The sequence below is a fragment of the Sciurus vulgaris genome (genome assembly GCF_902686455.1).
Source record: "Sciurus vulgaris genome assembly, chromosome: 12".
Taxonomy (NCBI): Eukaryota; Metazoa; Chordata; class Mammalia; order Rodentia; family Sciuridae; genus Sciurus; species Sciurus vulgaris.
This window is the reverse complement of record NC_136473.1, coordinates 32,884,922-32,957,010: the sequence shown is the minus strand read 5'-3', so window position 1 is coordinate 32,957,010 and position 72,089 is coordinate 32,884,922. Positions and strand designations below refer to the sequence as shown.

General features: G+C 42.3%; 1 pseudogene across 1 annotated transcript; it reads left to right on the top strand.

The window, feature by feature from the left end:
- Positions 1–63,663: 63,663 nt before the first annotated feature.
- On the top strand, positions 63,664–65,161 carry LOC306641350 (microtubule-associated protein 10-like; annotated as a pseudogene). Its single transcript has 2 exons — positions 63,664–63,681; positions 63,740–65,161. The product of its transcript is annotated as a microtubule-associated protein 10-like (transcript).
- Positions 65,162–72,089: the final 6,928 nt, after the last annotated feature.

The following is a 72,089-nucleotide window of genomic DNA, read 5'->3' as shown; positions in this document are numbered from 1 at the left end:
ATAGTGCACCACAATCAAGTGGGTTTTATCCCAGGGATGCAAGGTTGGTTCAACATCCAGAAATCAATAAATGTCATTCACCATATCAACAGACTTAAAGTTAAGAATCACATGATTATTTCGATAGATGCAGAAAAAAGCATTCGATAAAATAGAGCATCCCGTCATCCTCAAAACACTAGAAAAAATAGGGATAGTGGGAACATTCCTTAACATTGTGAAGGCCATCTATGCTAAGCCCATGGCCAATATCATTCTAAATGGTGAAAAATTGAAAGTATTCCCCCTAAAAAGTGGAACAAGGCAGGGATGCCCTCTTTCACCACTTCTATTCAACATCCTCCTTGAAATTCTAGCCAGAGCAACTAGACAAACTAAAGAAATTAAAGGGATCCGAATAGGAAAAAAGAACTCAAACTATTTCTATTTACTGATGACATGATTATATATTCAGAGGAACCTGGAAATTCCACCAGAAAACTTTTAGAACTCATAAGTGAATTCAGTAAATTAGCAGGTTAGAAGATCAATGCTCATAAATCCGCAATGCATTTTTATACATAAGTGATGAATCTTCAGAAACAGAAGGTAGGAAAACTATCCCATTCACAATAGCCTCAAAAAAAATAAAATACCTTGGAATCAATCTCACAAAAGGGGTGAAAGACCTCTTCAATGAGAACTACAGGACAGTAAAGAAAGAAATTAAAGAACACCTTAGAAGATGGAAAGATCTCCCATGTTCTTGGATAGGCAGAATTAATATTGTCAAAATGGCCGTACTACCAAAAGTGCTATACAGATTCAAAGCAATTCCAATTAAAATCCCAGTGACGTATCTTAGAGAAATATAGCAAGCAATTATGAAATTAATCTTGAAGAATAAGAAACCCAGAATAGCTAAAGCAATCCTCAGTAGAAAGAGTGAAGCAGGTTGTATTGCAATACCAGATCTTCAACTCTACTAGAAAGCAATAGTAACAAAAATGGCACGGTATTGGTACCAAAATAGACAGGTAGATCAATGGTACAGAATAGAGGACATGGACACAAACTCAAATAAATACAATTTTCTCATACTAGACAAAGGGGCCAAAAATATGCAATGGAGAAAAGATAGCCTCTTCAACAAGTGGTGTTGGGAAAACTGGAAAACAATATGCACCAGAATGAAATTAAACCCCTATCTCTCACCCTGCACAAAACTCAACTCAAAATGGATCAAGGTCCTCAGAATCAGACCAGAGACCCTGCATCTTATAGAAGAAAAATAGGTCTAAATATTCAACATGTCGGCTTAGGACCAGACTTCCTCAACAGGACTCCCATAGCACAAGAAATAAAAGCAAGAATCAATAACTGAGATAGATTCAAACTAAAAAGCTTTCTCTCAGCAAAGAAAACTATCAGTAATGTGAAGAGTGAGCCTACAGAGTGAGAGAAAAATCTTTGCCACTCATACTTCAGATAGAGCGCTAATTTCCAGAATCTATGAAGAACTCAAAAAACTCTACACCAAGAATACAAATAATCCAATCAACAAATGGGCTAAGGAAATGAACAGACACTTCACAGAAGAAGATGTACAAGCAATCAACAGATATATGAAAAAATGTTCAACTTCTCTAGTAATAAGAGAAATGCAAATCAAAACTACCCTAAGATTCCATCTCACCCCAATTAGAATGGCGATTATCAAGCAACAATAAGTGTTGGTGAGGATGTGGGGAGAAAGGTACACTCATGTATTGCTGGTGGGGATGCAAATTAATGCAGCCACTCTGGAAAACAGCATGGAGATTCCCGAGAAAGCTTGGAATGGAACCACCATTTGATCCAGCTATCCCACTCCTTGGCCTATACTCAAAGGACTTAAAATCAGCCTACTACAGAGATATAGCCACATCAATATTCATAGCTGTTCAATTCACCATAGCCAGATTGTGGAACCAACCTAGATGTCCTTCAATTGATGAATGGATAAAGAAATTGTGGCATATATATATATATATATATATGAACAATGGAATATTACTCTGCCATAAAGAATGGTAAATTATGGCATTTGCAGGCAAATGGATGAAATTGGAGAATATCATGCTAAGTGAGATAAGCCAATATCAAAAAACCAAAGGACGAATGATCTCGCTGATAAGTGGATGATGACATATAATGGGGGATGTGAGGGTTTAGCTTTAGGGTTAAGGTGAGGGTTAAGGAGGGTGGCAAGAATGGAGGAAGGAAGGACTGTATAGAGGGAAAAGAGGGTTGGAGGTGGTGAGGGGAAGGAAAAGAATAACAGAATGAATCAAACAACATTATCCTATGTAAATTTATGATTACACAAATGGTATGCCTTTACTCCATGTTCAAACAGAGAAACAACTGTATCCCATTTGTTTACAATAAAAAAAAAGAAGTCCCACCAAGGATTTATTTCCAACTTTGGAAATATACTCTATATTTAGTAATTTACTCCATATTTAATATAAGAAACTATATTTTGTTTGAAAAAAAAAAAGAAGTAAAAACTCTAGAGCTCATAAATGAACAAATCTCATTTGAAGAGTAGTTAAGCAAATGAGAAATAGGACCAAATCAATCATAAGAAATCAATCAAAATGGCAAGAATTTATAAACATTCCTATAGTAACACTGAATGCAAATGGTATCAACTCTCCAATTAAAATGTGTAGTCGGGTAGAATTAATTAAAAAACAAGTTCTAACTATGTTCTCTTTGCAAGAGACATATCATACAGGCAAAGAGAGTCACAGGCTGAAAGTGAAAGAATGGAAATTGATATACCATAGGAAGAGAGTCTGAAAACCAGCAGAACTAGCCATTTTCATATCCAATAAAGCAGAATCCAAGCCAAAATTAGCCAATTCCTCAAGATGATATAACAGTAATAAATATTTATTCCACAAATGTAGGTCAACATAATTACATAAAACAAATACTACTCCAATTAAAGTCTCAGATAGATCCTAGTACAATATTAGGTGATTACAACACATCCCTCTACCTGAAAGTCATCCAAACTCAGAAAAGACTCTTCAAACCTAAAAAATTTTTATAAAAATGTACTTAACAGACATCTATAGAATAATTCCCCCAACAGTAATCAAATATAGTTTCTTCTCACCTGCTAATGAAACCATCTCCAAAGAAAACCATATTTTAGGTCACAAAGTAACTTTTACCACACACACACACACACACAGACACACACACGCATACACACACACAAATACAAAAATATAACAGATTAAAAATCTGATTATAATGGAATGAAATTAAAAATCAAAACCAAAAAGCCTACAGAAACTACATAAACTTATAATCACTGAACTATACACTTCTGAATAATGAATGCATAATAGAAGAATTCAGGAGAGAAATAAAAAAGTTCCTGGAATCAAAAGAGAATAATGATACAACATATGAGAAGATCTGGGACATTACAAAGTCAGCTCTAAAAGAAAATTTATAGCTGTGAATCACATACATAAGAAAATCAGAAAGCCCCCAAAAAATAAAAAGTGAAAACACAAACTAATGATGCATCTCAAAGTTCTTGAAAAACAAAACAACTGCAACAAAAAAATTCCAAATCCAATGAAAGGAAATGATTAAGATTAGATTTAAAATTGATGCATTGGAGAATAAAAATACAAAGAATCAATGAAATGAAGAGTTGGTTTTGCAAAAAGACAACCAAGATTGATAAACCCTAAGCCAAATTAACCAAAAGAAAAAGAAGACTCAAAAGAATAAAATTAGAGAAGGAAAAATCACCACATACATCACGAAAATTCAGAGGATAATTAGGAACTATTTTGGAAACATACATCAATAAAATGGAAAATGTAGAGTAAAAGGAAATGTTTCTAGACACATATGACCTGTCAAAATTTAATGAGGACAAAGAAAACGTAAGCAGAACAATAACTAGAAATGAAACAGAAGTACTAATAAAAAGTCTTCCAATGAAGAAAAGACCAGGACCAGAGAGATTCTCACTTTAATCTACCAGATCTTTCAAGCACTAATTCCAACGCTCCTCAAATTACTCCATGATACAGAAAGGAATTGAATACAGCAAATTCATTCTAAAAAAGTCAGTATCTCACTCCTATCAAAACCAAATAAAGACATGAAGAAAAAAAAAAAAAAACTACCGACCAACATCCCTCATGAGCTTACATGCAAAAATTCTTAATAAAATATTAACAAATTGTATTTAACAGCATGTTAAGAAGATTGTACATCATGAACAAGCTGGTTTCATCCTAAGGTGGAAGGATGGTTTAACATATGCAAATCAATAAATGTAATTCACCGCATAAACAGAATTAAGGAGAAAAATCACAGTCATATCAATAGATGTAAAGACCGTCAACAAAATTCAGCAACCATTCATGATAAAAAGAAGAAACTAAAGACAGAAAGAACCTACTTCAACATCATAAAGACTATATGTGACAAAACCAAAGCTAACATCATAATGAATGGAAGAAAATTGAAAGTGTTTCATTTAAAATTCAGAACAAGACAAGGATGTCCACTCTCACCACTCCTATTCAATACAGTATTAGAAATTTTAGCCAGAGCAATTAAAAAGAGAAGAAAATAAGAGAGATAAATAAGAAAAAAAGTTAAAATTATCCCTGTTTTTAAATGTCATCTATACTTAGAAGGACACAAAAAGCTACACCAGAAGATTGATAGTTAATTAACAAATTCAGTAAACTTGCAAGTTACAAAATCAACACAAAATTAATACTTTCCTATATATCAGAAATGAATCAACAAAACAATTCCATTCAAAGTAGCCTCAAAATATTAAAATATCTAGGAATAAATATGAAGAGGTTAAAAAAACTTTACAATGAAAACTTAGAACATAGAAGAAAGAAACTGAAGAAGGCTTTAGAATATGGAAAGTATTCCCATGTTCATGAATTGGCAGAACTGGTATTGTTAAAATGACCATACTAACAAAAGCAATAGATAGATTCAATGCAATCCCCATCAACATACCGAGAATATTCTTCATAGAATTCAAGAAAAAATTCTAAAATCCATTTGGAAGAATTAAAAGTCCCAGAAGAAGCAATAGCCAGAACAATTCTAAGCCAAGAAAGCAATGCTGGAGGCATCACAATATCTAAATTAAAATTATTCTACAGAGATAAAGTATCCCAAACTGCATGATACTAGCATAAAAACAGACACAGAGACCAAAGGAACAGAATAGAAGACAAGAGACAAACCTACACATCTTTGGCAAAGGTGCCAAAAACATACATTGGAGAAAAGAGAGTCTTTTTAAAAAAGACTTCTCAGAAAACTGGTTACTCACATGTAGAAGAATTAAGACTAGATCCATATCTCTCACCCTGCATAAAAGTCAACTCAAAATGGATCAAAGACATAAGAATTGAACCACAAATTATACAACAGATTCTAAAAAAATGTAGGCTCAACACTCCAACATATATAGGCACAGGCAATAATATTCTCAAAGCTCAGGAAATGAGTTAATGAATTAGGATGGCATCAAATTAGAAAGATTCTGAAAAGCAAACAATGAAGAATGTGAAAAGAAAGTGTCTCGTCCAGCAAGTACAATGAAGACTCAGCTCTCAAATGAAGTTTTAAGGTCTTTATTTTTATGGAAGAGCTTCTGAGCCGAGTGCCTGGTTCTTCCTCCTCCTCCACTGCCGCCGTCTTCTTCTTCTTCTTCTCTTGTCATGCAGCTCTCTCTCTCTCCTTCTTCTCTCCTGCAGCTGCCACTTCTCCCTTCTTCCACTCTCGTCGTGCCACCGCCGCCGCCTCTCCTCTTCTCTCATCCTGCAGCTGCTGCCTGCCTGCCTTTCTTGCCTTCCTTGCCTCGCTTGCTCCTCTCCACCGCGCAAAGTACACAGCTTTATGGGATATAACAGCCAATCACCTTAACGGGTCAGGCGTTTGGCTTGTGGAGACTTAATGGTGGGTAATGAGGTCATGTACTGATCACGAGCTAAGCACGGACGTGGAGGAGATCAGTCAGCCAACAGAAAGCACCTCCTTAAATTTGTTTTTCTTTGCAGTTGGGCTTCTCGGTGCCATCTTAGTGCGAGGACAGCCACCACTGTGGGCCCTACAGGGCAGCAGTCTCCAACATCTTCCCCTTTCTGTTTTATTAACGGGCTTAGGATCAGGTCATCATGATAGCTCATATGGCGAGCACCATCCTTACCCGTCATCGGAATTCTGACCTCCAGGCGTCAGAACCCTGTTTTAGGTTGGTATGGGCCCCCATGAGCCTATCTGTGACTCTGGATTCCTGGGATCATGCCTGTCTTAGGTTGCATAACAGCAGAACATATTCTTACCCGTCATTGGTATCTCACCCATCTTGGGATGAGGACCTGTCTTAGGTTGATATATGTCTCTGTTTGCTTACCTGTCATTGGCTACCGACCCAGCATATTTAGCCACACCTGGGGAGATGTGCCAGTTTTAAGCGCCATAAGTGCCATTTTGATGGTCTGACGTTCTCCCTGTTGTTGGCGTCTTACGTGCATAAGGTATCAGATCATTAGTCCAATCCCAGTACCATAAGTATTCCAAGAGCCATGAGGTCTGCCCATGTTTCAGTCTCTAATAATAATTGAGTGGTAAGGTTATCAGGAGTATAAGATCAGTTATGCCAGTCTTTAAGTGGGCATCGATACCCTTTTGTGTTTGTAAAGCTGAGGCGGCTCTTTCAGCTATATTATTGACAGCTTGTGCTATTGGTATTGTAGTAGCTAATGCTGTCACTGCTGCCACGGCTGCAACAGCAGACACAGCCACCGCTGTAACCACTGCTGCTATAATACCGAAGTCTCTTTTGTTTCTAGACAAAATCATAGGCAGCTCTTCATCAGTTATGGAGACTGGTTACTGCAATGGAAAACTGGGAGGCATTCCAACATTGTGAAAGGAAACAAGTTACGTTAACATCAGAACAATTTAGTATGGTAGTACTATGGTTAGTTAATAGAAACATGAAAGGGGGTGACACACAAACTGGAGTGGGAGGAATGGTTATGCTTCCATTACAGGTAAGAGACTGAGTAGCAGATAAAGATGTAAAAGAATGGTCTGTGAATCAAAGGGAATTGCAGGCAATCCTGTCGAAGCATTGGTACTAAAAATAGGCAGAAGAATAGAAGAGGTATTAGTTAATGGTAAAGGATGATGAAGTCTTAGATGCGGGTCTTGTTAATCTCTCTGGGATCCAGACTGGTGTTTTTTCACCCTGTGGGAAAACACATATGGAGCCTCGACTCCAGAATGACACTGGATCCAGGCCTCTCCATTGTCCATGGAGTACATCCTTCCATTGTACAAGGACTTTTGGAACCACTGTAGGATTTTCGTGTCTATCTGCGGCTGTTTTTCCATCTTTGTCCAAATGTAGAAAATTTAAAGTAAATAATGCTATGTTTAGTTTATCTTTAGGAGACCTGTATGTGTCTCCTATTCCCACTTTTGTTTTATTTAAAACAGCCTTTAGGAGTAGGAGGAGGAGGAGGAGGAGCACGGCGGGTCGTTTGGACTCCCAGTGACTGCATTAGAGCTCCAGGCAGCTGCTCAGAGGAGGAGGCGTTTGGTGAGTTGTTTGGACTTAAAGCAACTGCTCCTGAACACAGGGGGGCTGCCTGGAGGAGAAGTGTGGTGGGTTGCTTGGTCTCAAGTGGCCGCACCAGAGCTCCGGGCGGTTGCCCAGAGGACGCGTGCAGCGGGTCATGTGGATTCAGAGCCACTCAGAGTGACCGCTCCTGAACACCCGGGGGGTTATCTGGAGGAGGAGGAACAGGGAGGGTCATTTCGACTTGGAGTGATTGATTGCCCCGGGCTATGGGTGGTTGGTGGGAGGAGGAGGCACGCAGTGAGTTGCTTGGACTCCTAGTGACCGCACAGGAATACTGGGCGCTGTCTGGAGGAAGAGGCATGTGGCGGGTCTCTGGGACTCAGAGCGATTGTACGGGGCCCCAGGTGGCTGCTCAGAGGAGGGGCCGCATAGCCAGGCGATTAGGTCCAGAGCAGGGTCCCAGGATGTAGGAGGCTTCTTGGTGGAAGAGCTGCGCAGAGACAGGCTTAGGGGCGGAGCAAAGGTTCCAGGACTGTGGGCAGTTACTCTGAGGAGGGGCAGCCTAAGAAGATTCATCTGTGAAGGGTTAGGCTCCCAGGCCCAGGAGGTAGGGTCAGGCCCCAGAGAACTTTGCAGAGGAAGGCAGCCCAGCCCAGGCGGTAGCTGTAAATTGAGGGGAACCTCTAGGAGGGAACTGACCAGCGAGACCTCCCCACTGGGTGAGTCTTCCCTCCCGGGTAAGGTTTCCCCACAAGGACGGTAAAGCCAGAGACACAGGCCCAAACAGGCCTTGCTTCAGCCCGCAGCCTAGTTCCCCTTTGGATGACCATTGGTCAACAAGTGGAGGCACCTCTGCCCACTAGCAGGGAATATACCCCACCTGAAGGCCACCACTCGTAGAGAGGAAGATTCCTTGTGGAGCACCACATTATCAACTTCCTCCAAGACTTCAGCCTACTGAAGGCTAAGAGGGGATATATATAGATATCTTCAGGGACATTGTAAGTCAATAAAGGAAATCTGCAATATCTCAGCGGTCCACTGATATGAGAAATAATATGAAATAATAAACAATATGAGAAAACAAGGAAAGAAAATGCTGCAAACAAATCTAGATGTTACATCAATAAAACCCAATGACAGCATGGCAGAAGAAATGACAGAAAAGGACTTCAGATTGTACATAATTAAAATGATCAGGGAAGCAAATGATGAGCTGAAAGAGCAAATGCAGGCATTGAATGATTGCACCAATCAACAGTTAAAAGAGCAAACACAGGAAACAAAAGATCATTTCAATAAAGAGTTAGAGATAGTGAAAAAAACAAACAGAAATCCTTGAAATGAAGGAAACAATAAACCAAATTAAGAACTACATAGAGAGCATATCCAGTAGGATAGAACACCTGGAAGACAGAACCTCAGACATTGAAGACAAAATATTTAACCTTGAAAACAAAGTTGAACAAACAGAGAAGATGGTAAGAAATCATGAACAGAATCTACAAGAAATATGGTATATCATGAAAAGGCAAAATTTAAGAATTATTGGAATTGAGGAAGGCTTATAGAAACAAACCAAAGGAATGAACAATCTATTCGATGAAATAATATCAGAAAATTTCCCAAATCTGAAGAATGAAATGGAAAATCAAGTACAAGAGGTTTATAGGACTCCAAATACACAAAATTACAACAGACCCACACCAAGGCACATTATAATGAAAATACCTAACATACAAAATAAAGACAGAATTTTAAAGACTGTGAGAGAAAAGAACCAAATTACATTCAGGGGGAAACCAATACGCATATCAGCAGATTTTTCAATCCAGACCCAAAAACCTAGAAGGGACTGGAACAACATTTTTCAAGCCCTGAATGAAAATGGATGGCAACCAAGAATCTTATACCCAGCAAAACTTACATTCAAATTTGATGATGAAATAAAATTCTTCCATGATAAACAAAAGCTAAAAGAATTTACAAAATGAAAGCCAGCATTACAGAACATTCTCAGCAAAATATTCCATGAGGAAGAGATGAAAAACAAAGAAGCAAATCAGCAAAGGGAGGAATTATCCTAAAGGAATTGTCAAATAAATGAGGAGCCAAGTTGTGTCAAACAAATAAATAAATAAAATTTAAAAAATGAACCAAATGACCAGGAAACCAAATCATATCTCAATAATAACCCTGAATGTTAATGGCCTGAATTCATCAATCAAAAGACATAGACTGGCAGATTGGATTAAAAAGAAAGATCCAACACTATGTTGCCTGCAAGAGACTCACCTCATAGAAAAAGATACACATAGACTAAACGTGAAAGGATGGGGAAAAACATACCATGCACATGAACTCAGCAAAAAAGCTGGAGTATCCATCCTCATTTCAATAATGTGGACTTCAAGCCAAAGTTAGTCAGAAGGGATAAAGAAGGTCATTTCATACTGCTTAAGGGAAGCACAAATCAGCAAGATATAACAATCATAAACATCTATGCCCCAAACAGTGGCTCATCCATGTATGTCAAACAAATCCTTCTCAATTTCAGAAACCAAATAGACCATAACACAATAATACTAGGTGATTTTAACAAGCCTCTCTCACCACTGGACAGATCTTCCAGACAAAAATTGAACAAAGAAACCATAGATCTCAATAACACAATCAAAAATTTAGACTTAACAGACATTTATAGAATATACCATCCAACCAAGAGTGAATACACTTTCTTCTCAGCAGCACATGGATCCTTCTCTAAAATAGACCATATATTATGCCACAAAGCTAATGTTAGCAAATACAAGAAGATAGAGACACTGCCATGTATTCTATCAGATCATAATGGATTGAAGTTAGAAATAAATGAAAGAATAAAACACAGAAACTATTCCAACATCTGGAGATTAAACAATATGTTATTATATGATGAATGGATAACAGAAGATATTCGGTAGGAAATTAAAAAATTCTTAGAGGTAAATGAGAACAAAGAAACATCATATCAAAATCTCTGGGACACTATGAAAGCAGTACTTAGAGGGAAATTTATTTCATGGAGCGCATTTAATAAAAGAAGTAAAACTTAACAAATAAACGACCTAATACTACAGCTGAAAGCCCTAGAAAAAGAAGAACAGACCAGCACCAAAAGTAGTAGAAGACAGGAAATAGTAGAAGAAAGGAAATTTCAGAGCTGAAATCAATGAAATTGAAACAAAAGAAACAATACAAAAAATTGACAAAATAAATAGTTGGTTCTTCAAAACAATAAACAAAATTGATAAACCTTTAGCCACGCTAACATAGAGAAGACCAGAGAAAACCCAAATCACTAAAATTCGGAATGAACAAGGAAATATCACAACAGTCAGGATTGAAATACAAAACATAATTAGAAGCTATTTTGAAAATCTATACTCCAACAAAACAGAAAAACTCAAAGACATCAACAGGTTTCTAGAGACATATGAATTGCCTAAACTGAACGAGAAGGACATACACAATTTAAATAGACCAATTTCAAGTACTGAAATAGATGAAGTCATCAAAAGCCTACCAACAAAGAAAAGTCCAGGACCAGATGGGTTCTCAGCCAAGTTCTACAAAACCTTTAAAGAAGAGCTCATTCCAATACTTCTCAAAGTATTCCATAAAATGGAAGAGGAGGGAACCCTCCCAAACTCATTCTATGAAGCCAATATCACACTGATACCTAAACCAGACAGAGACTCATCAAGGAAAGAAAATTTCAGACCAATATGCTTAGTGAACATCGACGCAACAATTCTCAACAAAATTTTAGCAAATCGCATACAAAAACATATTAAAAAGATAGTGCACTATGATCAAGTGGGTTTCATCCCAGGGATGCAAGGTTGGTTTAATATCAGGAAATCAATAAATGTCATTCACCATATCAATAGACTTAAAGTCAAGAATCACATGATTATTTCAATAGATGCAGAAAAAGCATTTGATAAAATACAGCACCCCTTCATGCTCAAAACACTAGAAAAAATAGGGATAGTGGGAACATTCCTTAACATTGTAAAGGCCATTTATGCTAAGCCCATGGCTAATATCATTCTAAATGGTGAAAAACTGAAAGCATTCCCCCTAAAAACTGGAACAAGGCAGGGATGACCTCTTTCACCACTTCTATTCAACATCATTCTTGAGACTCTAGCAAGAGCAATTAGACAAACTAAAGAAATTAAAGGAATACGATTTGGAAAAGAAGAACTCAAACTATCCCTGTTTGCTGATGACAGGATTATATATTTAGAGGAACCTGGAAATGCCACCAGAAAACTTTTAGAACTCATAAGTGAATTCAGTAAATTAGCAGGTTACATGATCAATGCTCATAAATCCAATGCATTTTTATACATAAGTGATAAATCTTCAGAAAGAGAAATTAGAAAAACTACCCCATTCACAATAGGCTAAAAAGAAATAAAATACTTGGGAATCAATCTCACAAAAGAGGTGAAAGACCTCTACAATGAGAACTACACAACACTAAAGAAATTAATTAAAGAACACCTTAGAACATGGAAATATCTTCCATGTTCTTGGATAGGAAGAATTAATATTGTCAAAATGGCCATACTACCTATAGTGCTGTACAAATTCAATGCAATTCCAATTAAAATCCCAATGATGTACCTTACAGAAATAGAGCAAGCAATTATGAAATTCATCTTGAAGAATAAGAAGCCCAGGAACTCCGACAACTAGGAGCGCCGAAAAGGAGGCCGCTCGGCACAGCGCTGGGACTCGGAGCAACCACTGGGGCTCCGGCGGCTGCCCAGGGGAGGAGTGGCGAGAAGAGCTGTGTGGACTCAGGACACCGGGGCCTGCCCTGAGGAGGAGGAGGAGGAGCGTGGCCACTTGGATTCGGAGTGACTGCACCAGAGCTACAGGCGGTTGCCAGAAGAGAAGCTGCGCGGCGAGCTGTTTGGACTCAGAACGACGCTTCTGAACCCCGGGGCCTGCCCTGAGGACGAGGAGGAGGAAGAGGAACGCGGCCGCTTGGATTTGGGGTGACTACACCAGAGCTTCAGGCGGTTGCCAGAGGAGAGGCTGCGTGGCGAGCTGTTTGGACTCAGACCACTTCTGAACCCCGGGGCCTGCCCGGAGGAGGAGGAGAAGTGCGGCGGGTCCTTTGGACTCGCAGTGACTGCATTAGCGCTCCAGGCGGCTGCTCAGAGGAGAAGGCGAGTGGTGAGTTGTTTGGACTTAAAGGGACAGCGCCTGAACACAGGGGGGCTGCCTGGAGAGGAAGTGTGGTGGGTCGCTTGGTCTTGAGTGGCCGCACCAAGAGCTCCGGGCGGTTGCCCATAGGACCCGTGCAGCGGGTCACGTGGATTCAGAGCCACTCAGAGCGACCACTCCTGAACACTCGGGGGGTTATCTGGAGGAGGAGGAGGAACGGGGAGGGTCACTTCGACTCGGAGTGATTGAATGCCCAGGGCTACGGGTGGTTGGTGGGAGGTGGAGGCACGCAGTGAGTTTCTTGGACTCCTAGTGACCGCACCGGAATACTGGGCAGCTGTCTGGAGGAAGAGGCGTGTGGCGGGTCTCTGGGACTCAGAGAGATTGTACGGGGCCCCAGGTGGCTGCTCAGAGGAGGGGCCGCATAGCCAGGCAATTAGGGGCAGAGCAGGGTCCCAGGATCTAGGAGGCTTCTGGGTGGAAGAGCCGCACAGAGACAGGCTTAGGGCGGAGCAAAGGTTCTAGGCCTGCGGGCATATTCTCTGAGGAGGGGCAGCCTAAGGAGATTCATCTGCGAAGGGTGAGGCTCCCAGGCCCAGGAGGTAGGGCCGGGCCCCTGAGAACTTTGCAGAGGAAGGCAGCCCAGCCCAGGCGGTAGCTGTAATTGAGGGGAACCTCTAGGAGGGTACTGACCAGCGAGACCTCCCCACCGGGTGAGTTTTCCCTGCCGGGTGAGGTTTCCCCACAAGGATGTTAAAACTAGAGACTCAGGCCCAAACAGGCCTTGCCTCAGCCCGCAGCCTAGGTCCCCTTTGGATGACCATTGGTCAACAAGTGGAGGCACCTCTGCCCACTAGCAGGGATTATACCCCTCCTGAAGGCCACCACTCCTAGAGAGGCAGCTTCCTTGTGGAGCTCCGCATTATCAACTTCCTCCAAGACTTCAGCCTACTGAAGGCTAAGGGGGGATATATATAGAAATCTTCAGGGACATTGTAATTCAATAGAGGAAATCTGCAATATCTCAGCGGTCAACTGATACCTGAACAATATGAGAAAACAAGGAAAGAAAATGCTGCAAACAAATCTAGATGTTACATCAATAAAACCCAATGACAGCATGGCAGAAGAAATGACAGAAAAGGAGTTCAGAATGTACATAATTAAAATGATCAGAGAAGCAAACGATGAGATGAAAGAGCAAATGCAAGCATTGAATGATCGCACCAATCGACAGTTAAAAGAGCAAATACAAGAAGCAAAAGATCATTTCAATAAAGAGTTAGAGATATTGAAAAAAAACCAAACAGAAATCCTTGACATGAAAGAAACAATAAACCAAATTAAGAACTCCATAGAAAGCATATCCAATAGGATAGAACACCTGGAAGACAGAACCTCAGACATTGAAGACAAAATATTTAACCTTGAAAACAAAGTTGAACAAACAGAGAAGATGGTAAGAAATCATGAACAGAATGTACAAGAACTATGGGATATCATGAAAAGGCCAAATTTAAGAATTATTGGGATTGAGGAAGGCCTAGAGAAACAAGCCAAAGGAATGAATAATTTATTCAATGAAATAAAATCAGAAAATTTCCCAAATCTGAAGAATGAAATGGAAAATCAAGTTCAAGAGGCTTATAGGACTCCAAATACACAAAATTACAACAGACCCACACCAAGGCACATTATAATGAGAATACCTAACATACAAAATAAAGACAGAATTTTAAAAGCTGTGAGAGAAAATAACCAAATTACATTCAGGGGGAAACCAATACGGATATCAGCAGACTTTTCAATCCAGACCCTAAAAGCTAGAAGGTCCTGGAACAACATTTTTCAGGCCCTGAAAGAAAATGGATGCCAACCAAGAATCTTATACCCAGCAAAACTTACCTTCAAATTTGACGATGAAATAAAATCCTTCCATGATAAACAAAAGCTAAAAGAATTTACAAAAAGAAAGCCAGCATTACAAAACATTCTCAGCAAAATATTCCATGAGGAAGAGATGAAAAACAAAGCAGCAAATCAGCAAAGGGAGGAATTATCCTAAAGAAATTGTCAAATAAAGGAGGAAACAAGTTGTGTCAAAGAAATAAATAAATAAAATTTAAAAAATGAACCAAATGATCGGGAAACCAAATCATATCTCTATAATAACCCTGAATGTTAATGGCCTGAATTCATCAATCAAAAGACATAGACTGGCAGATTGGATTAAAAAGAAAGATCCAACAATATGTTGCCTGCAAGAGACTCACCTCATAGAAAAAGATACCCATAGACTAAAGGTGAAAGGATGGGGAAAAACATACCATGCGCATGGACTCAGCAAAAAAGCTGGAGTATCCATCCTCATTTCCGATAGTGTGGACTTCAAGCCAAAGTTAGTCAGAAGGGATAAAGAAGGTCATTTCATACTGCTTAAGGGAAGCATAAATCAGCAAGATATAACAATCATAAACATCTATGCCCCAAACAGTGGCTCATCCATGTATGTCAAACAAATCCTTCTCAATTTCAGAAACCAAATAGACCATAACACAATAATACTAGGTGATTTTAACACGCCTCTCTCACCACTGGACAGATCTTCCAGACAAAAATTGAACAAAGAAACCATAGATCTCAATAACACAATCAATAATTTAGACTTAACAGACATTTATAGAATATACCATCCAACCAAGAGCGAATACACTTTCTTCTCAGCATCACATGGATCCTTCTCTAAAATAGACCATATATTATGCCACAAAGCTAATGTTAGCAAATACAAGAAGATAGAGACACTACCATGTATTCTATCAGATCATAATGGATTGAAGTTAGAAATAAATGAAAGAGTAAAACACAGAAACTATTCCAACATCTGGAGATTAAACAATATGCTATTATATGACGAATGGATAACAGAAGATATTAGGAAGGAAATTAAAAAATTCTTAGAGGTAAATGAGAACAAAGAAACATCATATCAAAATCTCTGGGACACTATGAAAGCAGTACTTAGAGGGAAATTTATTTCATGGAGCGCATTTAATAAAAGAAGTAAAACTCAACAAATAAACGACCTAACGCTACAGCTCAAAGCCCTAGAAAAAGAAGAACAGACCAACACCAAAGTAGTAGAAGACAGGAAATAGTTAAACTCAGAGCTGAAATCAATGAAATTGAAACAAAAGAAACAATACAAAAAATTGACAAAATAAATAGTTGGTTCTTCGAAAAAATAAACAAAATTGATGAACCTTTAGCCACACTAACAAAGAGATGACGAGAGAAAACCCAAATCACTAAAATTCGGAATGAACAAGGAAATATCACAACAGACAGGATTGAAATACAAAACATAATTAGAAGCTATTTTGAAAATCTATACTCCAACAAAATAGAAAATTTCGAAGACATCAACAGGTTTCTAGAGACATATGAATTGCCTAAACTGAACGAGGAGGACATAAACAATTTAAATAGACCAATTTCAAGTACTGAAATAGAAGAAGTCATCAAAAGCCTTCCAACAAAGAAAAGTCCGGGACCAGATGGGTTCTCAGCCGAGTTCTACAAAACCTTTAAAGAAGAGCTCATTCCAATACTTCTCAAAGTATTCCATAAAATAGAAGAGGAGGGAACCCTCCCAAACTCATTCTATGAAGCCAATATCACACTGATACCTAAACCAGACAGAGACTCATCAAGGAAAGAAAATTTCAGACCAATATCCTTAATGAACATCGACGCAAAAATTCTCAACAAAATTTTAGCAAATCGCATACAAAAACATATTAAAAAGATAGTGCACCATGATCAAGTGGGCTTCATCCCAGGTATGCAAGGTTGTTTCAACATCAGGAAATCAATAAACGTAATTCACCATATTAATAGACTTAAAGTCAAGAATCACATGATTATTTCAATAGATGCAGAAAAAGCATTTGATAAAATACAGCACCCCTTCATGCTCAAAACACTAGAAAAAATAGGGATAGTGGGAACATTCCTTAACATTGTAAAGGCCATTTATGCTAAGCCCATGGCTAATATCATTCTAAATGGTGAAAAACTGAAAGCATTCCCCCTAAAAACTGGAACAAGGCAGGGATGCCCTCTTTCACCACTTCTATTCAACATCGTTCTTGAGACTCTGGCCAGAGCAATTAGACAAACCAAAGAAATTAAAGGGATACGAATTGGAAAAGAAGAACTCAAACTATCCCTGTTCGCTGATGACATGATTATATATTTAGAGGAACCTGGAAATGCCACCAGAAAACTCTTAGAACTCATAAGTGAATTCAGTAAAGTAGCAGGTTACAAGATCAATGCCCATAAATCCAACGCATTTTTATACATAAGTGATGAATCTTCGGAAAGAGAAATTAGGAAAACTACCCCGTTCACTATAGCCTCGAAAAAAATAAAATACTTGGGAATCAATCTCACAAAAGAGGTGAAAGACCTCTACAATGAGAACTATACAACACTAAAGAAAGAAATTAAAGAACACCTTAGAAGATGGAAAGATCTTCCATGTTCTTGGATACGAAGAATTAATATTGTCAAAATGGCCATACTACCTAAAGTGCTATAGAAATTCAATGCAATTCCAATTAAAATCCCAATGACGTACCTTACAGAAATAGAGCAAGCAATCATGAAATTCATCTGGAAGAATAAGAAACCCAGAATAGCTAAAGCAATCCTTAGCAGGAAGAGTGAAACAGGGGGTATTGCAATACCAGATCTTCAACTCTACTACAAAGCAATAGTAACAAAAACGGCATGGTTTGGTACCAAAATAGAAAGGTAGATCAATGGTACAGAATAGAGGACACGGACACATACCCAAATAAATACAATTTTCTCATACTAGACAAAGGTGCCAAAAATATGCAATGGAGAAAAGATAGCCTCTTCAACAAATGGTGCTGGGAGAATTGGAAATCCATAGGCAACAGAATGAAACTAAACCCATATCTCTCACCATGCACGAAACTAAACTCAAAATGGATTAAGGACCTCGGAATCATACCAGAGACCCTGCATCTTATAGAAGAAAAAGTAGGTCCAAATCTTCACCTTTGTTGGTCTAGGATCAGACTTCCTTAACAGGACTCCCATAGCACAAGAAATAAAAGCTAGAATCAACCACTGGGATAGATTCAAACTAAAAAGCTTTCTCTCAGCAAAGGAAACTATCAGCAATGCGAGGAAAGAGCCTACAGAGTGGGAGAATATCTTTGCCAATCATACTTCAGATAGAGCACTAATCTCCAGAATCTATAAAGAACTCAAAAAACTCTACTCCACGAATTCAAATAATCCAATCAACAAATGGGCTAAGGAAATGAATTGACACTTCACAGAAGAAGATCTACAGGCAATCAACAAACATATGGAAAAATGTTCAACATCTCTAGTAATAAGAGAAATGCAAATCAAAACTACCCTAAGATTCCATCTCACCCCAATTAGAATGGCGATTATCAAGAATACGAGCAACAACAGGTGTTGGCGAGGATGTGGGGAGAAAGGTACACTCTTACATTGCTGGTGGGGCTGCAAATTAGTGCAGCCACTCTGGAAAGCAGTGTGGAGATTCCTTAGAAAACTCGGAATGGACCCTCCATTTGACCCAGCTATCCCACTCCTTGGCCTATACCCAAAGGACTTAAAATCAGCATACTACAGAGACACAGCCACATCAATGTTCATAGCTGCTCAATTCACAATAGCCAGACTGTGGAACCAACCTAGATGCCCTTCAATTGATGAGTGGATAAAGAAACTGTGGTATATATATACAATGGAATATTACTCAGCCATAAAGAATGATAAAATTATGGCATTTGCAGGCAAATGGATGAAATTGGAGAGTATCATGCTAAGTGAGATAAGCCAATCTCAAAAAGCCAAGGGACGAATGATATCGCTAATAAGTGGAGGATGACACATAATGGGGGGGGAGGGAAGGGTTAGTGTTAGGGTTAGAGTTAGGGTTAGGGAGGGGGGCAAGTATGGAGGAAGGAAGGACTGTATAGAGGGTAAAGAGGGGTGGGAGGGGTGGGGGGAAGGGAAAAAATAACAGAATGAATCAAACAACATTACTCTATGTAAATTTATGATTACACAAATGGTATGCCTTTGTGCTATGTACAAACAGAGAAACAACATGCATCCCATTTGTTTACAATTAAAAAAAATACAATAAAATAAAATAAAATTACAACCAAAAAAAAAAAAAAAAGAAGCCCAGAATAGCTAAAGCAATCCTTAGCAGGAAGAGTGAAACAGGGGGTATTGCAATACCAGATCTTCAAGTCTACTACAAAGCAATAGTAACAAAAACGGCGAGGTATTGGTACCAAGGTAGAAAGGTAGATCAATGGTACAGAATAGAGGACACAGACACAAACCCAAATAAATACATTTTTCTCATACTAGATAAAGGTGCCAAAAATATGCAATGGAGAAAAGATAGCCTCTTTAACAAATGGTGCTGGAAGAATTGGAAATCCATAGGCAACAGAATGAAACTAAACCCATATCTCTCACCATGCATGAAACTAAACTCAAAATGGATTAAGGACCTCGGAATCATACCAGAGACCCTGCAGATTATAGAAGAAAAAGTAGGTCCAGATATTCAACATGTCGGCTTAGGACCAGACTTCCTCAACAGGACTCCCATAGCACATGAAATAAAAGCAAGAATCAACAACTGGGATAGATTCAAACTAAAAAGCTTTCTCTCAGCAAAGGAAACTATCAGCAATGCGAGGAAAGAGCCTACAGAGTGGGAGAATATTTTTGCCAATCATACTTCAGATAGAGCACTAATCTCCAGAATCTATAAAGAACTCAAAAAACTCTACTCCAAGAATACAAATAATCCAATCCACAAATGGGCTAAGGAAATGAATAGAAACTTCACAGAAGAAGATCTACAAGCAATCAACAAACATATGGAAAAATGTTCAACATCTCTAGTAATAAGAGAAATGCAAATCAAAACCACCCTAAGATTCCATCTCACTCCAATTAGAATGGCGATTATCAAGAATACGAGCAACACCAGGTGTTGACGAGGATGTGGGGAGAAAGGTACACTCATACATTGCTGGTGGGGCTGCAAATTAGTGCAGCCACTCTGGAAAGCAGTGTGGAGATTCCTTTGAAATGTTGGAATGGACCCTCCATTTGACCCAGCTATCCCACTCCTTGGCCTATACCCAAAGGACTTAAAATCAGCATACTACAGAGATACAGCCACATCAATGTTCATAGCTGCTCAATTCACAATAGCCAGATTGTGGAACCAACCTAGATGCCCTTCAATTGATGAGTGGATAAAGAAGCTGTGGTATATATATACAATGGAATATTACTCAGCCATAAAGAATGATAAAATTACGGCATTTGCAGGCAAATGGATGAAAATGGAGAATATCATGCTAAGTGAGATAAGCCAATCTGAAAAAGCCAAAGGACGAATGATATCGCTAATAAGTGGATGATGACACATAATGGGGGGAGGGAAGGGTTAGTGTTAGGCTTAGAGTTAGCATTAGGGAGGGGGGCAAGTTTGGAGGAAGGAAGCCCTGTATAGAGGGAAAAGAGGGGTGGGATGGGTGGGGGGAAGGGAAAAAATAACAGAATGTATCAAACAACATTACTCTATGTAAATTTATGATTACACAAATGGTATGCCTTTACGCCATGTACAAACAGAGAAACAACATGTATCCCATTTGTTTACAATAAAAAAAAAAAAAAACAGCCTTTAGTGTTTGATTGGCTCTTTCAATGATTCCTTGTCCCATAGGATTGTATGGAATTCCAGTGGAATGGGAAATATCAAAGGTACTTAAGAAATTTTTAAATGATGCAGAAATATATGCAGGCCCATTGTCTGTCTTATATTGTTTAGGCTTTCCCCAAGTCACAAACGCCTGTAAGCAATGTGATATTACGTTTTTATTTTTTCTCCACTATGTAATGAAGCAAATATAACCCCTGAGTAGGTATCAATAGTTACATGAACAAATTGGAGATTTCCAAACTCTGGAATATGTGTTACATCTATGTGCCATAGATGGTTGGGCAATAGGCCTTTTGGATTTATGCTATTATTTGGTGAATTTATGTATGTTACACAATTATTACAGTTTTTTACAATGGTTCGGGCTTGTTCTTTGGTTATATTGAATTTTATTTGTAAGGTTTTAGAATTTACATGTAATTTACCATGGAAGTTTTGTGCTTCTTCTATTATAGAAAAAACATGAGGATCCCTTGTGGCTAGATCAGCTATATTATTGCCCTGTGTTAATGGACCTGGCAAGTCTGTGTGAACTCTTAAATGTCCTATGTAGAATGGCTTTGTTCTACTCCAAAAGAGTTTTTGTAATGCTTAGAGTATGTTGGATATGGTGGAATTTTTGTTGATTAGACAGGCATCTTCCAGTTGTTGAACTGCATTAACAGCATAATGGCTATCCAACAGAATATTTACAGGAACTTTATGAAAATCTTTTAATGTTTGTTCTATTGTTAATAATTCTATTTGCTGTGTGGAAACCTTTGGAAAAAGAAATGTTTATACCTTGTCTTTATGAAAATATGCTCCAGTACCATTATTGGAACCATCAGTAAACACTACCACTGCTTGTCTTATAGGTTCCCTTTTTGTAATTTTTATTTGAATCACAGGATTTCTTAGATAAAATTGTATATATGGATGTTTTGGATAATGATTGTCAAATTGGGCAGCAGTTGTGAACATAAGAATCGCCCAATCATTGTTATTATTGCTTAAGTAAGAAACTTGTTCTGAATTATGTGGGGTTATTATCTTGTCTGGAGTTTTTCCAAATACTATGATGGCTGATTTCAATGCCTTGAATATTATTTGTGCCATTGCTTCAGGATGAGAAACTATTGCTTTTCCTGGAGAGTAGGGTAAATATATCCACATTAAAGGTCCTTGTTGCCAGAGGACTCCTGTAGGGACTAATTTATTTGGAAGTACTATGAGTGATAGAGATGCCGACAGATCTATACGATCAACCTGTGCCTCGTCTAGTCTTTTTTGTACTACATCTAGGGTTTTTCTGGCCTCCTCTGTAAGTTTTCTGGGTGAAGAAGGATGAGCATCTCCCTTTAAGATATTAAATAATGGTCCTAAATCTTGAGTAGTTAATCTAAGGTAAGGCCTTATCCAATTAATATCCCCTAATAACCTTTGAAAATCGTTTAAGGTATTAAGATGGTCGAGTCTAAGAGAAGTTTTTAGGGGTGTAATGATTGTGCTGTTTATTTTAGTGCCTAAAAATTCTTGAACTTGTTGTCTTTGTATCTTTTCAGGTGCTATAATAAGTCCTCTTGTCTTTAAATGACTGATTAGATCAGTAAATACCTTATTTAGTATTGTTTGTTCTGGGTGGCAAATTAATACATCATCCATATAATGGTATATAATTATATCTGGGTACTTATTTCTGATTGGTATTAAAGCACTAGTTATGTAAATTTGACATATGGTTGGACTATTGGCCATCCCTTGGGGTAGGACTTTCCATTCATATCTGGCATCAGGCTGTCCATGATTAATAGAGGGGACCGTAAAAGCAAACTTTTCTATGTCATCAGGGTGGAGAGGAATAGAGAAAAAACAATCCTTTATATCTAATATTATTGATTTCCAGTCCTTTGGTAATGCTGATAAGACTGGTAGGCCCAACTGAATTGGCCCCATGGATTGCATTACGGCATTGATGGCTCTTAGGTCATGTAATAATCTCCATTTACCTGATTTCTTTTTTATAACAAATATTGGGTTATTCCAAGGTGATGTGGAGGGCCTTATATGCCCTGCCTCTAATTGTTCTTGTACTAATCCCTGGGCTGCTTTAAGTTTTTCTGTATTTAGGGGCCACTGAGGGACCCAGATAGGTTTTTCTATATTCCATTTTATTTTAATTATTTCATCAGTGGCCCCAAGGAAAAACCCAATCCCTGTCTATCACCTTTTTGTTTAATTGATATTGGTTCCGTTAAGCCTTGTTCATTGATTCCTAAGCCCTTTCCCCACTTGTGCCCTTGTTTTTTCATTATGTTTTGTGCTTGTTCACTGTATATTCCTTCTGTGGTTATTTTCATCCCCATTTGATTTAAAATATCTCTACCCCATAATGTCACCGGGATTTGTTCTAAGACATATGGTTGGAAAAGTCCTTCTTGACCTTCTGGGCTTTTCCATTGTAGCCACATGGAGCTCTTTTTTGGTTCTGTGGCAATACCTAATCCTCTCAATATTTGATTTGCCTTTTGTGTGGGCCAGTCCTTTGACCAGTCTTTTTCTGCTATGATACTTGTGTCTGCTCCCGTGTCTAACAATCCATTTATAATTTTTCCTTTTACAATTAATTCTAACAAAAGTCTGTTTTTTAGTTCCATAGTAAGGCAGGCCAAATCAATACCTGTAGATCCCATACCCTTATCTCCCCTAAAACATTGTTGTGACAGGAATGAGCCATGAAGACTAGGTAGTATACAAAGCTGAGCTATTCGGTCTCCCGGAGAAATGGAAATAATGCCCTGAGTTGATGAAGCAAGCACTTTAATTTCTGCTGTATAATCTTGATCTACGACTCCTGGAACTATCATCAATCCAGTGCATTGAGTGCACTGGAGCTTCTGCCTAATAATAGCCCCATGGTGTTCTCAGGTAGGGGACCCTTAAAGTCAACAGGTATGACTTGTACTCCTATTTCTAGCATTAGTATTGCTCTGGTGGTAGAACAGAGGTCCAGTCATGCACTTCCTGGTGTTGCTCTCCTTGGCCTGTCACTGGATAATGTGTCCTGGCCACTTTTTGAATCACCCCATACATTTGTGCCGGGCCCTGGGGTTGTGGGCCCCATCCCTCGTTTTTTGAACTTCCACGAGGAAGGATAGGGTTACCATCTACATCTATCATAGATCTACATTCACTAGCCCAATGATATCCCTTTCTACATCTTGGGCAGATTCCAGGTTTAGGCCTTCTCTGGGGTCTGTCTTGCTGTTTTAACTGGGGACATTGTTTTTTAAAGTGTCCTTGTTGTTTACAATAGAAACATGACCCTGGGGGTCCTCCTCTCTTAAAGTTTAGCCCTTGCATTCCTTGTGTAATTTTTTCCTGTTCCTCTTTTTCTCCTCTAAAATGTCTTCTCCTTTTTCTAGCATATCTTTAAACGTTGGCCTTGGGTTAGTTAAACACCTGCAAATCAATGTCCAAATTGTGCTCGTGCCCACCGGCAATGGTTCTACTTTCGCCCTCTTTCTTAGATCCTCTCCTAAGTGATCCCACTGTGGTATATTTAAGAGTCCCTCATCTAAAAACCATGGCGCAGCTTCCTCTGTTGTTCTGAGGAAAAGCCTCGCAGTCTTTGTTTTTAGAGGTGTTCCATTTGCTTTTAATAAGTCTCTAAGTGGACCCTCCATTCTGATCTGTGATGTTTCGCTGCCCATTTTCTAAAGCTTTAAATGCTAACCACACTACAATGCTAAGCCACACTAAAACAACTAAAAACAATAGCGCTACAATACAACCAAAGACATGAACTCTTGACAAACAACAAGCGCACAAAATCTTAATACCTGGCCAGTCCACTGGGGGTTCCTTAACCCAGCCCCCTTTCCCTGGGCCCTCTTCAACCCAGCTCCACTGGGGGTTACTTCACCCAGCTTCCTGTATACTGCTTTAACCTTTCTTAACTTATTTTACTTGACTTGTTTAGTTTAACAGCTGTTTTACCTGAATATTACTTACCTCTTTTGTGGCGGTGCGAGGGGTCCCGGGTTTCGGCACCACTTGTCTCGTCCAGCGAGTACAATGAAGACTCAGCTCTCAAATGAAGTTTTAAGGTCTTTATTTTTATGGGAGAGCTTCTGAGCCGAGTGCCTGGTTCTTCCTCCTCCTCCACTGCCGCCGTCTTCTTCTTCTTCTTCTCTTGTCACGCAGCTCTCTCTCTCTCCTTCTTCTCTCCTGCAGCTGCCGCTTCTCCCTTCTTCCACTCTCGTCATGCCACCGCCGTGGCCTCTCCTCTTCTCTCGTCCAGCAGCTGCTGCCTGCCTGCCTGCCTGCCTGCCTGCCTTCCTTGCCTTCCTTGCCTCGCTTGCTCCTCTCCACCGCGCAAAGTACGCAGCTTTATGGGATATAACAGCCAATCACCTTAACGGGTCAGGCGTTTGGCTTGTGGAGACTTAATGGTGGGTAATGAGGTCATGTACTGATCACGAGCTAAGCACTGTGCGGAGGAGATCAGTCAGCCAATAGAAAGCACCTCCTTAAAGTTGTTTTTCTTTGCAGTTGGGCTTCTCGGTGCCATCTTAGGGCGAGGACAGCCACCACTGCGGGCCCTACAGGGCAGCGGTCTCCAACAGAAAGCTTACTGAATAGAAGATCTTTGCCACCTGGACCTTAGGGGATGAATATTCAGAATATGTTAACTAAAATACTTAGGACACCAACAAACAAATAACCCAATTACTTGCAATTAATAAACCCAATTTTCAATTAATAAAAATGCAAATGAACTAAACAGACTTCTTTCAATGGAAGAAACAAAACAGACCAACAAATATATAAAAAAATTCAATATCATTAGCAATTAGGGAAATGCAAATCAAAACTACACTGAGATTTCATCTCACTCCAGTTAGAATAGCAGCCATCAAAAATACAATCAATATTAAATGCTGCAGAGAATTCAGAGAAAAATGAACAGTTTTACACTGTAGGTGGGATCAGCAATTAGTATAACCATGGAAGTCACCATAGAGGTTTTCCAAAAGACTAGGAACAGAATCAATTTATGACCCAGTTAAACCACTACTTAGTATTTACCCTAAAAATTCAGAGTCAGCACACTATAATAAACCCAGCACAATTCATAATAGCCAAACCAGGTAACCAGCCTAGGTGTTCATCAATGGATAAAGAAAATGTCACATACACAACCACACACACACACACACACACACACACACAAACACATTCCCTCTCTCTTTCTCTCTCTCTCTCTCTCTCTCTCTGTCTCTCTCTCTGTCTCTCTGTCACACACACACACACAAATACACACAATGGAGTTTTATTTATCCATACAGAAAAATGAGAGTGTGTGATTTGCAGGTAAATGGATGGAACTTGAGAAAATTATATTAAGTGAAATAAATCAATTTGGAAAGACAAGGGTAGTATGTTTTCTGTAATATGTGGGAGCTAAAGAGGATGAAGAAATATTGGGGGGAGGAACTCATTAAAATCAAAGTGACATCAGTAGAGTAGAAGAAAGGACCCAGGCACAGGGAAGAGGAGAGGGAAGGGGGAAATGGGACTTGATACTGGCCAGATTATATTATTTAATTCTGTGCATATATGAATATATAAAAACAAATCCCACCATTCAGTAAAACTAAAATGCACCAATAAAAAAGAAAAAAATACCATAAAAATTTTATTACATAATTCCATAAGAAGCAACCTAAATTTTAAAATATGTTCTTATTATTGTTCCTAGATCAAGGTTTTAAGTAATAAAGAAATGACTAATCAAATTAGCTTTATTTCATGCAGAGTTCAAGAGGTGCCATGGACCTAAAAACATTTCTAGGTCCTATCCAGACTGTCGTAAATGAGAAACTGAAGAAGGAATGCAAAGATAACCTAATCCAAGATGAAGTCAATAATATTTAAATCAACATTTAAAATCTAGGTTTAATTCTTCTGGAAAGTAGATGATTTGGCATATGTAGTGTTAAAAGCTCCCAATACATGAGTCTACAGTGTTACTAGTTTATGTTGACATTTTCTTTGCTTTCATGCCTTGTGGTCTCCATTATATTATGTCTTTCTCACATGTAGTAAAAAAAAAAAAACAAACAAACAAACAAAAAAAAAACTCACAAATTCATGTCAATTTCAAAGGTATCAGAAAGCAGCTTTAAAACTCAACAACTTTAGGGATTATGGGTTCTCAACAATATCCTCAAAATTTGTTTCCTTAGATACTTTTGAAAACATGTTTTTAGTCATAAAAAATGTATGTTCCCCATCCAGGGAACATGGAGAACTTCCAGTCTTGCTGACCCCCAGGTTTTCCTGTCAACCCTGATAGCTTCCCCTGAAGCTATGGAATATGTGGTACCAGGGTGTCACAGCATCAAGATTTGCCCTATCACTTGGTCCTTCTTTTGTTCTGTTTATAAAGTATGGCTCACAAAGTCTTTAATAGTGGAAATTTGGTGAAATAAAATCAGCCACAGTCAACTTATGTCAGTAAAAATAATGGTTGGGGGTGACCTGTTTCTACAGGGAACACAGAACTCAGTCTCCTCCTGGGGGTGCAGGCCATCTCCAGTGCAGGTCCCTTTTGCACACATAGCCCCTGTTGCCCTGAACTATCACTTGCAATGTGTGAGAAAGCACTAACGCTTTCCAATGTCTCTATTTTATTTAAGATTCTGTTATTTATGTAATCAACCTGAAGCAAATCACAGTGCTCACAAATGGCCAGGTGAGGGCTGAGATGACAGTACATGTCCCTTCCCCAGAGGAGCGGCAAGTTTCATCCTGTACAATTAACACTTATTGAAGAGAAATAAAAGTAATGACCATGTACCTCCCAGGCTTGTTTCCCAGCACATACTTGTTGCCCTCTACCTCAAAGTGTAAAGATGAAGAACTAAAGGAGAATTTTCCCCACCAAGGAGTTCTTGTGCTTATATGAACATGTAAAAACAAATCCCACCATTAAGAAAACAAAGAAGAAATGGGTAGACTCACCTCTTCCTGGAAGAGGTTCTGCTGATTCTTCAGGGCATACAAACAGTTCTCCTTGTCCTCATGCTCCAAGTGCTCATCGGGCAGGTGGAAGTAGCCAATGAGGTCTTGCAGACTCAGGCTCACTGACTCAATGGGCAGGTGAGCAAGGGAGTCTTAGCTTTCTTGCTAAGAGCATCCAGGCCCCTGAAATCACAGCAAACATCTTTCTGTCACTGACCCACAATTTCATGTTACTGCTTTTGATTTACAGATAACTTCCCAGAGTTATTCATTCCCTCTAACACTGTGAAAAGCATATGGCAGAAAGGGCCTCCTGTCCTCCAGCAATGATGATGAGGAACACATCCATTAGCAACTGTTCGAACACACAGGTACCACATTATGTCATAAAAACCCCTTTCAGAAGCCTCTCACCTAGAGGCACAGGGCCAATGTTGACAAAACTAGTGGTCTAAATATTTAGAAATCAACAGACTTCATTTTAAAGCTTGCCTTACTTTAAAGGATTGAAGCCACATCTTCCCAGATTCATAATTGTCTAATTCATAGCAGTTAAAAATATATTCTATTGATATTAATTTTAAAAATTTGCATATTAATTGGTAAATAACATATTAAGGTGCTTTTATATTATTCAAAATGCTTTTAAATGCTTTCGAATCTAAAAATAGATTAAGAAAGATGACTAAGAAGTACTTTCTCACCTTTGAAGCAAAACACTAATGGATAGAAATGGGATAATTTGCTGAGTTTACTGCGATTCTCAGTTTTAAAGCTCAGTTCTGAATGTATCTGGAAAGTACGTTAAAATACAATGCTTTAAAATCAAAGTTATTCCAAGGCTAAAAATTTGTTAAGAAAAAAAAAAAAAAAAAACAGAACAAATACTATAAAGAAATAGGAGAACAGCACAGCTCTAGTTGATGCAGTAGTACTCATTAGTCATGACAAATTTCAATGTGCAGAAATATTCAAATTCTTGCTCTCTGCATCAACAAAATTGTAATGGCAATATTTTACTGCAAAGAAATGTTTTTGATTAAATTTTTCTGACTACATCAAAACTTACATTTTAGGAGCAATAAGAGGCTTAATAATATGAATTAGCTTTTCAGAGCTGGGGATATAGCTCAATAGGTAGAGTGCCTGCCTCACATGCACAAGGCCCTGGCTTCAATCCCCAACACCACAATAAGTGTTGGCAAGGATATGGGGAAAAAGGTACACTCATACATTCCTTGTGGGACTTCAAATTGGTGCAACCACTTTGGAAAGCAGTATGGAGATTCCTCAGAAAACCTGGAATGGAACCACAATTTGACCCAGGTATCCCATTCCTTGGCCTATACCCAAAGGACTTAAAATCAGCATACTACGGTGATGCAGCCACATCAATGTTTATAGCAGCTCAATTCACAATAGCAACGCTATGGAACCAACCTAGATGCCCTTCAACAGATGAATGGATAAAAAAATGTGGTACATATACACAATGGAATATTACTCAGCTTTAAAGAAGAATGAAATTATGGCATTTGCAGGTAAATGAATGGAACTGGAGAAGATCATGCTAAGTGAAATAAGCCAATCCCAAATAATCAAAAGTCAAATGTTTTCTCTGATAAGCAGATGCTGATACATAGTGTGTAGGGAAGAATGAGGGAACTTTGGATTTTACAAAGGGGAGGCAGAAGAGAAGTAGGGCAGACAGGGACAGGAAGGATGATAGATTGAGACAGACATTATTACCCTATATACATGTATGAAAAAATCTTTAAAAAATAAAAAAAATTAAAAAATAAGAATTAGCTCTGAACCTTATAATGCTCAAAACATTTAAAATGTATCATGATTTACATGAACATATTTCAGAATACTGAACTTCCCATTTATCAGTCTGTAAAAATAATAAAACTGCAACTATTCTAAAGTTTTTGAGTTAAATCTCATTAATTTTGCCAACAGAATTCATCTATGCCCCAGTTTCATCATTTCTATAGATTTATCTATTTATTACAAGTACTCTATAGAATAATACAATTAATATAAGTAATACAAATAATAAATACAATATAAAAATGATACGTACTGATCTCTAAGTCTCTAAGCCTTACTGCATATGATGAAGTTTAAGGTTTAAATGAGGCATAGAAATGAAAAAAAAAATACTAGGGATACTATGAGGCTGCATGCACGTTCTTCAAATCATATAAACATGCTACACACACACAAACCATGTGGCAAGTGGGATGGGTTTATAAAAGAAGCAGATAATGATTAAGTGGATAATGATATAATATTGGGTAGGGAAGATCTTTCTTATATTGGAAAATCAAAATGGTTTATTAATTTAGCTACTATTCTGAGAAATTACTTTATAATTCTTTTCCAAACTAATACATTGTAGGAAGTATTTGCAATTTATAGATCTTAATTAATTAACACAAAAGATCATTAATAGCCTTTCAAAAACATTAATAGAATCAACAAAAATGGAGAAATATAATCAAGAAACTTAAAATATATCCTTTCCCAAAATTCACAAAGGTAAATTTAAAAAAAAAGATATATGTGCAAATTTGTAAAAATGTATACCTTGATTTTAATATCTTCATTATATTGTTTTATCTGTATATGTAATATCTGTATATTTCAAGAAAATTTTCTCTCATCAAATTTGCAAATTTCAAGAGACAGATGATATCCATCTTGTACAGATCACGTGATGTACTGACATAACATTATCAGAAAACACTTTTGCCACATGTTTGACTTAGCATGAGGAACTGCAACTATTTCAATCATTAGGTGAAAAAATCAGTTATCACAAGGACCACTATTGTTTAATGTCGTTCAAAACTCATCAAGAATCTAAGCTTCATTATTCTCTCTGTACAAGGGAATTAAGTAAATCTATCACAAAAACAAGTTGCAGAGTAATCCCAACCTGTAGCTCTCAATTACAAATTGCATGCACAATTTCTAAAAGTACATTCCTTTATCCTTCCAAATGTTAGACAATTGTTTGTCTAAGCAATATTTTGTATTATATTCTGCCAACATGCTTCACTGTATATTTGCATTTTGAAAGTTTGTACTTGTAAACCAAGAAAGAAAATGAAAATCAAATATCAAACCAGCAGGACAGCAAAAACAAAAGTACATTATAAATTTGCTGAAAAGGAAGACAGTGCTCCACATGACTCGGGCTGTGGGTGTCTATTCGTGCTGAGATCTAGACAAGTTTCAGACATCATTCATGTGGCCTTCATTGTGCATAACAGCCCATAAGAAAGCAGAAGTGATGCCATCATTCCCAAAGTCCCCTTCCCAAGCCAGCATGAAGATGACGTGACTCTAAAATTGCTAAGCATTAACAGCAAACAGAATCAAAAGGCAGGTGGAGGCATCCCAATGCAGTCATGTTCAGATTGAGTAACACACACAGGTTCCTGTACAAACTGGCCAGAAATATATTCACTCAGTATTGTTTTACAGAATATTTCAAGAAATATTGATTTGAATAAAACAAACAGCTGGGAATTTCCACATATCTATATGCAATGAATGATCTCTGGCCTCAGCAAACTGTGAACAAGCTACAAAGGGGAGATTACACATTGCATCCCACACCTGCAGCATTGCAGGCTACACAGCAGTTTCCAAGAGGCAGACTGATCACCAGCACTGAGCAATGCTTCCAAAGCCTCAAAGTTCAAAATAAAATACGTTTGTTAGCTGTTCTGTTAGGCTCCCGGTTTTGAACTTTCTCTGAAAAGATAAAATTAGGAAAGGTAAGTGCATAAATCTTAAGTGAACAGCTCAATGAATTTTACAGAATTGAACATGTAATCAACATCCAAGCAGGAAGGAAAATCATCCTGACAATTAAAAGGCCAGTCCCATACCCTGAGCTCCCTCCTACCCTACCATCAGAGCACTTGCGACTTTCCAGACTCCACAGCATGACTCAGTTATGCACTGTGTGTGAGTAGAATCAGGAAGCATGTTCTCCTGAGAGTTTGCCCTCCTCCAGGGGACACTTCCAGAAAAGTAGCTCAGTACACCTGATCAAGCACAGAAACTGAAATTAGTGACTGCAATTAAAATTACATACAACCTAGAAAGCAAGGAAAGAGGAACTTCCAACCCCAAACTCAATGATATGAAGACAATTTGCAGTCAAAGACAAGATTATAGCTAGGCACAAGGTGCACACTTGTAATCCCAGCTACTTGGGAATTTGAAGGAGGAAAATGGCTTGTTGGAGGGCAGTCTCAGCAACTTAGTGAGACCTTGTCTCAAAATAAAATGTAAAAAAGAACTAGGAATGGAGGTCTGTGTTAGAGCACTTGCCTAGTATGTGCCAGGTTTTGGATTTGATCCCTAGCAACACACACCCACATGCCCCCCCCACACACATGAAGACAAGATTATACCCTTCCATACCTTCATTAAGAAAGAATGACCAAAATGATAGAGCTCATTGTTCATTTTAAGACTTTTAATAAAAAGTAAACTGAATAAGGGGAAAACTGGAAATAATGAAGATAAAAGGAAAAATTAATGATCTAGAAATAAAGCACTAGAAAGGAAGAATAAACACAAAATTTGACTGAGAAGATAAATAAAATAGAAAGCAAAACTGAAGAAGATGAGAGATTAATAATGTAATATTGTGTGCAATTCTACAGCAGGAAAAAATAAATAAAAGATGATGACTGGGTATTCCAGAGGAAAAAGATGGATTCATAGCAAATTAAGAATAATCAATGCCCTAGGCAGGAGCCATCTGATATGATACCATATCAGCTTCCAGAAACAGGTGCCTAAGTGCAAACCACAGAGGGAACTAAACAGTAAACAGAATTAGAATTCTAACTCTAAAAATGACAGAATATTAGGCAAGAGAGTCAGATAAGAATGTGTCAAACATGACTGCTTTGAGCAAAATATATTAATAGCTACCAAATATTCATAATTCTGCAGTCAGTATTTTTATTTCTAGGAATCCATCCTACAGAAATAAAAATGTGCATAAAATTTATGCCCCAGAATATCAGTGCAATGGTGGTATTTCTCTAATTGATTTTGATATTATAAAAGAAACATATCCATCATAATGGGCAAAATAATAGGGGGCTTACTTTCTTGAAGTTAAACCAGAAAAATGTCTCCCTATTCAAAAATTCTTATGCAGCATCCCTTTTAATCCATCTCAACTATTTGAAGTTAAGAGATGGTACATCTCTCCACAGCTGCTATATAAGCATGTACCAACACGAAGAAGGATTTCTTTTCTGTTAAATCGAGATTTGAAACAACCATATATTGCATTACAACTTGCATTCATTCCACAATATTTTCATGGATATCTTTCCATATCAATGAATGACACCTAATACCATTAAATGTTATAACATAAATTTGTTAAACATTTGAGTTTTTTCTACCTTTGGATTATAATAAAGAATGATAAAATTAATCTTCCCATGCCTTTCTTCCTTCTTTTTACTTTATTCCTGTAAGATAAAACCCATTTCTCATTTTTAAAAAAATAGTCTACTCTATCAAAGGCTATCTAGAGCAATAATATTTTGAAGTGTGTTAATATACCCTTCTCTTTTGTATTTGTGTTTGTATTTACAGAACCTAGCTCCTGTTTTTCCAAAGATATCCATTTTCATCAGGGAGGATTCAGATTATACTAGAAAAAAACGAAGAAAGAAAGATGCTTTCAGCTTTTAACAACAAAAGTAGAAATTTGTGAGGCTACAGTTGAACAGTATTTTCAGGCAGCAGCTGAGAGTCCATGGAGAGGTGGGGGTGGCACTTCAGTTTTCTGACACCCTGAGAGGACAAGGACACATCTCTGGGCTCCCATGACAACCCTTTCATCCTGGGACAAATGAGTGAACCAGCCAGTCCAGAAGTCCAGGCTGGAGACTATGGACTGTTTTTCTGATTCCACTCTGGCTGGGTGCATGGAGGTAGAGTTAACTGTGTATTCACTGACTCTCTGTGGGTTAGATGTTTTCTTTCTGGACTGGGGTGCTATCAGAAAAAAAATAGCAAATTCCCACCACATTTAGTTTAAGGAACAAGGCCCCTGGGGTACAGATTTCCTAGCAATATCAACTGTGCTTTCCTAATGCAAAGACAAGGGGAAACTTGGCCTCACACTCCTGTCTACCTCCAATCTACTGAAGCATTCACTGGAGAGTGCCTTAATGGGCCTGCAGGGAAAGCACAGGTGCATATCCCTTCTGCAGCTACCCACTGAACTCCACCAGCTTCATCCTGGAAAATAGAGACTTACATGGGCCATCTTTTCACCTTTAGTGAACTCAGAATGAAAGGCATCTTCTGGCATCCTGAGGGCTCCAGAGTGCGAGGAGAGAAAGGCACTGAAGGGAAGGGCAAGTGGGCTGACATCCTTTCAGAGTTACTTCTGGTTTCCCCACAACTTACTAGGCTCTTAGTGTTACTTATGAGAATTAACATTTAGGTAACAACACATATAAGCCTATAAACAACTATATGAAATATAGAAACAAACTAAGTGTACAATAAAGGATAATAAATTGTACACATCTATACATTTAAATAGTATGAGGCCATAATAAGTATAATACAGAAAAGTACCAATTATACAATGTCAATGAAGAAATTAGGCTATACAAGTATATATAGGTTTTATAAATGTGCATGAATTAAAAGTGAAAGACACCAATATTTCCATAAATATATATTTCTTAGTACAATGAATTTTTCTGTACTTTCTAATGTAAACTTGCATTGCTTTCAAAATTAGAACAAATGAAATAGTATTAAAAGACTAATATGTATGTTGGATTTAAGCAACCATAAATGTCCAAGTCCTTGATTGTTACAGTTATTAATATGATACTTTCTTGTAAGTTTAATATTAACATGAAATATGTTATGGAAAAGTCTAGTAAAACAACTTTTCCTAATCAGAAAAATTAATGTTTTCTCTTGTCGGGACTCATAGGAGACCTTTGCACCACACAGATTAATGTGCAAATAAAATGGTCAGTGCCATCTACAAACAAGTGCAAACACAAGTTCCATGGAAAAGCCCCAAACTTCAATAAATATTTAGGTTTTTCCTATCAACCCTATGCCGTGAAAAGATAGAATTTTAAGATCAATAAAATGGAATTTATTAAAATTGGAAAAACTTTTATTTATTCTTACTGAAGAAAATAAATCAGTCTTTAAATTGGTAAAATAATTTTTCATTTGATTGTAATATTCCTCTGGGTTGGCTCTGTGAATTCAGTAAAACAAAGCTAAAGAAAAACATATTCTGTTCACAGGAATATATATTTAACCCAGAGAAATTAGTGCCATCTATTATATTACTGATGAAAAGGATCAAATTCTGATATGAATAAAAATCTTCTCTGCAATTGTTCTCCCTAGGATAAAATTATAAGAATTGTCAATCATATAGTGTAAGAGTCTAGTTTATCACTGGCTAGATTGGGAACAGTGCTTTCTATGTCCCTGTTACATAATAGGGCACACTTACATGAGAGTGGGGTTTTTTTGTTTATTTGTTTTCACAAAAGTGTCTGGTATGAAGAACCACAGGAACAGAGAAGGAAGGAATTATTTTGGAATTATGTTTGGAATATGTTTTAAATTGGGTTAGAATAATTTTAGATCTTTTAAGATTTCTTCTTGAATATCACATGCTACTTGGTATTTAATGTGCCTTGGGCTTGAAACAAGACCTGGGGACCAGAGCTGGGTAACTGGTTCTAATCTTAGGCCTTCCTTTCACTGTCAATGAATTGATTCATAAATATTTATTTTATCCTACTGCATTTAGTGTTAAACTGTTCCATCCAGTGGAACCGGTGTGGAGAAAGGAGACACCACTAATCTTTAGTTTGATGAGATGTATTGTGTCCTTCCTGTTTCTCTGTCTCCTGCTTTCTTCTCTCTCTCTGTCTCTCTCTCTCTCTCTCCTTCCTCTCCTCCCCTCTCCCCCACTCCTAGCTTATCAGCCAGTCATAACAAAGCTTTTTCTCACGCAGGACAGCATGCATGGGAATGCCAGCATAAAACTATCTAAATCACGAGCTGTCCACACGCGGCATAATATTAGATAGCCAATCCTTGAGCCTGGCATTAACATGTCATAAGTCTCCAAGGAACTAGTGACAGCAAACCAGCCTTTTGGGTGCTTCCTTATTTACAGCCAGCGCCCTTTGGCTCACTGCCAGGCACCATCTGTCCAAGATGGCCCTCAACATTAAACCTATAGAAATGTATAAAACCCATTCCTACCCATAGCATCAGTTTAGATGGAAGATCACAGAGATAAGCAGCCAAAATAGACAGTTCAGTGACCTAAGGTAAGGAACCCAGGCCATCCTTGGTGGGGAGCAGTGAGGACGACTCCCTGGAAGATTTGAGACCTGAAGTAGCCACTCTGGTGGTAGAGGAGGGTCAAGGGCTTTGCAGATCATTCAGAGCAGAGGCAATCTCATAGAAAGTAAAGTGGTTCCCTGACAGGGATGTAGGGGAGGAGGCTACAGAAATGAGATCCCAGGTTCTGGTTTCCTGACTTGAAAAATGTCAGTACTGGAAGAGTTCCAAGGAATTCGATGATTTTCTCAAAACCTTTAATTCTGCTGCTTCTGGTACCTGTTAACCTGCTGGGCAACATTTTTAGGATGTGGAGGGCTGAGTATTGACTCTCTTGAGTTTGGCAACATTTTGAACAAGGACATTCTAAATCAAGATTGGTATGACTCAGGTTTGTTACAAGACTCTTAGGTGTCCCCCTTTGTTGTCTGTTGGTCCATGTCTCCATTCCTTCTTATATAGGCCTTGGTGTCTTTCTGTCTCTTTTTGATCTGCCCTGCTGGGATTTATCTCTGCATCCATCTCCTCCAGACTTAAAATATTCATCTCGATTTTCTCTGGCCCTTCCCCATTCGCACCACATTATGTATGGATATTCCACGGATTTGACTGGATTGGTTTTTCTCACACACCACCATCATGTACCCCTTTTACAGACATGTATTTTCAAAAGTTGGCATTAGTAAGAAATATGTGTCTGTAAGAAACTGAAATGAGCATACTTTTAAGGTTAAATAAATTGGATAAGGAATTTCTTTATCCATTTTGTAGTCCTCTGGAGCTAGCTGTTAAGATGTAAATAGTTCACTGTTCAAGGCAGTGTGTTGGATTCTGATTGTAGTCCCATACCTCCTCTAAGAGCTGCTTGGCTGCCCGAAGAGCTGATTCCAGAGGCTGGTGCTGGTAGATGACTCAGGACATAGTGGCATTAAGTGTGCTAAGTGGCTATGCTTTCTGCTTTAAATAATAACTGCATGTTGTTGACTGGTCTCTACTGGAATAAGAATTCAAAGGAGTCTTTTTGAAAGAAGAACTTTTGCTTTAGATTGTGATGTACCTTACATGGGTTTTGTTACAGAGTGACTGTAGGTAAAACACAGCTGCATATTGTTATAATAGTTTTTTTTTTTTTAGTTTTTTTTAGATGTTGACAGAACTTTATTGTATTCATTTATTTATATGTGGTGCTGAGAATCAAACTCAGTGCCTCATACATGCTAGGCAAGCACTTTACCACTGAGCCACAACCCTAGCCCTTGTTGTAATAGTTTTGATGTGTATGGAAGTATCACCTGTCACAAGAATTTTTTGTACTTTAACAAATGTTATGTTACTAGTTATTTGATGATTTACTCCTTCCAGCAGGTGCTAATCCAAAACATTTTAATGTTTTATGATGGTAATGAGCCTGCCTACTTCATGAAAGAACAATAGCTTCTCTACATTTAGCTGAAAAATATTCTGGAGGTGGGTCCTTGTTCACCTGTGTGTGTGTGTGTATGTGTGTTCCAACTAAATCCAGAAACTCAGGTAATTAAAATTGAGAGCTTTTGTTAAGAGGGCTTTTATCAAGCCCTCTCCATCTGTCCCTTCCTTCTGTAGCACCAGCACACCTGTCAGTACCCACACAACTCCATGTTGATTGCTATTTCCCCAGCAGGGTCCACACTGAGGCCTCCACCATCTGCAGCATCAATAATGTGGTGTGAGGACTCAGTGAAATGATTTAGGTAAACCTCTTGTAATAGAGACTAACCAGAGTGAGTAATCTTTCAATACATGCTCATATTAAATATTAATCAGGTGTGCCATCTCTATCCAGAAGAGACCAGTAAAGTTTCATTGGGTCTTTCTTCCTTCTTTCTCTTTATTTATTCACAATTTTTTCTCTAATTGCCTATAGCCAAAGGCATTAAGTAGTTTATAAAATTAGTCATTGTGATAATATTTTAGACTAATATTTACTTCATATTTATTTGTACATATACATGTGTACATATGTGTGTTTGTTTTTCCCCTAGATCTTAATTAAGAAATGACTCGCATACACTCTTTTTCATCCAATGTCTGCTGGGTGCTGAGTAGAGGGAAGGGCATCATGTCTAAGCCTGCAGTTACTGGGTGTCCTATGTGAAGACATGAGTATCATGGCTTCTCTGTTCCATCTCACTTTGAGCCAATTTGTTTCAGAAACTTTGTACTCACTGCAGCAATTACTATAATTGCACTCAAGTGGGAGTTTCCAGTGTCACACACTTATGTCACCATTTTTTTTTTAATTTAAAAGTAGAACTATATCACTATCCTTAGCAAGAATTTTCAGTGGAAAAACTTAGGAATTTTTTTTTGTTTTGTTTTGGTGCTGAGGATTGAACCCAGGGCCTTTTTTACCACTAAGTTATACCCCCAGCCCTTTTTGTTATTTTTTATTATAAGATAGGATCTCATTAAGACGCCAAGGCTTGCCTGAATCTTTCAATCCTCCTGCCTCAGCCTCCCAAGTTTCAGGGATTAGAGGCATGTGCCACCACATCCAATAAGAATTTGAAGATTAATGATAAACATCAATTTGTGGCAATGTCAGACAATAAGCAGTGTTTTTCAGATTTCTAGGATGTGCAGTGAATTAACTTTATACATACTATGGAGAAATATTAAAAGTGAATTCTTACTAATTTGTTTTTAAATTATAAAAACAATATAGTCTCATAGAAGATGAAGAAATTTGGATGAGAATTTTTTTTTTAAATTACAGCCATTACTATTTGCACTACTTAGCACCTAGAATATATCTGGTACACAGTACATATGCAATACAAATAATTGTTGAATAAGAGGAAATGTTGAACAAATGGACCTGTGGAATTTGTAGTGGACACTCTGCAGAAGTAAGGGCACAGCTCTTTACATCTGGGAGAAATTCATCAGTCAGAGAGAATTTGGAAGAATGGGTGTGCAATTTTAGTTTTTTAATTGTCAAAATGAGTTTCAAATTATGTATGCTCTTTTGGTTATTCTTTAGAAGTTGTTACTTAATGGAAACACTAAAAAAAAACAACAAGGCACTGTTATGTTGGGCAGTAATTTGTATTTTGATACTTGCTGAGACCCCAGTAAATAGCATTAGGATCAAGCAGTCTACATCTAGTGACTAGCACAGCCTCCCTTTTGATAGTGGTAGTAAGTACGTCAACTGTGTTCATTAATTTACACAGCACTTCTGCAAACAGATGTGCAGATTAGAATTCAGAAAGCCTCTAATGTACTTTGCAAGTAAAGATTTTCAGTAAAAAATTTAAAAGTGAATGTACTGGGTCTTCCAAGCTTACACTATCATAGTACATATTTCTAGAACTTGTGAAAGTGGAAAACCAGCTGCATCATCTGAGCATGAGCTGCCTGTGCAGCAGCACGTTAGGTGTGAGCCTCTGTGCCCACATGTGGCTTCTTTGCACCACCAGCCTTGCTCTTTTTGCTGTGCACAGGAGTTTAGAGGGGAATGATCCTCCTTTTCATTGTTTCATAACTTTCATAATTTCCTTTTGTAACTCTTCCAGTTTTTTGTTTGTACTCTTTATTTATTTATTTATTTTTTACTTATACATGGAAGAATCTATCTTGATATATTTATACAAGCATGGGATGTATGTCATGAAGCTGGATTTGTTGGTTTGGTTAATGTTTATGTTTTCTTCCTTTTACATATACATCCATACCTTTCCTCACTTGTGTTTTGTTCTTCAGCTTCTCTTATTTTCCTTTTCACGCATTCTCTTTGTGTCCCAAAGATCTCTGATTAGACTTGAAAAATACATGGTTTGTTCTTTTGATACTTACTCATCAAAGAATTTCAGAATCATCTATTTTGAAGTAAAGTGGGACTTAAATACTTGATTTTGGGCTCCAGAGCTCTTGAAACTTCACAGTTGTGTTCAAATGGTCTGTCCATAACAATTTTAAACTAATTCTTGTGTAATTATGGTGTATTTCTAACAACTAGTAAATGAAAGAGGTATCGAAGCTGAGCTTATTCTGTTAAAAATGAAACACACTTTTTCATATCCCCTCCCTCCCATTTCCTTCTATATAATCTAAAGTTCATCCATTCTCCTCTTACCCCCCAGCTGCCCAACCCCATTATATATCACAATCCATTTATCAGGGAAAATATTTGGCCTTAGGTTTTTTGGGATTGGCTTATTTCACTTAGCATGATATTCTCTAATTCCATCCATTTACCTGCAAATGCCATAATATTTTTTGTGGCTGAATAATATTCCATTGTATATATATACCACAGTTTCTTTATCCATTCATCTGTTGAAGGGCATGTAGGTTGGTTCCACAATCTAGCTATTGTGAATTGAGCTACTATAAACATTGATGTGGCTGTGTTACTGTAGTATGCTAATTTTAAGTCCTTTGGGATTTATTACGCATCAGCTCAGGTGGGGACATAAACATGCACCCATGAGAAGTTCTGTGCACTGAAGCCGAGTGTTCCAAAGCCAGGTCTCAGAAAGAAGTCCAGGTGCCAGCAGCTGGCTGTGAGCTGTGTGATCTCAGCAAGCTACTTGCTGAGTCTCAGGTTCTCAGCATGATGAAAGAGAATCTCTTCAGGTACTGCTGCTGAGCAGCACTCAGGGACGAGGAAGAGGACATGCTCATAGTCAGATGTCAGGCTCCGGAGGGGGCCCAGATGGGTGCAGCAGGTTCTGAGCTGGAAAACTATGGTCTCTGAACTTGAGTGGTATGCAGGAGGGATCCTGGCAAAGGAGTGAGCATCACCAAGAGGGACTTGTGGTCTGGGCACTGGTGGATAACTCAACCTGGTAACCTCCTGCATGCCCAGTCTGAGCCAGACTTCACATCAGTGTTCCCATATTCCCATGAAGTTTTGAAAAGAGGACAGGAAAGCCTCATAGCATGAAGTCCTGAGCAGAGTCTGAGGAGCTCATGGTCTCCAAGGTGCACTCTGCCCCAGGGGGACTGGGGCTGGACTGCAAGGGTTGCTGGTGAGCTGTCACTGGAACCTAGTGAAAGTGGTACCCCTCATGGAAACCGGGGGTAGGAAAGAAAACACCCAACCCAGGGAATCAGGGGCTCATGTTCCCAGGGGCCTGGGAATAAAAGATGAGGAGTCATTGAAAGTGGGAAGCTCTATTCCAAGGCTGTGTCACTGCTGGGCACCAGGGGGGCAGACACACCCTTACCAGCCACCTCCTATGACTTCCACAGGATTTCTCAGAAAACCAGCTCTCTAGGAATAGAGAAAGTAGTGACATCAAATAGAACATATCAAGGGTGATAGGTCACAGGGAAAATACCCAAAGGACAGAAGCAGCATCCTCCCAGGGACCTGGCTGGAGAAGGAAGCCGATGTCTGTATAAAGGTAGAAAAGGAATGTGGCTCAAGGCAGAAGACAGGCAAACATCACACAGAACTCCAGAAATGGAGCTTCTCATCAACTAACCCTAGACATCAATGGGTGCCTTAATCCAAAGTGGTAAATACTTGGACAAGATGAGAGGACGAGAGTCCCAGTTAATGGTCCACAGTACAGTGGTGGGGACTCGGGCATGGGAAACACAAAGAGAAGAGTCTGAGGAACGGGGCAAAGTGGAAAGTCACTGTGGTGACTTCTGGGAGAGCATGGAGAATGCGAGGAGGTGTGCAGAGGGAGAGTGGACACAGAGCATGGACGTAATGACCAAGGACAAAGTCTCAGAGCTCAGGAACACCCTGAGCCATGGAACACTAAGAGCCCCATAAATCCCAACAAAGATAAAAATAAGCACCATGGTTTTTATTTATCAGGGAAGAGCCCTAAAATTCAAAGAAAGAGTAGAAGATTGTAAAAGTATCCAGATTACTTACAAGAAAAAGGTTCCTGGCAGCAGCCTGTGAATGCGGTTGAGAATGGAAACCAGAAGTGAGTTCTGTCTTCAGAAACTGTGTGGTGACTCCAACCATGACACAACCTTCAGCTCAGAGGTGCACCCAGAGGATCACATTTGGAGGGTCCGCCTCCTGAGAAAGCTGTGCTTCCCATACACACAGGTACCTGTCCAGGGAGGGGAGCCACACCACAGGACATTGAAGAGACACAATGCTCAGCTTGCCAATGACCCTCAGCCAAAAACTGATAACACAAAATAGAAATGTTTGGTTTCAGAGCTAAAAGATCTACAGTGATGTTAATTGATCACCCAAATAGATTTTAAGAAAAAAGGAATGACCTCGGGCAGCTACTTCAGTTCAAAAGCTGGTGGTAGGGATGGCTATGGGTCAGGCACAGGGTTGAGGAAGAAAAGAGATACCAGCTCCTCCATTGAAGGACCATCCACAGTTGGAGGACCATCCACAACTGGAAGACTGTCCACAGACCACATGCAGCCTCTCTCTGCATGACCCTACCCCTCTCGTGGCCCCAGATGCTCTCTAATACTCCCAGGGACCACTCCTCCTAGCTTCCCACCTGGCCACCTCTCTCAGGCATGCATCTCTGAATTGCCCTAGAGCATCCCTGCAGTTGGGGCTGCCACCTTGCAATCAACCCCAGCTGCTCTGTCTGGCATTGGTGGCTCTTCTATTTCAGCCTCCTCTTTCCATTCCCAAATTTGGCTTGTGGAGTTGGCCCAGGTGAGCTCAACTCCATACAGAGGCATGAATACATGCTTGCCACACTTACACACTGGTCATACACACGTGCACACATGGTTGGTTGGCATCCTCCATCACACTGTGGTCCCTGCCCGCCTTTGCCTGCAGCCTACTGGGTTGCTGTGGATTGAATATCAGTGTCCCCAAATATTGGGAGATGGGCGTCCAAAGAGGTCATCCTGGGGGATCTAGGAACCCTGCAGCACCTTCTCTCAGGTATGGGGCCTCCAGAGCTATGACAACACAATCTTCAAGGCCACCTAGTGTGCTGCCCCTTGTCATGGGTGTCCCAGCAGGCACGTGGGGACATGAACAGACACTGCAGGCACTCAGTTTTCTGAGTTGCACCTGAACATGCTGGCCCTGCAGGGCACATTCCAGTGACCCTTCTATCCCCTGCATCTGATGAGGGCCTCTTGGTGAGAGCTGTGCTTCATTGACTTTGTTTCTTCTTCCCAGTGCAAAACACCAAGAACAAGGGATCTCCTCAGAAAAGGCTCACAGACTAACAAAGACTGGTTGCCACCAGGAGGGCTGAGGAGAGGGGACTGTGGGAGGTAGCTGGTGGGACCCAGAGGGCCATCTTGCCAAGATGGAGCCACCAAAGGGGGGTCCCCCTCTACCTTACCCAGTGGTGATCTTCGTGCTTCTTGGATGCTTTGTCACTCAGAATCAATATTTATCTGAATTAATTATTTTAGAATAAGATAAAAACCCAGCTTTCAAGCATAAGCCTCTGACTCACACAGGAGATTCCAGGTTTTCAGAGCCATCCATCCAGTCTGCTCTGGCTTGAACCATGGGTGCAGCTGCCTGCTTAGGGCTCTCTGCCTATCATTCCTTGGCTTACCCTCACACTGTCCCACCTGGTTCTTCCCTTCATTGAAACTCACAGCAAAACTTGTAAGCATCTCTGGACACCGAGTGGACATCAGAGCCCCAGAAGTCTTGCAGGCTGGGGTTTTTCTTGGGAGGCAGAGCTGGCCTGCACAGCCTGAGCCTAGAACATTCCTCTGAGATCAGGTCGGGTGTTCTGCTCTTCCTCTGACCAAGGGTGTAGCTTTCCTCCAGGACTGCATTCAGAGCCATGACCCTTGAGCTTTCAATGGCTCCACATGGGTTTTTTTTAATTTGGCCTCAGCTGACCAAACACTTTTCTGGATTCAAGAAAGGTTCTCTTTGCCGACATGTCACACCAGTTCTTACAAAGATCACTAAGTGCATGTCCCCATGTTGTCTTCTCAGCGGATCATACATAATTGAATAATTAACATTTTTTTATAACTTGCAGAAGAGAGGAGCCCACATTACAGAAGAATTTTTTTTTTTTTAAATACAAAACAACTTTGGAAGTATGTTCCTCACTAGTAGGATAGGGGAAAAAAAAAGTCTGAGTCTTTGGTATTTGAAGCCCAGGTTCTGTAGTAATTTCAAGTTCAAAGTTGGGTTGTTCCACTCTTGTTAACAAAGCAACTCAGCCCTGGGTTCTGCAGGTGGCTGCTCTGCCCCTGTTCTTGATTAAAGCATCATCTGCCAGCCCCCTCTCCTCAGGTGAGTCAATTAGTGATTTACTCAATTAGTTATTAAGAGCACATGTCTCCAGTCTTTGTTCCCTGCTCCCCAAGGGAAGCAAGCTGGGGAGGGAGGTGGCCAGGGTAGCCAACCCACTAGAACCCAGATGCATATTCCCTATCACAGCCCATGCCTTTGCAAATAAGCCCCATCTGGGATAGAAATAGGGTGGGATTCAAATTGTTCCTCGTACACACAGGGGCTGGGACCCTCCTGCAAGTACATGGACTGGGACCAGAAACTGTCATGGCCTGCATCCTGCACCCAGGTGCTCCATAGAAGATTCCTTCTGTGGAGTGAAGACTCTGGAGCCTCCTCATGTCTGTCAAAGGGCAGCTTTGCACGAGGGGGACCGCTAGCCCTCTGGCTTCCCACCCTCTTGCCCTGGGGTAGAAACCCCGAGGGGCCCATGATGGAGTGATGGAGGCACCTGCTCCTGGGACAGGCATCAGGTATAGAGGTGCACACTCCAGGCCAGGGTTCTGGATCGCCTCCCTGTGCTTAGTGCTGTGCCTGGTCCCTCTGGTACTCTCAGGGAGACCGAGGAGTGGGGAGTCCTCTCTAGATGCAAGCTGCTGTCCCAGCCCACCTGGCTGGCTCTGTGGCCTCTCCCTGCTGCCTTCTGAAATGCACCCTTCCCTCCACATGTCCACAACTTGAAGACCCTACCATTCCTCCCCTAAACCTTCCCACCTCTTCCCATGGGCAACTCTAGTGTTCCCCAGAGCCCTAGGGAAAGTGGTCTTTGCCTCTTCCCAGGAACCCCTCAGCATGTGTGGCCTCCAGGATGCCCACACTGATGCTCCGAGGGGCTGTTGTTCACAGGCTCTACCTCAGGGACCCTTTCTCTTCACCTCTACAGATCATCTTGAAGACCCCTTTCCAGAAGCTGTCCATACCCATATCAGGTCAGCTTAGCACACCACAGCCCTGAGGTGTCATGTCTCATGCTCTGGAGGCTAAAGTCAGTAGTCAGGAGACCAGCAGGGTGGCCCTGGCAAGGTCCCCAGCCTGGCTTATGAGGGTACCTTTCTGCTGCATCCTCATAGGGAGAGGAGTGAGCGAGCTGCTGTGTATTTTCCTAGGAAGGCACTGATCTTTCCATATGAGCTCCACTCTAGTGACCTCAGCTAACCTTAACCTCCTCCCAGAAGCCACACCTTTAGGAGCTGAATTTGGGGAGCCAGGGGTCCTGCACAGGCATGAGGAGGGACACAGATGGCAGCCCACGGCACCCTGGGCAACAACGTCACCAGGGGATGGATGCCATCCTCCCATGACTCTCCAGTCTGGGATCTGTGGCCCCTTCCTGCTGGCCCAGCTCCCCTGACTGCCTTCCTGGTTGTGAGCACAGGTTCCTGCCTTTCTTCTGGGAAGTCACCTCAGCTGCTCACTCCCTGATAGCAGCGCCCTGTCATTAGGGTGCCTGAGCCTACACTGAAGTGGCCAAGGTTCAGGGTGCCCAGTGCAGGCCAGCTCTGCCCCACCATCAACCTCAGGGACACAGGCATCCTCAAGAAGAAACTTAGTATGTGGTAGAGGAGTTCTTGTGAGGAAAGGGCATCATGACATGGGTGGTGGCCCAACCAGCAGGCTGCACGTGCCCTCTATGGAGGGTGCCCTCTCCCTCGTGGTAGCTTCTAGCAGCACGCTAACCCAAGTTCACATAGGAGGAGACCACAGCTGGGGCAGCTGCTGGGCCAGGGTTGTCCACATCCACCCAGGCCATGCACCATGTGCCATTAGGGGATTTGTTGTGGATGAAGCTCATGTCTCTGTTTCTGCAATGGAAGGCAACCTCTCCCAGCCTGTCCTGATCCTCCACCTGCAGCCCTGCCTGTGTGGACTGCAGGGCAGCACCCTCCCTCCCAGGCCTGTGGCTTCCCTACGAGGGGTGTCAATGCATTTAAAATTTAGAAGTTGAAGCAGGAAGGGAGGGCTGACCTTTCAAGCCTGCAACAGCTACTGAGTGACTTCAATCCAGATGAGTGTCACCTGGAGCAATGCCACCAGGACCGTCCAGCAGCCCGGGGTGGAGCCTGTGGATGCTGCCTGAGACTCCTCTCTGGTGCCAACTCACATGCTCTCCCTCCCTCCCAGCATTTCCAGGGGTGGGATGGGGCATTTTATGTTAGTTGTCTGTCCCTGTACTGCTGTGACCTTGATGGGGAGGTGACTCCTGCATGACATGCTCCCTGGGAGAACAAGACCTTCAGTCTGAGACCAGGGGCTTCTATTGTTCTGTGAGAGAAGAAGAATGCAGAGGAATTTATCTTAGTGTCTTTGGAACTCAGAGTCAAGCAGGGATATCCACTCTGAATAATACAGGACTTCTAATTAATGCTGTTAACCTTGGAAATCCATATGGCATCTTCCCAAAGAGACTTCTCAGTGTCTAGCCTGGGGCTCAGGCAGTCCGAGTCTGCATTCTGGCTCTGTCATGCCCTGGCTGCATGACAAACTAGTCACTTGAACTGTCAGATTCCAGAATCCCTGCTTGTCACTGTGTGGTGCAGATGAGGTGAAGGATACCTGGAGATGGGCGCCTCCCAGGTGTTCAGGGAGCCCTGGTCTGGCCTGCCATCTTACAGCTTCTGCCTGGGTTGGTGCAACCCATAGATACCACACATGCACTGCCACCTCCTAGCAACGGTGTGTGGTGGCCTCCTAGACTCATCTATTTCCAGCCAGGAGACACCATGGGCAGTGAGGAAGGAGCTAGGTCCTGGTGCCCACTTTCAGCCCCTTATCTCATTCAGCAGGTGGGTGGAGAGGGAGAGCTTCCTTCTCTCCATGCAGGAGGAAAGCACCCTGCACCACCCCTAACTGCAACCTAAAGGAGGTGCCACCTCAGCCTCCTCCTCAGTAAATGGTCACAGCTGTGGTCTGTTGCCAAATGTGCTGGCAGGCTCTGTGCTCTCTATGATGGGCCACCCCTCCCTCCTCAGCTGTGACTCATTCTGGCTGGCGCCCTCTCCTCTGACCACTGGAGCTCCGTTCCTGGGAAGAAGCAGAAACGTGGACCCAGGCTGCCCTTTGAACCTCTTCACTGTCACCTTTGCCCGGAAAGGGGCCCCAGCTCTCCCCTCTTGGCTATTGGCAGATGTCCTCTTCCACCCCTTTGACTCCGTGACCCTAGGAACAGAACCCAGTGCAGTGACCTGGCCTCCCTAGGAGCCCTGACCATGAGGCTGGAGAAGAACCCAGGTGCTGCACCTCAGCAGTGGCTTTTGGACTGTAGGGCCTGCATTGCATGGGGACTCGGGTGGTGAGGAGCCTCTTCCTGTGTGAACTGCCATGCAGTATCTTCACCCTGACTCTGGATTCCCTGTGTTCCTGGGTGTGCTGGCTCTCCACTCCCTGCAGACACAGGTGCATGGGCTTCAGCCGGGGCAGCCTTCAGCCAATGTGCCCTTGGTGAACAGTTCAGTGCCCATGCTTGCAGGAGGGACACTCCCCACCTCCTACTGCCACAGGCCCAGGGCCCATCGGACCATAGAAACAGCCATGGCTAGGGGACTGTTGGCATGACCATTCTCACCTGAGGCAGGAGTGGCCCTGAGGGTCAAGTAGATACAAGCAGATGCTCAGGGGCCAGCCAGAGGCCCTTCCCCTTGCCCTGGGAGAGAATGCCATTATCACACCCCCTAGGGGTTAGTGATTCTTGTGTTCGTTTTTGCAATTTAAGTTTGAAGGAGTGAGAGTTTGAGTTTTTTTGTGTTTGCTTTTTATTGAATTCTTTCTCTCTGGATCATAAAGTGAATGCATTTAAATTCATATTTCATGAGATAAAAGAAGCCTACCATCTTTCATCCACTTTCTGTATTTTTGCTATTTTTTTAATCACATTTTTTTCTGGCATCCTGAAGAGTGCAATTTCATGAGTAGGAGAATAAATAACATAAAAATAAACATAGTTCTCAGCAAATGCAAGGTGAGTTCCCTCAGGATGGAGACTTCAATGCACAAAAGAGGCCCCACAGACTCTGCACAGCCCTGCAGATGGGAGGGGTTGCCCCAGAACCCCTTGTGGACCCCCGGAGGCCTGCCACCTGCCAAGGACCTGCAGGAGGGCGAGTCCCCTTCCAGGAGAAGCAGTGCTGTACCATCCCACCTGAGGGCCACAGGCGCTCAGGCTTGTGCATGAGGGTCTTGCTTTGGAAGTTCAGATACCAAGGGTCCCAGGACTGTGGTCAGGAAGATGATGGGTTGAAGCCAGTGACCTTGCTAATGGCAACTTCTTAATTGCCGCCATGGATGTGCCAGGTGGGTGATCACCACTTTGCAGTTTTATCTGGTTTTATCCTCCTCCCCCAGCTTTATGGAGTTATGATTGACAAAAATTATATGTACTTAAAATGTGTAATGGGTGTTTTGATACGTGCATACATCATGAGGTGATTTCCACCATCAAGCTAATCAGCATATCCTCCCCACATTCTGTCTTCCTTCCCTTTCTGAGAGCTCCTAAGGACCTACTCTCTTGTTGTCTTTCAGGTACAGACTGCAGGATTAACTACAGTCCCCATCTGGTGCATCAGAGTCCAGAACTCACTCATCTGCTAACTGCAGCTGTCTTCTTCAGGTTAGCTTGCCTCTCTGACAGAGAAGGGATGCCCCAGCTTGGGTGTCCCTGGAATATCAGAGGAAGTGCTTGCAAGCTTTCCATGTGAGGGAAGGTGCAGCCAGTAGCAGCAGAGCACCCTGGGAGTGCTGGGAATGCCCTCTGCAGCAGTCCTGGAAGGACCCCAATGCATTAGCCTTCCGAATGTTAGGAGACACCCAGGAGGAGGCTCTGAGGGCCACCCAGAAGGGACAGAGGGAGATCACAAATAACTGTGTCCCACAGAAGCCCCAAAAACACATGCTGTCCTTCCCATATCCAAGCCCAAGTTATCTGTATTCAAACTTACGACAAGCTGCCGTCCTTCCAGACACTTCTACAGGCAGGACTCTGATTTAGGGCTGAGCTGCGATTTAGAAAGGGCAGTTACAGGGTCCAGATTAGTGAAACAATTGCTGACAGTGACTGTCGTCTCTCCAGGCTGTGCCCCTGCCCAGTGCCACCTTCAGTCTGGCAGGAAGAGGGTATTCTGCCTTCATGTGCCACACCTGAGGTCATCACAGGGGTGGGAACTTTGCACTAACCCTAACCCTAATCCTCCCAGGAGAAAGATGCTGCAATGAGGGTCAGACCTGGGACTCCTTGGGCCTCTGCCCAGGGAGGGTGGTACCCCAGGACTGGGTTCCCTCCTGAGAGCTCCTTGCCCACTTCCTGCAGAGAACACATGGCCCAGTCCCACCTCCCTGTGCTCTACCTGTTGGTGATGACCTGCCCACAGGGCAGAGACCAGGAAAAAGGACATGGCATGGCCTAACAGATGCAGGGGACATCACTGCACCTCCCTGCACAGGGCTGCCATCCTGTCTGCTGCACCTGGCAGTCCTGGCTGGGCTGGGTGTGGGGTACTTGCCTCTCCCAGGCTGCCAGGGGATATTTGTCCTCCACTGGGTATTGCTCATGATTTTAAAGTACCTTTGAGGTGTGGCTGGGTTTAGGGCCCCTGGCCCCATGGTAGGACACCCACAGTGATGGGCAGGAACCTCTGCTGGCACAAGGGTGTTAGGCTGATGTGGTTGTAGAGAGGTCTCCAGGGAGACATTCTGGGGCAGATGCCCAGCCCTTCATGGCATGGCCATGGCCTAACAGCCATGTTAGGGCATCTTGACTTACCAGCACCCCATTGGGCAGGGCAACTGTTATTATTCTTACCTTAATCCTCTCTAGTAGCTCTGATTGTTTGATACTGCCTTGGACTGAGGTGGATTTTGTGGGGCACATTTGACTTGGGTCCTGTGTCTCTGACCCCTGTGAGTGACACTGTTGGCTGGCTGGGCCCTAGTTTTCTAATGACAAGGAAGAGGATCTCATCTAATCTACCCACTCCCCAATTCCAAAGTCATTGGGGATCTGTATCTAAAGGGGTGCAGCAGGCAAAATCTGCTCCAGACCCAGGGGCCACCAGGGGAGCAAAGGAGGCTCCCTGGGGTCGAGGAGGAGGAGGTCAGAGGGAGGGCACTGTGGGCTGACTGGGGGTGTGGGCGGGACATGGATGAGGCTGGTTATGCAGGTTTAGCACCCCACAGGCGCCCATCAGGACAGCTCACACCTGCCAGCTCAGTGGCGGCGCCTTAGTGGAATAAGCCCAAAATAGAAGTCACCAAATAAGGTAAAGCCGGTATTTTACCTTAGAATTGCCTGGAGATCAGTGACCCACATGCAATCTGCACTGCCTTCAAGAGAAAGTTGCAGACAAATTCATCTGAGCAGCCCTGAGAGGGAATGACCCATTCCACTCAGCCCACCCCGGTGCTGGCTGGGAGCCTGGGGCTCCTGGACAGGCTGGGATCTACAGCCTAGAAGTGAACTGCAGGCCCAGTGATTAGCACTAGGGGCTTCTGAGTACTGGGTGGTATTTCAGGGTCCCCAGCACCTGCTAGGGACTGGGAGGTGTCAACTCTGCAGACCCAGAGGACAGTGTGTACAAGCCAGTGTTGAGGGGTCCATACTGAGACAGATCTGGAAGGAAGTGATTTGAGGACCTCCAAGATGCAGTTTGTGACCGTGACAGACACTTGGCCCCAAGAGTGGCCATGACTTACAGCACTTGGGTCGCTGCAGGGCTGCGTCCACACATGCTGTCTAAACAGGGCTCTGCAGCCCTGGCACCTCCACAGGCCATGTCCCAGTCAGTTTTGCTGAGATCAGAGGCTTCACTTTCCCATTTTGGGAGATGAAGGAATCTAGACTCCTCCTGACCAAGCTTCTTGAAAATAATGTGGGAAATATGGCAGGGGTGGGGTGGGGTCAAGCCCAGGTCACTTAGAAAGTAGCACAGGCCACATCAGGAGACTGTCAGACCAAGAATGTGCCCAGCACAAGTGAGCCCACCACAGGTAAGCCTAGCATAGGTAAGCTATGACACAGGTAAGCCCAACACAGGTAAGCTGTGACAAGGTAAGCAGAGCACAGGTAAGCTGTGACACAGGTGAGCCCAGCACAGATAAGCTATGGCACAGGTATGCCTTGCTGCTGTCTGCACAGAAAGCGAGGACTGTTGGACCAAGTCTCAGCCCTGATTCAGACCTGGAGTGGAAGGGAGTTGGAAAGACACAGGGCTGGCTGTAGTATGGGTCCCCTCATCTCTGTGGAAAGCACACTGCCCTGTGGACCCAGGGGATGTGGTGGGGCAGTTGCTTTTTGGTGGGAGTGCCTGAGAGAGCCATTCCACAGAGCTTTAGCCTTCCTGATGCTGTCCACAGCCCCTGTGGCTAGGGCTGCTGGCACCCTAATCCATGTGTCCACCTTTGAGCAGACTAGGCCTTCCCAACAGTGTCCACAGATTCTTCATTATCCACTTGGCCTGTAACCCCAGCAAACCAAGAGGCCATGTGGCTTCTGGGCCTGTGGTTCTCCCCATCTCCAACCCACCCTCTTCCCTCCTCATGCCCCTCTCCTCTCTCCTCTCCCCAGTGATCATCACTCATCTAGCCTCCAACTGTGCCACCTCTTCCCCTGCATCCACCCCACTGCCCCTCCCCCTTGCTCCCCCAGCCTCCAGCCCCTTCTCCTCCCTCAATGTCTCTTCCTCACCTGCTCTCCTTTCCATCTGTGCTGGGTGACAACTGCAGGAGGGGTCCAAAGCCCTGGGGCCCAGTGTTGGCTCCACCTCCCCTTGTCTCTGTAGGAAGCACTCCCAGAACTGGCCAGTGATCATGGGCATCACCTGTGGAACTCAGTGGCACAGGCCACAGGGTGGACGTGGAGCAGGGGCCAAGCCAGCATCATCATGTTGCTATGGCCACCAACCTCTCCCTCTGCCACACAGCCAGAGCCCAGAAGCGGTGTGGCATCAGGTCAAGCACCTGGCACCATGTGAAGGCAGAATCATCCCATGCTCATCCCTGGGCAGGGACAGGCCACTCCCAGAGGCCATGTCCACCAGCCCTGGTGTAGACGAAGCAGCTACGTGGATGCCGAGTGTTAAGTCACTGCAGCTGATTCTCCAGGTCAGGGTCCTGAAGTGCTGGGCCCTTGATCTGCACACCGCCCAACAGTCCTGGACTCTTTTCCTCTTTGCTGTGGTTGCCCCCCAGTTGACTGCCTTGTGCCTCTCATCAATATTTACTCCAGGAGGTCCCAGGCCACAAGAGCACCTGCCAGAGGGGCCTACCAGGGAATTGATGATTGTTAGGAACAACACTGCTCCTTCCCAGAATCCAGGATGGACAGCCCACGGCCAACCAGCCAAATGCAGACCCGAGTGCAAACCTCTCTGGGCCACTCTTCTTCCACCTATTAGAACTAATCTGTTTTACTTCTGCATTTCCAAACTCCTTCATTCAGGTCTCAATCACAGCGTGTGCAGCTAGATGAGATCAGCTTAGTCTTGGCTTTGCTGCTTATGAGCAGTAAGACCCTGGGAAACGGTGATAGCCCTTCTGATCATGACTTTTTCATTTAGGAAAAGGAGAGCCATGCTCATATCTCAGTTCAGGCTCAGATGGAGAGGCTCCCATTAGATGGTCTCAGAGGTGTGTTCTGTAGGTACTAGTTAGGAATTACTTTCAGTTGTCAATAATGGAGTCTCATAAAACAATATTTTTGAACAACACAGGGGTTTATTCACTATCACTTAAGGAGAAATCCAACTTGCTCATGCTGGTACAGTGGCCCAAAGCTAAGGTCTTTGGCTTTCCAGGTCACTCCTTCCTCATTGACAAATGGCTGCTGTTACTAAAGGTTTCACACCCACATGCCCAACAGCATGATAGAAGAAATGAGGAGGGTATTGGCACTAATGTCAGGAAATCAAATCTTTCAAGAGCCCAGAGGACACATCTGAACATCTTGCTGGGCAGAATTATATTGCTTGCCACCGCTGCCTGCAAGGGAGGTTGAAGAGTGCATTCTCTAGTCTACCTGAGGCAAAAAATCCAGGTTCCTTTGCCTGGCAAGAAGGGGAAATGGGTAATGGGAGACTCAGAGGGTTAAATGTGCAATGGGTCTGGGTGGGCAAGTGTGTGGAGGTCTTTCATGACCAGTTAACCTAGGAGGATGCTGGCAAACCCAGGGGAGCAGGAGTCCTTGGTCCTGTGTTGGTTTTCTGAACTTGCAGTATGCTGAGTTCAGGGAGGCTCCAGCATGCAGGGCAGGCCATGATGTCCTTTCTCCACTTGGCTAGAGCACTTTCTCAACCAGAGTCTTGCCATGTTGCCCACGCTGGCCTTGAACTCCTAGGCTTGCCTGATCCTCCTGCCTCAGCTTCTAGAGTGAGTAGGTGTTAAGGTTCAGAGGTGAAGTGTCCCCCAAAGCTTGTGTGGGAGACAACATAAGAAGACTTAGAGGTGAAGTGACCTAATCAGTGCATGGGTCCTTTGCTAGGGACTAACGGTGTGACTGTGGGCAGGTGAGGGTGGTTGGAGGAGCTGGGTCACGGGGCGTGGCATATGGGTCTTACTTTCTGAGCTGTGCTCATTCTCTGCTTCCTGATGGCTGATGGCCAGGCCCTCAGCTGCTCTCCTCTGCCATATCCTTCCACCATGACCTTCTGCCTTACCTCAGGCACAGATAATGGAATCTGTGGTCATGGACTAGGACCTCTGACACCATAAGATCCAAATAAACTTTTCCTCCTTAAAGTTGTTCCTGTAGGTCTTTGGGTCACAGTGGTGACAAAGCTGGCTAAAACACTGGGGCTTCAGGCGGTGCCACCACAACTGCCTGGAGCACATCCTGGAAATGCTGCATTCCTCTCTTGCAGGAGTGCAGCTGGGGAAACTTAATGAGCTTAATAACCCCAATGGGAGTTTGTATGGGGTCTCTCTGGGTCTATCTCTGCACCAAGAGAGCCTTGAGAACAGGGTGGGATCCCCAGTGCCAGTCTGAAAACCCTGCCTTAGCAAGTGGAACTTAAAATGCCCATGAGATGCGGAACCAATGAGGGAAGGGTTGCTGCCACCCAGCAGGGGTTTCTGCCTATTTCCTGACCTCAAGCCCTGTCTGCCGGCACCTCAATCTGTACCCTGGGTCTCTGAGGCTGTGAGGGGCCATGTAGGTGGGGTGACAAAGACTCATGGGCTCCAGGTGCAGAGCTCTCCATGTTCCACCTGCTGTGCAAACTTGCAAGCACTCCCTGCCTCCATGCTGCCTGTACTTCTCCAGCTCTGGCACACAGGAGCACCGAAATGCACCACCAGGAAAATTGCAGAGGAAATTGGGCCTGCTCTGCTGGCTGGTGACCAAGTGAGCGATGTCTGTCTGTCCTTGGTCACCTGGCAGGCTCTAGAGGAGGCAGACCAGGGACACATGGAGGCACTGGGCCAGTTGTGCCAAGCTGCCTGGGAAAACAGATGGTGCTAAGCTCCCCATGGACAGAGCCCAAGTATGCCAAGGGCCAGTGCCTGGGACAAATAAGTCAAGGGTCCAAACGGGACTTCATCTGACAAAGAGACTGGGAGGTCCACAACCTGGAAGTAGCCCAAGCTCTGGCACAGGAGCTGCTGCAGACTAGGGAGAGGGTAGGAAGAGCACTCTGCCAGGAGAAGTGCTAGGCAAATGGGAGGTCAGATGCAGCTCTGCAAAGGCCAGGAGGGCACCCATATCCCTGGAGGCCTGAAGTGGGCAGGAGGTCAGTTGGTCAGTCCTGCTACCACCTCTGTCTTCCCCTGGCACCAGACCCTTCCCTTATAGTGATCCTCTGTCTGGAGAAGCCTCCATCCCAGGCTACCATGACCTGGGGTCCTATTAATCTACTCAACCTCATGGGTGTCTCTCCTGCTGGGCTTTGTTCCTAAATAGAGAGATGGTCTCCACCCTCAGGGGTAACCTATTAGCAGCTTATGAGGACAACATGGCCAAGATGGGTCAGGGGCCCTTGCCCAGAGCCTGGAGGGCCTGGAGACAGGGCCAAGAGGCCTGGCTGCCCCTGAAACAATCCCAAACCAGTTGACCCCAGCTGGCACCCTCTCTGCTGGCAGGACCTCCCTGATGATGCTGTGGTCATGCTAGTGTGGAGGCAGCAGGCTCTGGGGCCAGGATGAGCTCCCTCCTGCATTCCCACCATACCCCCTGTGGCTCCCAGAGCTGCCAGGACAGCACAGGTGAGCAGGAACTGGGAGAAGTCCTGCCAGGTCCCCCTGAGTTACCCTGCTTGGCCACTGCTTCTGCCAAAGAGGGCCTCCTGGGACAGAGCAGAGAGAGCTGGCAGTGCGACTCCTCAGGGATTCCTGGGCAGAGCCTGTGGGCACAGGGTGCACGGTGAGCTCACCATCCATCCGCATTCGGAAGCCTCTGTGATGCTGGGCCGCTGCTGTGGTTCTGGCAGGCCGGCGCCGGCATCTGCCAGGGCTGTGCCTGTCTGCAGCGAGCTTGAACCAGGTCCAAGCAGACTCCCTTGTCGTTCCCATGCACAGCGTGTGGACAGGTTCCAGATGAGCATGCAGCAGAGGGGAGAGGTAGCCCTGCACTTAAGCAGACTCTCCTCCCTGGCACAGCTATGCCAGCCTCCACGGCACTGACTCCAGAGTGCCACTGCCTGGAAGGGAGAAAAGGACACAGCCAGACACTGACTGGAAGCCACCTTCCTCCTGTGACCTGAGGGGGTAAAGGGATAACTTGAATACAGGTTTTGTGCAGACCCAGGACTCCAAATCATATCAGATAAGCTTCCTCATTTTAGGTCCTGCGAGCTGTGACCAGAACCCTGTCCTGATGGACACACATCAAGTCTGAAAACTGACCAACTTGGACGTGCCATTGCGCTGCGACAGTTGGAAAGAAGCTTGGTCAAAAATCCGGGCCATTGACTACATAGGTGGCCACTGGTGTCCAGGGGAGGCAGCCTGGCCTCCAATCAGAACCATGCTGCCTGCCTTCAAATTTCTATAAGGAACTTACGGGTTTCAGAGAAGCAGCCATATAGAACAGGTCACACGTCTTTTCTTTTATTCATTCAAGCACCCAGCATTGTATTCATTAGTTGAATTCATAAAACTAAGAAAGACAAAAATTCCAAATTACCTCTAACTCTTCCAGCTTATTACAAATTCATTAATTTAGTGATTTGTAGGTAATGAGGTTTTAGGAGTCAGACAGATATCATCTGGAATCAAATATCATTAGAAGTCTAAGTAAGAATCAAAGACACAGTCAACATTTTCCTAAGGACAAATATGCTACTGGAAACAAAATATCAAAAAATAGGCCATCCAGTTTTCTGCAGGGAAAATCAGGAAATCAAAAGAACAAAGAAGAACACTCAGGAACAGTGAAATTTCAGGGTGAGGCTGGGGACATTTCTTCCAATCCTTCTACGAAAAGAAATACAATACTTGTTTCTCCTTGCGGAAGAAGCATTTTAAATACTTTGTTAAGTATTTTAATTGCTATTTCAGAGAAATGATCATCATTTACACAAACACCCCAAATTAGTTATGAGTTAACTAAAAAGAATTGTAAGCAGTTGGTAGAACAAATGAGTTATGAAAGCAGTTAAAGAGATAAAGAAAAAGCAGAGGCAAACTGGGGGAGCACAGTGGAGGAGGCTTGTGGGTTCTGGTGTGGTACAATGAGCACCTCCTTAGGGCCATGTCCAGGCACAGCCTAGTTGAGGTTCATGCCCTCTTCTTACAGTGCCTGTCACGGGGGACCGAGGCCAGGGCAGAAGGACCACCAGATGTGCTTGGCCTGTAAGACCTTTTAATAGGAGGGATGTCATTTACAGATGGCCCACTTACAGATGCCCTTTATTGTAAATGGCAACCTGGGACAGCTGTCACAACTGGACTCTAGGTATACCAGCAGCTCACAGCTGCAGCAGGGAAACAGCGTTTTCCCTGGTGCCATCATTATGCACCAATCAGCTGCTCAGAGATACAGGTTGATGCACAGTCTGCACTCCAACATGCTGGATGTTCAGTCTTTTATGGCTGATCTGACACCACTGAAAGAACATGCAATGACCTTTTATGAAAAGATTCACACGCATACACACACACACACACACACACACACGCATGTATAGAAGAGAACAACTCTGGCCCCCATCCCCTCACACAGATTCAGGAATCATCAAGCCCTGGCAAGGTCTGCCTTCCATTTTCCCTTCTATCCTGAGATATTGTAAAGCCAGCTCCTGGCTCAGCCACTTCTTTCCCCCTACTTCAGTTTGCATCTCTTAGGTGCAAGCATGTTTTCTTAAAGAAACTTCAGGACACTCACATGCTCGTCCTCTAACAATACCTTTGTATCATCTAATACCAGTCTCTAGTCAAACTGTGCCACTGTCATAAGCAGGTCACTTGTTCAGGTGTGTTGCCGCCCGCAGCAACAATCCCATGGATATTTTTTACCACCTGCAGCAACAATCTCGCGAGTATTTATCGGAGGTGGACTGGAAATAAACCACTTCTATTCCTGAGCTGCTTTCTTGCTTGCTTGCTTATTCTCTAGCTTATAGAGGAAGAGAGGCTTGCTTGATTTTAGACGAAGATAGGCTTTGAGAGGGAGTTTTACAGAAAGAGGCTTGCTATGCTTTCAGAGATCTATTTCTTCTTAGAGTTCTGCTGCTTCTTCTTAGAGGTGCATCCTGCATCCTGCAAACTAAAGGTGCATGCTAAAGGTGCTATCAGGAGGTGCTTCTTAGTGGTGTGTCCCATGTACTGTGATCTGTGATCTGCGACCGAGAGGTGTGTTCTTAGTCCTCCGTTCTGTGATCTGCCATCTGCCTTCTGCCTTCTGCCTACTGCTTTTTGCCTTCTGCCTACTGCCTGCTTATATTCCCCCTAGGAGGCAGAGGGTAGGGCCACGCCAGTTAAGTGAAGATCAGGCAAGGAGCCAGCTGCCCAATCACGGCAAAGGTCAAAATGAGCAGGCACGCGCAGGAGCACTTAGGAACACATGTGTGTTGTGTGCGTGGACTCACTTGAATACGGCCAATGATAAAGCACCTGAGTGTGTTTATGTTAACCAACTTCCTCACTTGCTGATGTGATCAAAACAACTTCTGGCTGGCTGCCAGGCGCCATCTTAGTGTAGTCTGCATGGCATAGCCCCCAACACAGGTGGCTTAAGAGCTTGAAGAGGGTACACACATCCACATTTGGAGGTTGTGTCTCTTGTTAAGGCTAAATTTGGAGCAGCCCTTCTCTCTTTGAGCCATTGTCACAGTCTTGACCAGTTGTTTAAGCAGGGTCACTTTTCTTACTGAACATACCACCTCCCCTGTCAGCTTCTTTGCTTCCTTGTTTTATTGTACCTTTGTGCCACAAAATATATTTTTGAATTGGATATTGTCAGTTTCCTATATGTTAACATTTTCCTCAGGCTTGGGCAAGCATGTTGATAGTGGTGCTTTGTAGCTAACAAACACCACTTCATTTCTTCCACTTCCCCTTGAAGGTGTGAAATGAGCTATGACTGTATACACCTTTCAGATATTTGCTGGCAGGATTGCAATACCATTCTGCTTGCTGGAGAGCTGTTAAACAGTAACCTAGTCATTGACAATATGCCAGGAAGTGGGTGGTCATGCTCAAACAACAGAACAGGGCTCCCTTGATAACAGTGATGTTAGACTAAGTGAACAGACATCTCTGGAAGGGGACCCAATAATCTGCACTTACAGCATGCCCTGAGGAAGTATGAGACAATCTGAGAGGATGCTCCCAGAGTTTGTAAACCTGGGCTCAAATTATAGTTATGAACAGTGAGAAAGCTGGTATTTTAACCCAAGACTTTTAAACCTGAAGCCTGTGCTGATTCCACCATGCTACACTTCTTGCCAATAAGTCTTTGTTTTCATGACTCCTCCTTTCAGTCATGCATACAATTTGGCTTATCAATGAACCCATGCTTTCCAATCCCTTGAGGTGCTGCACAATTTCACTCTCCCCTTCCTTTTTGGCAGACGTAGCAGTAGGGTGTAGGCCACTCTTTCCCTCCAGTCAGTAATGGATCCCTTGTTTACTCTCCACCCCCACCTCAGCTCCTGCATTCCTGCTCACTTGGCAGCCTGTACTTGCCCTTCCTTAGTGAGTGAATTTCCAGTAACAATTTCTATAGGCTCATTTAAACTATAATGCTGAGCCTTAGTTCTGTTAGAATTCAAAAGCTATTTCTTATTATATTGAAAGTAGCAATCCATTTTGAGTTTTGTGCAGGTGAGAGATAGGGGTTTAATTTCATTCTGTTGCATATGGTTTTCCAGTTTTCCCAGCACCATTTGTTGAAGAGGCTATCTTTTCTCCATTGCATATTTTTGGCCCCTTTGTCTAGTATGAGAAAATTGTATTTATTTGGGTTTGTGTCCGTGTTCTCTATTCGGTACCATTGATCTATCTTTCTATTTTGGTACCAATACCATGATTTTTTTGTTACTATTGTTTTGTAATAGAGTTGAAGATCTGGTATTGTGATACCCCCTGCTTCGCTCTTTCTACTGAGGATTTCATTAGCTATTCTGGGTTTCTTATTCTTCCAGATGAATTTCATGATTGCTTGCTCTATTTCTGTAAGGTACATCATTGGGATTTTAATTGGAATGGCATTGAATCTGTATAGCACTTTTGGTAGTATGGCCATTTTGACAATATTAATTCTTCCTATCCAAGAACATGGGAGATCTTTCCATCTTCTAAGGTTTTCTTTAATTTCTTTCTTTAGTGTTCTGTAGTTCTCATTGTAGAGGTCTTTCACCTCTTTTGTGAGATTGATTCCCAAGTATTTTATTTTATTTTTTTTATGCTATTGTGAATGGGTCCCTGCATCTTATAGAAGAAAAAGTAGGTCCAAACCTTCAACTTGTTGGCTTAGGAGCAGACTTCATTAACAGGACTCCCGTAGCACAAGAAATAAAAGCAAGAATCAACAACTGGGATAGATTCAAACTAAAAAGCTTTCTCTCAGCAAAGGAAACTAACAGTAATGTGAAGAGAGAGCCTACAGAGTGGGAGAATATCTTTGCCACTCATACTTCAGATAAAGCGCTAATATCCCGCATCTATAAAGAACTCAAAAAACTCTACACCAAGAATACAAATAATCCAATCAACAAATGGGCTAAGGAAATGAACAGACACTTCACAGAAGATGTACAAGCAATCAACAGATATATGAAAAAGTGTTCAACATCTCTAGTAATAAGAGAAATGCAAATCAAAACTACCCTAAGATTTCATCTCACCCCAATTAGAATGGCGATTATCAAGAACATAAGCAACAATAGGTGTTGGTGAGGATGTGGGGAAAAAGGTACACTCATACATTGCTGGTGGGGTTGCAAACTAGTGCAGCCACTCTGGAAATCAGTATGGAGATTCCTCAGAAAGCTTGGAATGGAACCACCATTTGACCCAGCTATCCCACTCCTTGGCCTATACCCAAAGGACTTAAAATCAGCATACTACAGAGATACAGCCACATCAATGTTCATAGCTGCTCAATTCACTATTTCCAGATTGTGGAACCAACCCAGATGCCCTTCAATTGATGAATGGATAAAGAAACTGTGGCATATATATACAATGGCATATTACTCTGCCATGAAGAATGACAAAATTATGGCATTTGCAGGCAAATGGATGAAACTGGAGGATATCATGCTAAGTGAGATAAGCCAATCTCAAAAAACTAAAGGATGAATGATCTCACTGATAAGCAGATGAGGACATATAAGGGGGGGGGGATAGGAGGGGTTAGTGTTAGGGTTAGGGTTAGGTTTAGGGTTAGGGATAAGGAGGGTGGTAAGAATGGAGGAAGGACTGTATAGAGGGAAAAGAGGGGTGGGAGGGGAGCGGGGAAGGGAAAAAATAACAGAATGAATCAAACAACATTGCCCTATGTAAATTTATGATTTTTAATTAAAATAAAAAAAGAAAAAAAAAAAAAAAAAGAAAGTAGCAATCATGTTCTAATGGTAACTCCAGCAGAGTTGTGGGATGTTAAATTAGTTTAATGACAGCATATGGAAAAACTATTACTTCCTCCTTGCCAGAAACTGAAAAACAGGAGGAAAAGACTGGGAATGAAAAGATCTGTGTTTAACACCAGACAGGTTAACTGAAGACAAAGTCATCTCATCTTTACCAACAACAGAATATAAGGCGATGTTATTATGGTTCTGGTTTTCACCGTGTTTAGGTGTGTGAGGGTGCAAACCAGGTAGAAAAGAGGACATGTGGCTTAGATTCCAGAAGCCTCCAATCATGTCTTGGGATAAGGGATGTCTTTCTGGGCAGGCTTTTATCTGGGGTTCTGAATGAAGACCAGAGGTATCTGCTTCTCCTAACAGAAATCTTCACTCCAGGAATATAATGTGGTCTGGAGCCTTGAAATGCAAGCCTCTGGGAATCCATGGAGCACAAGGGAGCTGCTGTAGCTTGTTTCTCCAGGAATTTTCAGAGGTGAGGTTCCCAACTTGTCACAGCAAGCCAGCATCTGACAGAGGATTTAAACTATAGTTGAGGGCTTTGACTTTGCTGTTTCATGTTTTTGATATTAAAACTGCAGATTGTTTCCATCTTTTAAAAATTTTCCTCTTGGAATTCTCTTAATTTAGCTATTTATTACATCCTCACCTTCTTGTTATATACTTTTACATGGGGAATGGAAGCACTAGTGTCAAGAGAACAGGCAGTCCTCAACTCACTATGAAGTTACCTTCTTAGGTACTCACTGTATGCTGAAAACGTCACTTCTAACCTGCAGCACTGTAACTTACCAACAGAGGACCTCAGTAGGGCAAAATCCTCTAAGGCAAGGCCCAGTTTATAATCAAGCACCGAATGTTTTATGTAATTGATAGTTGTATGGGCAAACTTTCTCACTATTGTAGGATCAAAACTAAACAAGTCAAATTGAAGTTGGGAACTGTCTGTATTCCTAAATAAGGAGACTGAACTCCATTTCCTCCTAAGTAGCTCCACACAGGCTCTTCTTTCCTCAGCTCCTGGTAGCAAGCCCTTCCAGTCCCGACTGCCTCACTGAGGTGGGTGTGCACCCCTGGTGGGTAAGTGATGCTAGCCGAACAGACCTCGCAGTATCCTGGAGGGTGAGGGATGCTGGCTGAACAGACCTCACAGGATCCTGGAGTTCGGGTTGTGGCTGAACACACCTCGCAGGTCACTGGTCGGACTTCAGGGTGGACATGAGTTCTGACTCGGGTGGCTGTTCCACACCGACCCGGGATGCCAGCTGCAGCAGCGCAGGCAGCGCGGGCGGTGGGGCCTGGGTGGGAAGGGGCTCCCCGATGGCGGCTGTCCGCGCGCCGTCGGTCCTGCGGGGTCACGGAGGGCCCTGCTCACTTCAGCGTCCGGCCCGACCCCGGGTTACATGAAACCTGCCGTGATAAGCCTGCTCTGCCCCAGGCCTCGGGGTCCACCCAGCGACCCTGACCCCGCTCCCTTGCCTTCTGCCCTGGGACCTGGCAGCAGGCAGACCCAGTCTCGCGAGACTTCCGTTCGCCTCCTCGACTCTTGCGATAGCGCGCGCCCGCCACTTCTGGCGGCGGCGCTGCCTGGCAACTACGATGGCGGTTGAGCGGCTCTTCGCGCTGGAGCTGCTGGTGGACTAGGTGCGCCTGGAAGCCCCGCCGCCGTCTGGCCCCCGTTGTGGCCTTCAGGCTGCTGGACTTCCCGCCATTTCTGGTGCGCGCCCTCGCCAGGCCCACCTCGTTGCCCGGCGGCGCCCTGGGCTTCGGCGCAGCAAGGCCTGCGTGTTCCGCTTGCGTCCCGCCGCGCCGCCCTGCGCCGCCCGTGGCTGCGCGCCCCGCCCGGGCCGCCTGCGCCGCGCCTTCTGGGCGCCTGCGACTTCCTTTCGCCCAGCTGGATGGACCCGGCGGGTCGGCGCATTGGGGAGCTGGCGCTGTTCTGCCGCCTGACGGAGCTTGCGGCCACTCCCGTGACCCCGCCGGCTAGGCCCTGGGCGCCCGTGACTTCGCTGACCAGACCCTGGACAGCGCCCCCGGGACCCCGCCGGTTCGGCCCCGGACCTCGTCCCCCAGGACGCGGCCCCCTCTGCCCTCGAACCCGCCGCGGCGGGGGAAGAAGGCCCCAGCCCTGCCCGCTTGGGCTCCGCGGAGGCTGCGGACAGCAGTGTCAGCACCATCAGCACCTCCAGCGAGGAAGACGCCGAGCTGCTCCCAGAAACCAACACCTTTTGCCCTCCTCCTCTGTATTACACTCACTTGACCCAAGAAAGGACGCTTCCTGCAGGCGTAAAAATCACCATTGAGCCCCAAAGGGACGGACCTGAGGTGCTGGGTGATGCCTTGCCGGAAAAAAGTACTTGTAAACCCTCCAACACATCTGAGCCCTCCAAAAGGTACATATTCTGCAACAGGAGACTCCTGCGGTGCTTTTGAGTCCACCAGGGAGTCAGGATGTAGGAGCCCATAATGAATCTACATGCCCTCAAACTGAGCAAAATACAATCAGTACAATAAGGCAGCTTCCTTTGCTGAATGCTTTGTTAATTGAGCTGTCCTTGTTATACAACCAACCCATGGCGAGTCCAACTCGTGTGCATCCCCACTTAGCCTGGTTGTATAGAACCGAGGATAAGGAGGTGCCAGAACCTTGTGCCAAATCCATGTGTCAGTCTGAATCTAAGAAGGATAAGTTTTCATTAGGGGACCATGAAAAGTCAGTGAGCCTTCAGTGTAAAAAGAACCAAGTTGAAAACCTTAAGAAAGGTAAATATTTTGAAAACAGTGGCAACTGTCAAAAAGGGTGATTAGGGGGCGTCTACTTTATGACCTAAAAAATACACTCAGACTCTGTTTAAGGCAGTCAAATTCTGACAGGTTAATAGTACATGAAAAGAGAGAATAGTACAGAAAAATGCAAGCACAAACGTTGGGTACAAGTACAAAATTCAGAATTCCATCCTCTAAAGTATTAAGCTTTGCAGACCAAAGTCAGAAGCCACATCAGCTGCCTAGAGATAAGTATTTAGATTCAGATGTATCTTCTGCTGAAAATAGTGATATCTCAAGGCAAATTGGTGAAGTCTTTGATGAGCCCAGCACAACTGAAGAAAAAAGACAACTGATTGTGGTGAAAACAGAACCAGCAGTGGTTCATCGGGAAGAATTATGAGTTCTGCAGAGTTCATTATTCCAAGAAGATTGAATCCTACAAATATTTCGGAAGGAAAACTGGAAACCAGAGTCCAAAGTCAATGTGTTTTCCCACAGGATGCTGTTGCTGACAGAATTGTAAATAAAGAAATAGATGATTGGCAGGTCAGAACCACAGATTATGGTATTCCTGCTGAAATGAGTGAAAGTAGTTGCCATGAAAGCATCTCAGAACTGAAGTATTTAGATGATTTCACCAGCCCTTGCTCTTCAGAAGACTTCTACACCACTGAGGAGACCAGCAAGAGTTTGCAAACTCATGATAGCTGTCCAAGGGCAGAAATTTCACATAACGGTAGGTCTAGTGGAGCAAAAAATTTTAATTACATTATTTTAGTGCATAAGTTATGTGAATAGTTTTTATAAGAAAAGTAAATGCCATTCCTTTATGCTTAACTAGTATTCTACCTTAAATCTGATAAGATTGATCATGAGATCACCTCATAACTTAGTAAGATTTCTTTATAAGTTATTTAAAAATAAAAGTGTATCTAAACTTTTAAAATATGGAACATTCTAAAGCTGAGTTCATTGAAAAAAAGGTTGGATAATAAGGATAGCTGCAAATTTTAATGGGAATAAGTTATTTAATAAATATATAAAACATTTTGTGAGATGTAGAAAGATAAAAAAAATTAAGATATAGTTCCTGCTGTTAAAAGAGCTTACAGTTCCTGCTGTTAAAAGAGCTTACAGCATGTGTGCTTGTGTGTATAATGTATGTGTATTTACACACACACACACACACACACACACAATATCAGAGGGGTACACATCCTGGGATCCACAATAGATGGAGTCCCTTTTAATAGTGATCTATATCTTTATTTAACGACAATCTGCATGATCGCTTGATTAATGTTTGTCTTCCACTAGTCTGAAGTGTTGTGATGAGAAGGACCCTGTCTATTTTTAGCACCCAGTACAGTCCTTGGCATGCAATTGGGATGCAGTGAAAACATTTGTTGAACAAAATTGCTAGCATTTAAAATACCTTATGAAAAGTTATAGAATTAAGTAGTAATAACAAGCAGAAACCCTGAAAAGAAACCTCTGAAAACCCTTATCAAGACATGTTTGACTAATATTTTTTGTTTTGCTGCTGCATGTGAACAATCTTTAGGTGTTCTCTGAAGCCTCTGGAGAGGGGAGTTTTAAAAAAAGTTATCTTCCTGTGTGGTTTCTTGAACAGGAGTTCAGTTTATTGCTTGTCAGTTGAGGTTCAGTGGTTATTTTTAATGTGTGAAAACTTGTTTTCAAGTCTAGTGATAATTTATGATTTCTTCCATTGATTTTATACTTTCACTTTATTCTGTGTTCAGATGTTTGCATATATTTTCTTCTGAGCTCTAATTTTTTTACTTTGAATATGTGAAGGTCCTAATTTTCCTTTATTTATAAGTAATTAATTATATGGTATTATCTCCTGAATGATCATAACAGTTGGTAAGATTTAGAGAGATGTTAAGAAGAGAAGACAGTGTTCTGTGTGGGTGACCAGCATGCATAAAGGATCGATGGACACCAGCATGAGATTCATGGGAGATGGAGAATTTTACCTTGATTTGAATAATAGGTTTTGCTACACAGTGATAGTTGAATAATCCCTTTTACTTTGCTCACTAAGGTTCCCAGCACCAAAGTAAATTCCCAAAGTTAGGAATTGGGCTTTTAATTATTTTGAGTCTTCCTTCATCTGTAGTTATAGCCATGGATAATCATCAGCCAGACATATTGGTGGCTTAGTGAGATTTCTAAATGCTTTTTCCCTAGTCATCCAGTCCAATAGGTGAATGTGTTCTAACTTGGATAAAATACATGGAGAGTTGTATAGAATGACAGTACATGAACCAAGATTTGCAGGATTTTTCTTTTCTCATTTTCAACCTAAATACCAAAAAAAAAAAAAAAAAAGAAAAAAACAAACAAACAAAAAAAAAACTGACTTTGTCAAGACCAAGGTATTCTTCCTGACTGTCTTCAGGAATCCATCATGCCAAACAGAAGCTGACTTCAGGATGGGTATCTTGAGGTTGGAGTGCTGACCCTTCATGCATTTTCTTATTTTCCAAACAGTTCCTAGGTTTATTACACTAATAATATATAGCCATTTACAAAAGGTTAGCAAATTCAGATAAGAACTTTTGCTTTTTAATATGTACTAAGGAAATGTTATAGTCCTTTGTTCCCAAAATCCCGCTGAAAAGAGAGGTATAAAAATAACAACCTAAAGTTCACAGAACATACCAGTGGTGGACAAGACAGTTGGAGGAACTTCTGGAAGATCAAAGCAGATGGGACTAAGTTGATGAAAAATGGAGCTAGAAATCCACCCTTCAGCATAGCCAGGAGGGCACTGCCTGAAGAAGACTCAGTGGGTCAGAGAGCACAGCCACCAAGCGAGCAACAGCAGGAGGCTTCTCCAAGTGCTAAGTTAAGTTGGGTATGGCTTTGTGCAGGGTGTCAGCACTGTGGAGACACAATAACTGCCTTCCACTCAGGAGGAAAGGGAGCTCTGAGCCAGGGCATGGGTGAAGACAAAGTTTTCGAAAATACGAGGAGACTGTACCAGCACAGGGAGCACTGAACGTTTCCCTGCAAATCTAGGTAAGGACCCTGTCCATAGGCCTCGTTGTTTCTGTGTATCATGTCTGTCCATGACAGGTACATAAGAATACTTCCTTAAAGTGCCTCTGGGATGCCGGTGGGGCCCATGGGGAAGGAGCTGTCCCAGTCCATCATAATAGAGCAGTCCAAAGCTTACAGAATGAGGTGGAGATGATGGAACTTGGCTTGGAATCAGATATTGAGTAGAAGAACGCTTCGCAGCAGGACTCTGGGTTTTAGAGGAGAGACTGTGTTTGTCCCAGAACAGGACAGGGTAGATTAGACAAGCTCCCCGCTCCTGAGCAATAGTGAGACAACAGCCAAAGATTGATGTTGGAGAGACAGCATGGAATGCAGTGGCCCCTGAGTCAGGAGTCGGTCGTGACTGCTTGAAAGAATGTGTGTGTGCTTCATTTCATTTTTGTCTTCACCTTTGTTTTAATTTAGCTGTTTTTGAAGGATCTAGTTCTATAAAAGTAATGGGGAATGGATTTGTTCGTGGCTCATAATTGATTTGAAATTCTAGAGGAGGAGCCACAAGCCCCCAGGCCTTCTGTTGTGTCCTCCAGCACACATAGAATTCAGCACCCCTTCTGGACAGAGCTGGTGCGTGTCATACTTGGGCATAATGCCTTGGGGGTGACTTCCTTCCTGTCTAGAATCTGGACATTATCTTTTAAAATTTAATTTTACAGTTTGAACTAAAGTGCCTGAATTTCATAATACTGATAAATTTGGCTTCTAAAATGTAGATGGAGGGACTCATAGCACCTCATTGCCAGAGCTAATGTAATTCTACCTACAGTGTTTTCAGTGCAGAATACAGAATTATTGAAAAACAGCCATTCTTTATTTCTGTTTATTCTGTCAGTTAAGGTTGTTTCTGTGGAGTTTGTGAAGACTGCCTCTGGAATGTTTCTCTACACTAGTTTCAGACTTCAGACTTCTGTAGTTGGGCTGCATCCTCACATGGTTTTTTTGGCTGGTGTTCTGGGCATGTGCCTGTATAACAGTCTGGTACACTTCACTGTTGGGGCACACATATAATGACACCCCTTTTCATGCCAAAAGAGGCTCTTGTTCACACTTCCACGTTGGCAGGGAACCCAGCACCAGCTCTGAACTCCATTGCCACGTGGCTGCCTGCTTAGTGCTTACTGGTGCCAAGTCATGTGACCTGCCCATCAGTTGCCTTGGCTTTCAAATTCTGTGGCTTCCACTGCTGTGACAGTGCTGCTTTTGATGACCTGTCACACCAGTCATGATTCCTGCACAAGGCACCTGGGCAGCTGTGATTTCAGGTTTTACTTGGGAGGTTGCCTTCATGAGAGGGGTCCTGGAGACATGTGGGACGAAGGTCCTACTGCAGGTTCTGTTTTTCAAGTGTTCCTTGGGCTCTTTAAGGTCCATGCCCACCAGAGAACTCTGAGTATCTGAAAACATCAGCCTCATCAGCATGTCTCATAGTTCTGAGCACCTAATGGGAAGGGGCCATGGGTTTGATTTGCTCTGGTCTGAAGTCTTCCTAGACCTGCATAATCTACCTTTCTTTTCTTTTCTTGGTCTCTATCCAATCACAGAAAGTATTTCAAATTCTTTTTTTTTTTTTTTTTTTTTTTTTTTTTTGGTACCAGGAATTGAATCCACGGGTACTTAACCACTGAGTCGCATCTCCAACCCTTTATAATCATTTGTTTTTATTTTTGAGACAGGTTCTAACTAAATTGCTTAGGGTCTAAGTTGCTGAGCTGGCCTTAAACTTGTTATCTTCCTGCCTCAGCCTTCCAAGGCTCTGGGCTTACAGGCATGTGCCACTGTGCCATGATTTCAGATTCTTAAGGTTGATGAATATGATTATTGTATTTACACAACCAAAAGTGACTTTTGTATTTTGTAGGAAGAGTACAAGAATTTTTTTCTGAAGAGTTTTCTGTGTCTCTTTATGTTCATTCCCATGGGAGAAGAGCTGGCATGAGTCAGCTCTAACATGAGTCAGTCTGCCTTACCTGCCCTGGCTGCCTCTGCAAGTGTGTATGTGGAGCATGTCTTACTTGTTTTCTTCCCCCAGTCACCACAAGGAGCCTACCACAGTACTTCCCATAAAATATATTTTCTTAGTTAATTTGTGCTACTGTAACAAAATGCCACAAATTGGGAAACATATAAGGAAGAGAAATTTGATTCTCCCTGACCTGGAAGCTGCTGGATGTGCCAGCAGGCTTAGCATCTGTTAAGGACCTAATCCACTTCCAAGTTAGTAACTTAATGTCCTTGTCCTCCTGTAACGGGCTGACAGATTTGACTCCATGGAAAAGTTATAGGCCAGGCTATGACAATGACCAAACAGACTCCATTTTGCTCTGAGACTCCCATGTTATTTAGGAAATGCTTCTCCCATAGGAATGCGCCCCCCTCTGTACCCATCAATACAAAATTGATGGGTATTATGTACCATCAATTGTACCATCAATTGTATTTCTTGACAATTCTTGTATGATAAAAAAACTGTTCTTTTTTGATTCCTAATTTTCATAAACAATGCAACATGTTCACAGTGATGTCAATAGTGATTATGTGGATGTTAGTAACCATTCTTTAGTTTGTACCTAGGTAAAGGTAATTTTGACCCACTTCCCCCTATGCTGATGATTTCATGATATTAACTTGTAATTTTGAATTATAGCAACAGACACTTATAATTAATGTATTGATTTTTGGTATAAAAACCCCTGTAATCCTATGGTCAGGGCTGTTCTCCCAATAGCCATTTTTGGGGCAGTGTGTGAGACAATCAGCTGGCTGGCTAATAAAGTCTCTCAAATTTGGAGTTCTCAGTGGTGATCAGTCTGTAAGTTGAGCCCCACAACATTTGGAGGGCCCAGCAAGATGCTTGCTGCCTGGTGGGTAACCACCGCTCACCACTGACCTGAAAACTCCTGCGGAGGGGAGAAACCACAATGTTGCTGCTAGGGGATGGCCTCTGAGAGACATTCCTCAGCCCCAGGCTGCATGGTCTGTGGAGCCCTGACCCAGGACTGAACTAAATTCTCTGAGAGTCAGCTGTTTCTGTACCCCTGGGGGACCGGTAAGTCTGTTTCTGGCAGATCTGTATCTGGAGACTGTGAGGAAGGCTGGGCACAGCATTGTTTCCTAAGTCTAGGATTGTGGCAAGACATTGCCCAGTCTCTCAGGAATGGCCACTTGTCATTGTCTTTGGCATCTTACCTGTTCTTTGTCTTTTTCTATTTTTCTGCTGCCCTTTAGAATGGACATAGGTTGGTCTCCCTCATGTTCATCATGGACCCCGTTCATTGCATATTGACTGATTTCCAGGAATTCCAGAGAAGGGCCACTGACAACAGGACCTGGTATGACAGCTATTCTCTCTCTAAATGCTATGCAAAAGAATGGCCAACTTTCACTGTCAAATGGCCCCCTTAGGGGACCACCAAATTATCTATGGGCTGCCTGGACGTCCTGATCAAATGTCTTATATTCAGTTTTTTAAAAAAATGGTTAAAAAGGTTTTTAACCAAGTTCACTAAAACTTACATTGAAATGTAAACTGCTGCTAACAGAAACTCCCAACTATTGAAGTTGATCCACCAAAATGCCAGGCTAACATTTTGATGGCTGCTATACAAAAGATCAGAAAAACCAGTTTAGAACAAGACCCCAGTCTGAGGGGGCTCTCCCAAGGAGAAAAATGGAAACAGCTCCCTTGCAGTCTTTTTGGGAAACTCCTCATGGAGAGATGGGGCATAACCTTTGTCTTTATTCTTTGAATTCTTTTCATCTCTGAACAACAACAGGATGGCGGCCAAAAATACTTTTAAAATTCTGTTAAGTTCATCATTTTGATCTGGTGCACCTAGGTTAATTTTTGATCAGACCTATTCTATCCAAGTATAACGTCTTTCTAATGCTCTGTTTCATTCAGAGGCCTGTGTACAGGGTTGACAATCTAATGGATTTTAAAAAATAATCCACAAGGCCTTTGTTCATCTGTTTATTTTATGTATATGTACACCAGTGTATTGTCACATCTATATATGTTTAGTACCAAAGTTGACATATGAGCTTATAAATTAAAATTTAAGGAATGGATCCAAATCCTTTTGGTTCACATAATTTAAAAGCTTTTTAAATTGGGTGTACAAAAGTATGGCTTTCAAATTACTAACACAGTTTTGTTTCTAGGTGGTCAAAAAATGATCAAAATGTTAATTTTATAAAATGTCCAATATCATTGTATCGAGATTTTTCTTCAACACAGAAGAAATGACTGATGCTGCCCAATACATTTCTCTGATATCTGGTTTAAAAAAAAAAAAAAAAAAAAACTAAATTAGATTTGACTTATATGGGATTGATCATGGATATGTTTGTTAGAGACATCTGATTGATTTACAGAGTTAAATGCTAACTTAAATATAACATCAAGTACTCTTAGCTCTGTAAATTCCATAGGGTAACATACTTAAAACATTATTGGTGTTTTTGTAAATTAATAAATAAAAAGGGTTTAAAATGACTTTATGCCATCACTAAAACCAAGGTTACTAAAAATCTCAACAGGTATAATTGTATATAAAGGATCCAAAAGTTTCAGCTACACTTTAAATAACTTTCTATAAATAGCAAAGTATTTCATCTTGTTAAAATGGAGTAATTTATCTAAATTTAGAAATTTACAAGGGTTGGTTCAGAGTATAATTTTTTTTAAAAAGAGGGGATCAACAGATTAAATTAAAAGATTATAGACAAAAATATATTTAGTAATAAAATTTTTCTAGATTAAAAAAGTATTGATAACATAAAGCTATAATACATCTAAGCAATCAAAAAGAGGGTCTAATTAAGTGATTTTCAAAAAATATAAATTAAGGGTAAATTTTAAAAGCTTTATGTGTGTATATATAAGTAACACAACAGTTAAAACTA